The following is a 69,260-nucleotide window of genomic DNA, read 5'->3' as shown; positions in this document are numbered from 1 at the left end:
TCCCGGCGTTCCTGAGCCACCTCCCTGCCTCCCACGGCCTCTGCCCGGCCTTCTGTGCCCATGAGACCCCACACCCGCTCCACGCCCAGCTGCCAGCCGGTCCCCCGAGGATCCCCGACAGCACCAGCCATCCCCGGGTGCCCACTCTGGAGGGGCCAGGTATGGTGGGGCCCAGGACAGGTGGGCACCCTCCCTGCTCACCCACCGGACTCCGACCCTCCATCTCCCAGGCCCTGGCCCTTGCACTGTGCCCACCCTCCACGCCTTGGCACTGGGGCTCCCGCAGCAGCCCCGGTCTCCACCCTGAGGGTCCACAGCCTGCCTGACCTCTCCCCTCCGGCCCGCGTCCTGCCGCCGGCCCCTCTACCCAGCTCACGCCCGTTCGTCCCCTGGCCAGCTTCCCTCCCTAACCTGAGCTGCACTCCGCAGCCAGGGACTCCGCGCTCTCCCTGAAGGCGCCTTGGTCACCAGCGACACCTGCACCTCCCTGCTGCCCTCGCCCCTCTGCGCTTCAACCACCCCAGGGGCTGGGCAGACGCCTCTCACCCAGACCGAGGGAATGGGGTGGCCTGAGCTGGTGCGGAGTCCAGCTTGACAGAGGACCTGTGGGTCCAGGCGGGTGGCCGAGGGGGGCTGAGGGAAGAGAGGACTGCAGGGAGGGTCCCCGGGGCGGGGGACTGGGGGCCGTCTGGGCACACACAGAGCCAGCCTCAGGCCCACCCTCAGCAAACTGACACTCAACAGCCACTGGCTGCACCGCCCCAGCTCCCCGACTCCGTGACGTCGGGGCTGGAGGCTGCCCAGGGTCTGGGCCGGGGGGACACCAGGGAAGCTGGAGGGGGCCTGGGGCACAGGGCCTCCTTGGACTCCCTGGGCCCCCACCCTGCTGCAGGGCCCAGCAGATGAAGGGGCTCCTCACAGACGCTGGTGTCATCAGGTGCCACCAGGGACTGGGGCCTGGCGTGGAGTCTGAGACGCGGAGAAGCCCCCGAGCACAGGCCACCTGGGCCACCCTGACCTGCGACACAGGGTGCATCCCCAGAAGGCCCCGGGACCCGGCAGCCTCGGGGACACCCTTGCTGGGGCAGTGGGCCAACAATAGACGAGGGCGTGTCCCTTGCTGTCCCAGAGCCAGGGGAGGTGAACCCAGGGCAGGGAGCCCCTGCTCTGCTCCTTGTCCTACTAGACGGGGTCTCAGGGGCCTCAGGCTCGCCCGAATGTGCCAGCCTCTGCGTCTCCCTGCCCGCCTTCCTCCCCAGCTCCCTCCTCCTCCTCGCCCCCATCTCCTAAGTGGCCACGCTCCTCCCCACTGCACCCCTCCCATCTGCCCCCAGGTCCAGACTGTGCTGCGCCCCTCCCCCCCCACCGCCACTGCCCAGGAGCAGGAGGAGGAGGGGGGAGCCTGGAGATCAGGAAGGGGGTCGGCCTTGCACACGCCCCCTGGACTCCTTGGGGAGCCGCAGGACACCCCTCTTCCCCGACCCAAGGCAGTTCCCTGGGAGCAAGTTATAAAATAAACGGCAGCCCGTGGAGTCCCTTCCGCGAGCTCCGTGCCCCAGACTGTTCAGCCCAGCCCTGCCGTCTGTGTGCCCAGCAGGCATAGCGTGCGGCCCGGCCTGGGCCTCGGGGGCTGGTTCTCGGCCTTCGAGGGGACAGGAACGTGTGCGTCCTCCAATCAAGACGCACCCTGAGCTGTGTCCTCCCAGACCCCTCTGCCCCTCCCAGCCCCAGGGTCCCCACACCCAGGACTGCCGGGCGGGAAGTGCGGGTCTCAGCTCCCTGTCCGAGGGCGCAGGAGGCGTCGGAAAGACCCCCAGGGCCGCCCACCTGACCACGCGCCTTCACTGAAACTCAGCGGCGGGCGCGGGGAAGCAGGGTGTGCAGGCACAGGTTGACACCTCAAAGAACCCGCTCCCCAAAACGCTCCCAATGCTGCTCCTTGAATGGCAAGATTGACATTTTCACTGTTCTCCTTAATCTTGTCATTGTCTTCTTTTTTAATAAGCATATATGGTATACACAATCAGAATGAAAAATAATAAAGCTATTTTGATTTGGGGAAAATCATGTTGCAGAAAAGTATTTAATAGCATCTGAAAACACCGGTGACTGTGCTCAGAGCACACAGCGGCTGCTCCGTCTTTCAGATGCCTGCCCACGCCTGCCCCACACCCGCCCCATGCCTGCCTGCTGAGTTACACCAGCGGAACCCAGAGGACACGGGTGGGGCTGGCAATGGAAATTTCTGGGTGTCGGGATAGTTGCCATTCCTAGTTTCTGATTTTGCTGTACATGTATTCTCTGACTTTTATACCACTAAGTATAACATCAAATAAGAAGTCCCCTTAGCAGCTCTTTCCTTTCTAGCAGAGCCGGGGGCAGCGGGGCAGCTGGCTCACCCACAGTCACGCGCTCCGAGGGGCCAGACTGGCCGACACGGGGTACCGAGGCCTGGCCCCGGCCTCTGCTGGGAGCCCCCAGAAAGCCACGCGGGGGGTCAGGCTCTCCCCTGCCCAGGCGCCTTCCTCACCCCCTATGGCTGCTTTGCCGGGGCACCCCACAAACCCCTGCGTGGGGAGCCCCCCACTAACTCCTGCCAGAGACCAAGGGAATCAGGTAAAACAGGCGCCGCGGGTGCGGCTGTGCCAACCGACAAAGATCTGCCTGGACGGGGCCTCTGCCGCGCGGCCCCAGCCCCCAGGACCCCTCAACCCTTTCACCCTGTCCCCTCCGACGTGCTGCCCCAGTCACCCTGCTGTCCTCCTCCTCCCTCTGAGGACACGGCCGTCTCCAGCCCCGTGCGCCCCACAGGCTGCAGGGCCACCGTCCGCCTTCCTCCCGCCTCTCTGGGGATCTCACGGCAGACCCGCCCTGGCCCCCCACCCCAGGGGTGTCCACGTACCCGCCATCCCCAGAGCATGCGGCACACACAGACACTCCGTGCACCCCACTCGTGCACGGGGACAGAGAACAGCAGGAGCCAGCGAGCGGGGACAGGGCCGGTTGCCACGGGCTCCAGGAGGTCACAAGCAAGCCCCAGCGCCCCGGCACACCCACCCAGGGCCACCCAGGCCAAGGGCAGACGCAGGCACAGCCCTCGCGGACACGGGAGGGTCCCCAGAGCTCTGGACTTTGCCCAGCTGGGGCAGATCAGGGCTCAGACTGTCACTGTGATAAAAACGCACCCCGCGGGGCTGATTTATTGAGAGGTCAGGAGGGAGATACTGCTGCCAAGCACCACCCGGAAGGTGCAGAGACGCCCACATTGGGCCAGAAGGTCCCGCAGGGCGGCACCCAGAGGTGGCCCAGGCTTGGCAGGGAGAATCTGCATGGCCCGGGCCCCTCCCCAGGCCTCGGGCTTCCAGCTGCTCCTTCACTGAGACTCTTCTCCCTGCACGGACACGTCCTCCGTGGGGACCTCTGGACAGGGAACAGGCGTGGGAGGCAGGTGAGGGGCGTGGGCTGACCGCCCTGGGGGGCCTCGCGGGGAGGCGAAGGTTTCTGCGCCCGCTCCCCTGCCCTGCGCCCTGGAGCTCCGCCTCTGCGGGCTGCGGGAGCCACAACGCCAGGCCTCGGCGGGCCCGGGACTGCGCTCCGGCTGCGCTTGTCTGGTGCCTACTCTCTGCACAGGTGCAGCGGGGCCTGTGCCAGCTGTGATTACCCTTCAAAGGGGCCGCCAGTCCCGCCAGGTGCCACGCTGGGGTCCGCAAGCCAAGCAGCTGTGACCAGACCCTGGGGGCACCCACCGCGGGCGCCTGTTATTAAAAGCTCCATTTTATAGAGGAGGAAACAGAGGTGAGCGGCCAATGGCTTTAGGGGCACAGGCCCAAGCACAGGGGTCGGCCCGGCCCCTCTCCCCACCCCACCAGGCGGGCACCCAGCCAGACCCCAGGACAGTGGCCACAGCTGGACAGCTGAGCACAAGGCCTAACAGCGCCTGCACCCCTGGCAGCACCAGGCCCTGGTGTCGTGTCACGGTCCCACGCCCTCAGCTCCTCCTTAGTCACGCCGAGGAGGACGGGAGGGGGTGTTTCTAGAAGCAGACACCTGTTGACATCCACACAGAGACATGAGAGGGCAGCCTGGGAGGAAACTTCCAGAAGCAGCCCCAAGGCCAACTGCTCTGTGGTCTGGGGCACCAGTGTCCAACAGAGAGACCCAGGTGTCCACCAGAGCCCTGGGTGTCCACGTTCCAGCCCCGGGGTGTCCGTGCCGGCCTCCCAGGGCGTGGTCAAGCACGGCGTCACCACTGCTCGTGGAGGCCAGGCTGGCTCAGCGGCCTCCAGCCGCCCCTCCCCTCCAACAGGCCCATCTGGAAATTCTGGAAAAGTGTCCACATCGGCAGACTTCAAGGAATGGCCGCAACTCTCAGCAGCCACCCCACAGCCCTGCCTTTGTCCTCGGAGCAGCAGCCCCCCGGCCCGCCCGGCCCGGACCTCCGGACCCACCGATGGCCGCCAGGTCGCTGCAGTCCTTCTTGTGGAACTCGGCCCAGGCTCTGGTCTTGCAGTACTTGCTGCAGGTCAGGATCCCGTAGCAGCGGGTGCAGGGCGCGAGGCGGACCCCAATGGAGCGGCCGCACTGGCAGCAGAACTTGAAGAAGGGGAGGCTGCAACGGAGCCTCAGGGTCAGCCCGGCCTCGGGGGACCTGCCTCCCCCCTGCCTCCCGCCAGGGAGCCGCTGCCTGTGATCTGTGCGGACCCTGAGCTCCTGGGACATTCCCCGCCGTGCCCCGCAGACAGGCGAGGCCCCAACCCCACTGTCCCCGCTCGGTGCTGCCACACACGGGCCAATGCCCTGTCACCCTCGTCCTGAGGATCCAGGAAACACACTCCGAGCCCGGAAAGCTACCCAGATGCCCACCAGGAAGGGCTGGTTAAGCGAATAACACATTTGAGAGACCATGGCGTTGCCACAAATGTGAGGACGGGGACACGTGTCCAGCCCTGTGGGGAAACGTCCATGGCTCAGCCTTGCACGGGAGCCAACAGCTCTTGCAGGGCAGAGCGTGAGCCCCGTCCCGGATGAGCCTGGAAGCACCAGCCTCCTCCGCTCCGCCCCCGCCCGGCCACCTCCCGGCCACCTCCCGGCTGCTCTGGCTTTACAGGGTGGGGGTGGTCCCTGCCCTCTCACGCCAGGGCGCACAGGCAGGGACAGCAGAGGGGCACAGAGTCGAGACCCCCAAGGAGAGGCCAGCAGTGGGGGGTGAGGAAGGTGCAGGGTGTGGGTTCAGCCCCGCCGGCCAGCAGCCCACGCAACGGGTGGGGACGTCTTGGAGAAGCAAAGCCTGGGCTCAAAACGCCATCGGCCACTGTCACTGGGAGGGGAGCTGGCCACCCTCCTGTTGGATGTGGCATCCCTGTCTGTGACCACCAGGAGCAGGGCTGCCTGGCCAGGCCACGCCACTCAGGTCAGGCGCAGTGGAGCTGTCCCAGGAGGGCTGGCGCGGCCGGGGGCCCCTGCAGCACATCCAAACCGTGGGCCACGGCTCGGAGACAGACCGGCCGGCCGACACTTACTGCTCCTGCTCCTGCTCCTGCTCCTGCGCACCCTGGTCCTTGGGCAGCCCGGGGCTCCTCTTCCTCGCTCTGTGGCTGGGGGTCAGCTCCGCTACGGCAGAGGGAGACTCGAGTGGGTGCTTGGGGACGGTCACCTCGCACACGGGCAGAGGACACTGTTGCCGTCCCAGAAGCAGAGAGCTCCCGCCCCCAACCCCGCCCCCTGGGCCTCGACCTCGGACGTCCGGGCTCCAGAGCCGGGGGAAGTAAACTCCGGCTTCACGAACTCCCAGTTCCTGGTGTTTCGCTGGAGCAGCCTGAGCCGCGGGTGACAGGGGGCTGTGTGAGTGGGACGGGGTGTGGGGTGGGCAGGCACGGGGGGCCTGTGTGGGGGCTGTGTGTGGGCTGGTGCCCGTGTGAGGACTTGGGGGTGCGTGTGCACACGTGTTAACACGTTGGCTGGGTTCTCATGTGGGGGAGGTGGGTGTAGGTGTCAGTGTGTGCAGGGTCAGTGGCTGAACTGCAGGGGTGAGTAGGGGAGGGTCCGTGTAGGGGAGGATCCGTGTAGGGCGAGTGAGCACGGGAGACACACCACACCCCGGTGCTAGGTGAACGTGGTGCCCCGGCCGGTGCTCCCTCGGCAGCCCCAGGCACCCTCTGGACTGCGCCACCAGCTCCCCTCCCAGGCACCCCCAGCCCAGACCCCTCCTCAGTCTCTCCTGCAGGACCCCCTTGGAGGGAAGGACACAAAGGGGCCGGCGGCAGCCCAGTGGCAGGACAGGCCCCTCCTGGGCCCCCTCCCCGCCCGGCCCCTGCACAGCTGCAGGCGGAGGCTGGACCCCCCTGTGCTCCGCACAGCGTCACACCCGGGCCGCAGGCAGAGCCAGGCCCGGCCGCCGCCCACCTCTCTTGCTCAGGTACAGCAGCGTCGCGTCCCACTGGCTCTCCCTGTCGAGGACGGCGCGGCGCAGGTGCGAGCCCAGGTACTCCAGCAGCCTCTTCCGGGCCAGGAGCGTCTCGCGCTCCGCCGGCATCAGCGCGTGGAAGGGGCAGTGGGCGATCTTCCGGTCCTGCAGCGCAGCACGAGGGTCACCGGGACCCCGGGCCGCCCAGCACCGCGAGTGACCCTGGGGACAGGGCGCCTCAGCCCTGCAGGTGGGTTCTCTCCTCCCCCGTCGGGCTGGCTTCGGGGACAGCACCCAAGACCCCCCGCCCAGCTGTGCCCGGCGAGGCCAAGTCCAGCCAGGGCCCTACTCGCGGCACGAGCGCCGCCTCCCCGACCAGCGGGCCCAGAGCCCTACCTGGAAGAACTTGAAATAGCCGTAGTCGACAGCCGTGCCCACCGCCACCTTGTCCCCCTGCGTGAGTGTCACGGGCTTCAGGATGTCGGCCCCATGATTGATGAGTCGGTCGATCTGCGGACAGAGCCCAGTGTTTCGAACTGTGTCTGCGCCGCCCCGACGCGCTGCCCTGGCTCACGAGGCCGACGGCCCCAGGCCCTGTGCACACACTGGCCAGAGCCCGAGGGCAGCCCGCAGGCGCCGCCCAGCAGGAGAGCGGGTGCTACCAGGGAGGGCCGAGGTCACCTGCGCCCCCATGGCGGCCACTCTCACAGGTGCAGCAGAGTCGGGGAGACACGTGGGCAGACGGGGCCAGGCCCACAGGCTGAGCCATGTCACACAGTGTCACCGTGAGCCCAGGCTGGGCCACCCCTCAGGGAACGCCCCCCCAGCGACACCCACCCGCAGCACAGTGGACCTGCGCCGGGTCTGTTTGGTCTGATACAACGCCCCTCCCCAGACGTAGTGACGGGACAGGTCTTGTCCTTCGTCACAGCCCAACATGCCCGCAGGGCTGCACAGCGAGATGGCGAATGCCTGGGCGTGAGCGTGTGTGCATGTGCGGGTGTGTGCGTGTATGTGTAGGTCCAGTGCGTGCGCACGTCTGGGTGTGTGTGCACACATGTTTGTGGGTGGGTGTGAGTGTGCTGCATGCCTGTAGACACATGCGTGTGCGCATGGCTTGTGGCGAACACAACACATCGACGGTCTCTGGCTCAAGACACCCAATTCCACCCAAGCAAGTGGCACCTAACAGAGGCCCATGGCGGAGCAGGGTGGCAGCCAGTGCCACCATGGGCCAACAGGCTGAGTGCACGCTCCCGGCTGTCCTTGCCGGGCACTCAGCACACAGTGTGCAGTTCACATGCCAAGCACAAGCAGGGCCATTATTTGGGGGTGCACACGACTCCCCCAGTGGGAGCCTCTCATTCTCCGCACCTGTGTTGAGCGTTCGTTCTACACAAATGCAGATGCCTGGGTCCTCTGCGGTGTTGTGAGTGCGGTGTCACAGGCCTGGGACCAGGAGCTGGGGAGTGGCAAATGCCACAGCACCAGCAGCCAGGCTGGCCTGAGTGGGCAACTCCCTGTGCGCGGGGTGTGGGTGGAGTGTGCGCGCGGATTCGGCACGGCCCCGGCCACGCTAGGCCGGGTGTCCTGCAGGCAAAGGAGGTGACAGTTTTCTGCTGCCCTTTGGGAAGGAGCCGCCCTGGTGCACCACGAGACCCCACCTCCCCTCCCCTCCTCACCTTTCCTCTTCTCCCCTCCCCCCTCCTCTCCACTCTTCTCCTCTGTGCTGAGCTGGGATGGGACCTGCCGAAACACCCGCTTTGACGAGCCAGCTGCCTGCTGGACGCCCCTCTAATCCCCGCCCCTTGAGAAACACTCTTCAGAGGAAGGTGGGCAGATGGCATGGGCTGGCGCAGGCAGGGGCCCATGCGCAGCTGGTGGGCAGGCAGGTGGACGATGGTCCGACCCCTCCCTAGGCCAGTGCAGCCAGGCCCCCTCCTCCCTGCCCTGCAGGACGGGCCGCCTGGGCCTTGCTCAGTCCTGGCACCAGGACAGCTGCACTGGACTGAACATCTTTAGCTGTGCTGATAACAACTGGGACTTTGACTCAAACTGCACAAAAGCAATTTATGTGACCAAAATGTACCCCCATGATATTCTGAAACCTTAAAAAACGATTAAGAATTAAAAAAAAAACTGGGGACTGGTAATAGTTCAAAGTTACTTTAACCCCCTAGGTTTTTCATCAAAAATAAGGGTTACTAAGAGTTACACTATAATTACTACATATAACAAAAACTACTAGATATAAGACAAACAATACTATATACAAAATATGTTTAAAAAATTGAATGTGTTTTCTGCTCCCAAAAAAGGGTTATGAGAAGACATAAAATTATGGTGTTTGCCAAATAGAAAATAATTTTGCCTAATTTGAAGGTTTTAGAAGTTATTTTAAATTGAATAAATAAATAATAGATATAACTAAGTAGATATAAAAGTTGGGGAGAATGATAAAATTTTAAAAAGGATAATAGAAATCTTAACCTTATGTCAAATTAAGATTAAACAGATCTGTCCATAAAGTTTTATTTAAAATTAGCTTTAACACAATACACTAATGCAAAAATAAAAATTAATTTTGGCCGGGCGCGGTGGCTCACGCCTGTAATCCTAGCACTCTGGGAGGCCGAGGCGGGTGGATCGCTCAAGGTCAGGAGTTCGAGACCAGCCTGAGCAAGAGCGAGACCCCGTCTCTACTAAAAATAGAAAGAAATTATATGGACAACTAAAAATACATATAGAAAAAATTAGCCGGGCATGGTGGCGCGTGCCTGTAGTCCCAGCTACTCGGGAGGCTGAGGCAGTAGGATCACTTGAGCCCAGGAGTTTGAGGTTGCTGTGAGCTAGGCTGACACCACGGCACTCACTCTAGCCAGGGCAACAAAGCCAGACTCTGTCTCAAAAAAAAAAAAAAAAATTAATTTTCTCTTTTAAACAAAATTTTCAAGTAGTATTAATAAACATAGTGAAAATTTTTATTCACCTCTTTAAATAAACTGAAAAAAAAGAGGAGAAAGAGACAGATTCAGTTTGCCTCTTTATCAGCTTTCTTTTCCAGTTTGTCTTTTAGGTCTTATTGTCTGGGAAACTAAATCTCCTCGCTATTACTTTATTTTATTATTTATTTATTTTAGAGACAGATCTCGCTCTGTCGCCCAGGCTAGAGTGCTGTGGCATCATCATAGCTCACTGCAGCCTCAAATTCCTGGGCTCAAGCGATCCTCCTGCCTCAGCATCCCGAGTAGCTGGGACTATAGGATCTCACCATCACGCCCAGCTATTTTTTCTTTTGTAGAGATGGGGTCTCACTCTTGCTCAGGCTGGTCTTGAACTCCTGAGCTCAAGTGATCCTCCTGCTTCAGCCTCCCAGAGTGCTGGGGTTACAGGTGTGAGTGACCACACTTATCCTCCTCACTATTAAAGAACAAAATTTGTGCCCTTAGAAATCTTTACATTATCACTTTGGCTAAATAAATATTATTTTATAGTAGTAATAGCTTGTTTTATGACAGCAAGTTTTAGACCTTTGATATTTGACAGACTTTCCAAAATCAAAATTCTACTAGTTTTTTAAAAAAATATTTAGAACCACTGAAAGCCCAAGAGAGAAACTTTCGGCTTGCTCGGTATATTAAAACTACACAGGAAGCATTGTCAAATATGAAATGGCATTTGGCTTTCTTAGGTTATATTTATAGAAATATTAATATGTGTTCCAAAATTATAGGAGATTCCTAGAATTCTGATATGCTTTGATGTATGTTATCAATAATAATTACAGTTATATGTTAAATTGTTACGTGCTCAAAAACTTAACCAAATTTCTTTGTCAATTGTCTCTTTAACCACAACAATTCTAAGACTTCTGTCATCAACTGACAATTATTGTTTTACTTTGATTCTTCTCAGAAGGTGGTTTGTGACTGACTACAGAGCCGAGTTTGCTTCTTCAAGGAAAGGCGCAGAAGGGACTCTAACGGCCCCTCAGGCCGCCTGCACAGTCGTTCTGGGACCACACCGTTCAAACCGAAAACAGAACCAAAAAGACAAACTTCACGACTCCAAGGCAGATGCCATGAAGACTGCCAACCCCGCCTCACGCAAAACCAAAATTAACAGACGGAACTAAGCGAATTCTTCTAATGACTGCTGTTTACACATGACTCATTGTCTTTATGTTTTGTTTTCCAGAAGCCAAAACTCTCTTTTCCTCTTTAGAGCTATTTGTAGCCCACAACAAACTGGGAAGGTATATTCTTATAAACAATTCGAAACATTTATTTTTCTCTCTACTTGATTTCTCCAGAATTTGGAAACTATTTGTATTCTTATTTTATGGCAAGACAGTTATTTGCACAAGTGCAATAAGGATCTGTTTCCTTTTGTAACAGGACAGAATTAGAGATGCTGGCACTTTGCCAGGCGCTGGCTGGAGTGTTGTGTTCCCAGGTACACCCAGACTGCCGCGGGGAATGGCGTTAAGTTTATGAGGCCACTAAAGCCCTCTGGACAAATACTGTCCTGATACCTCATCTGTAACACCTCCTGGTCTGCGGAAGGAAAAACGTCACTTGCTGACAAGCCCAGGGGCCCCAGGTTTCTCTGGGACCTTGAGGAAGAGGAATGTGCCCAATTCCCACAGGAACCTACGGCAGCGAAGCCCTTGGTCTGGCTCGAGAGGTTTAAGTCTCACCTGAGACTCCTTATGGGAAAAAAAAATTCCAGCAAAGCCAATCAAAAAAAAAATAATAATAATAAAGTCTATGGCCAATGATTGTTCTTACTGCACTTTACGCAAATAATGAAGCCAAGTATCGTGAGACGGGAATTTGTTTTGCAAATAAATGGGTCCTACTATGACTCGCCTTCAGTAAAAATGGGAAATTGGAGAGAAAATTGTCTCAACAGACCCATTATGTGAACTCCTAGCCTTACTGAGTTTTTTAACTATTTGCCCAAAGTTTTAATTGAATTGTGGGTTGTTTCTTGACTACAAAAAAAATAAAAGTTATAATTTTCTTCATGACGTTTTTATTTGGCTTCTAACAGAATAGTTTCCTTCCTTTGTTCCATTCTAATTCCCAAACTCTCTTGAACTGTCAACTGTTAACGCTGTTTACTCCTGACGTCCTGACGGTGCAGCCCGCAGAGCTCGTCTGGACCCCGCCAGCCTGGCTGCGTAGACGACCCCCACCCCAGGCCCAGGGACTCAGGGAAGAGGCAGGCACATGAGATCGTCAGGGCCAGTTTGAGGGATGAATTAGCTCAGACCCTCCAACTCAGGGACAGGCACACAGATACAAAAGTCCCTGAAGTCCCTAAGTCGAACCGTCTTCACAAAATGCTGTTTATAGAGTCGATTGCCACCCGTCTGTAACGAGGACCAAGACTGCGGTCACTCGTTGCCTACGGATGAGTTAATCGTATCACTTTGGTTTTGGCTTTGGTTTTCAGCTATACTGCTTGAAAGACTTTTAGGGGTTAATGAGTGCCTGTGCACCCCAGTCCTCCGCGGCCCACGGCGTTTAGTTGGCTGTAAGGTTTTACGGCTCTCGCCCTCTCCTCCAGGCCAGAGGGGTCCCCCTGAGGGCCCAGAGGGACCTGGGGACAAATAGCCACTCCACCCTCACAACAAGGGACAAAACCCAATCTGGCCGTCGACGTTGCCTCCGGCATCTCTTGGCCATAAGTGGAGCATGTGAACCAAAAATAAAACCCTAAGCCCCCCTGACCAAACAGACCCTCTCCGCCAAGGGCACCCAGAGAGAGTTGCAGCCGCGTCCCCGTCGCGATGTGGCAGGAAGTCAGATGCGCGTCGTGGCAGCCCTCCCCGCTGACACCGCGGGCTGCGTTCCCAGGGGCCACGCCAGCCTCCTGCCTGCTGAAACACCACGACCACGAGGTGGTGCCAACACTGTGGAACGTGGGCAGAGGGTTTTCGTGTCCTTGTCCCACCTTTCTGACGCAGAGGGACACGGACCCCACGAAAGGGCAGGAAGCCCCACTGCTCAGGGACACAGCTCTCTGTTCACAAACATCCGTGACTCCTCCTCTAGCTTGTTAAACACGCATGTTCTGCCACCCTGCTCAGTGTAAAATCCCGTTTCCTTCGTCCCTGCCTCGAGCTCGAGTTCTCGGGCCGGGAGCCCTTGCCCAGCCTGCCGGAGTGGCCATCCCGGGCTGGAACTTTACGAGAAATAAAGCTCTCTTTTTCCAAATTATAAACCTGTTTGTTTGTTTTCAATTGACAAGGCTCTGCCACAGCCTGAACAGCAAGATGAAGAGAGGGAGGTGGGCTGAGGAGCCGGCAGCCCCGGCGTCGGCACACGCCCTGCGTCCCCGCCGCGGCCCCTTCGCGGCTCACGCTGCGGCCAGACCAAGAGCAAGAAGAGGAGGGACAAGAAGGCAGGTGGTGGCCCCCACCCCCGGGAATCAGCCGCGGAAGCTATTTGGAATCTCCCCGGCAGGCACTGAGATCCCTGCGTGGATAACCGAGCCGGGGCCTGCGGTTTCACCGAAGCAAACACTGAAAAGCATCTGCCAAAGTCCCCGGCTCACACCGTAAAGTTCCTAGAGGACACAGGAGGAAGCTTCGTGACACCTCTTGGATGTGACACCAAAGGCTCAGGCAACAAAAGAAAAAACAGACAAATCAGGCTACGTGAAAACTAAGACCTTTTGTGCATCAAAAAGCACTATTAACACAGTAAAACCTATAGAATGGGAGAAAATACCTGATCGGGGGTTAACATTCAGAATATATAGAGAATCCCTAAACACAACAACAAAAAAAAACATGATTCAAAACCAGGCAAAGGATCTGAATAGACATTTCTCCAGAGACGACCTGCAAACGGCCCCTAAGCCAGGAAAGGGCTCTCAGTGCCATGGTTAGGGAGATGCCAACAGAAACCACAGTGAGCTGCCACTTCACACCCACTGGGCGCTGAGATCGAGGAAACAGAAGACGACAAGTGTTGGTGAGGATGTGGGGTCGCGGGGACCCACGCTGGGCTGGAAGATGTGAAGCCCACCCTGGCTGGTGGAGCGGAACCCGGAGCAGCTGAGACGGGAAACAGCGTGTCGGTTCCTTAGAAACCCAAACACAGACTCGCACTTGCGGTGCACAGCCCAGGGGACCCACGCAGGGTCTTGACGAGGCATCTGTCCACGCACGCTCACAGCAGCGAGACTCACGACAGCTGCAACGCAGAAGCAGCCCAGTGCCCGTCCACAGCCGGACGGAGCAGCAGGGCAGGGTCCGTCCACACTGGGAACATCGCTCGGCCTCAGAAAGAAAGGGAAGCTGACACCTGCTACCGCACCACGTGGACAACGCCTGCAGTCACCGTGCTGAGTGACACAAGCCAGTCACAGAGGGACAGACGCTGTCTGGTGCCACTCCCGCGAGGGCCGTGGAGGAGTCAGAGTCACCGAGGCAGGAGTACAGCGGTGGGCGCCGGGGCCGGAGGAGGCACTGGGGGTCATTCTAATGGGGACAGAGGGCAGTTGGCAAGATGCAGAAGTGACAGAGGTGGACAGCGTGGTGGCCGCACAACAGTGTGACCAGACTTCACACTGGCCAGCACGCACCCAGGAGGTGCAGATGGTGACATTACGTCATGTGTGTGTTTCCACAATTTTTTAAAAAGGCATGTACAGCATGACCTCATTTTGGCAAACAAAAGAATCCACGAACATCGTGACGTACAGTCGTGGAGCTGCAGGTGACGGGAGGCTCCCGCTGGGGCAGAAACGCACGGATGCCGCCACGCAGACAGCCGCGGCACCGAGGAAGGAAAAGCAGGTCAAACCCTCGGCCCAACACAGGCAGGACCTCGGCGACGGCCACAGAGCGCCGGCCTGGCTCAGGTAAGGCCTCCTGGGGTGTTGAGCTTGCACCTCACGACGGCCACTCCCCAGGGCCAGGACACGGCCCCAAATCCCTCCCAGCCGTGCGCACCGGGTTTCTTGATGCGACATCAGAAAGCCAGAACTGCACGGCTACACCAAACTGCACCGGGACACGCCCGAGGAACTCGTTTGGCCCGTTGAGTGGCTTTGCCATTTCACGTTTTCTAAGGAATGTACAATATTTTGTTCTTTCTCAACCATTTAGACCACCAAGGCTTGGAGACCACAGAGCCAATGATCCACCACCCGCCAGGAATGAGCACAAAGGGGGCCACAGAGGGAGGGCGCAGCCCCGACACCCCAGCCTGCCACAGGTCCAGCCCTCCCTTCCTCTCCCTCCTCCCCCCTCACCAGGGCCAGCCCTCCCCTCCCCACTCCCCCCAACCCCCGACCCCCGACCCCTCACCAGGGCCAGCCCTCCCCTCCCCCTCCCCCCTCACCAGGGCCAGCCCTCCCCTCCCCACTACCCCCAACCCCCGACCCCCGACCCCTCACCAGGGCCAGCTTGCTGTCCATGCTCCTCTGGTGCTCGTAGTTCAGGTCGCAGGCCACACACAGGGCGCTGCCCAAGCCTTTGGTCAGGGGCAGGTTGGGGTCAGCCCCCTGGGACAGGAGCTCCTTCACGACCTGGGCACACAGACAGGCCTGTTAGTGGCCACCATGTCACCTCCCCTTACTGAGGGGAAGACCCAGAGCTCGGCCACTCCAGCACTGACGCCTGCACACAGGTCCCACTGAGGGCACTCCCCGTGGACCCTACCCAAGGTGCACAGCTGCCCCGCCTCGCAGAGGACACTGGGCCAGGAGGGTCGCATGGCTGGTTCCTCAGGAAGGAGCTGGACTCCACCCAGGGGCTGGTTCCAGCACCTTCTCTCACACTCCCAGAAGTGGATGCTCTGACTGGTCCCGGCTCCCACCTGCTTCCCCACCCCAGGCAGCAGTGGCCGTGGGGCAGGTCCCCCTGCACGGGGTCAGGAGCATCCGTAGGCTCCCTGGACGTCACCCTGCTCCCGGTGTCACTGTGACCACTTAACCAGAGGCAGAATGAGGCACGTCTCGCCTGCGACCATGTCCCCAGCCACCTGCTCGGGTTCCACCCAGGAGCCCAGGCACAAGAGCAGCCACAGCTGGCACCAGTCACTAGCGCTTGGCTCTGAGGAGCTTCTGCCCCTCAGCATGAAGCTGTCTCCCCCGCCCCCCCCCAACGGGGCGGCACTAAGCGGGGCCCACACGTCTTGCTGGGTGAATGGCTGAGCGCGAGAGGAGGGGAGAGGGGCTAGCCCCTGCAGAAGTCCCGCAAGCCCCTCCTCACGTCACCAATGCATTCGGCTTGTGCAGAGCTCCACTGAAATGTCACCTCACTAGACAAATGTCACCTCCCTGCTACCCTGCTAAAGCAGCCTACCCATCCGCCATTCGCCATCCCCTCTCCAAGCTTTATTTTTCTCATGACACTATCATCACCTGAAATTGAGTTGCACACTAGTGTGGTCTGACTCCCCCAGTTAGAACGTATGAGGACTGAGAGCAGGGACATCATTTTAATTAGCGCCTAGTATGTAAAATGGTGCCTGCCTGACACATAGTAGATGCTCAATAAATATCAGTTAAACAAAAGGAAGGATGGAGGGATGGATGGATGAGTGGATGGATGGATGAGTGGATGGATGGATGAGTGATGGATGGATGAGTGGATGGATGGATGAGTGATGGATGGATGAGTGGATGGATGGATGAGTGACGGATGGATGAGTGATGGATGGATGAGTGATAGATGGATGAGTGGATGGATGGATGAGTGATGGATGGATGAGTGGATGGATGGATGAATGATGGATGGATGAGTGGATGGATGGATGAGTGATAGATGGATGAGTGGATGGATGGATAAGCGATGGATGGATGAGCGGACGGATGGATGAGTGGATGGATGAATGAGTGATAGATGGATGAGTGGATGGATGGATGGATGAGTGGATGGATGGATAAGTGATGGATGGGTGAGTGGATGGATGGATGAGTGATGGATGGATGAATGATGAATGGATGAATGGATGGATGGATGAGTGACGGATGGATGAGTGGATGGATGGATGAGTGATGGATGGATGAGTGACGGATGGATGGATGAGTGGATGGATGGATAAGTGATGGATGGATGGATGAGTGATGGATGGATGAGTGATGGATGGATGAGTGATGGATGGATGAGTGACGGATGGATGAGTGGATGGATGGATGAGTGATGGATGGATGAGTGGATGGATGGATAAGTGATGGATGGATGGATGAGTGGATGGATGGATAAGTGATGGATGGATGGATGAGTGATGGATGGATGAGTGATGAATGGATGAGTGGATAGATGGATGAGTGGATGGATGGATGACGGATGGATGAGTGACGGACGGATGAGTGATGGATGGATGAGTGGATGGATGGATAAGTGAGAATGGATGAGTGATGAATGAATGAGTGGATGGATCGATGAGTGATGGATGGATGAGTGATGGATGGATGAGTGATGAATGGATGGATGAGTGATGGATGGATCAGTGATGGATGGATGAGTGGATGGATGGATGAGCGGACGGATGGATGAGCGGACGGATGGATGAGCGGATGGATGGATGAGCGGACGGATGGATGAGTGATGGATGGATGAGTGGATGGATGAGCAGACGGATGGATGAGCGGACGGATGAATGAGTGGATGGATGAATGAGTGGACGGATGGATGAGTGATGGATGGATGAGTGGATGGATGGATGAGCGATGAATGGATGAGTGGATGGATGGATGAGTGATAGATGGATGAGCGGATGGATGGATGAGCGGATGGATGGATGAGTGATGGATGGATGAGCAGATGGATGGATGAGTGGATAAGTAGATGAATGAGTGGATGGAAGGAAGGATGGAGGGATGGAAGAATGAGTAGATGCAGATAGATGGATAAGTGAATGGATGGATTGACAGGTGAGTGGCTGGATGAGTGGCTGGGCTGCTGGGAGGACAGATGGGTAGACAGATGGAGGCATGGATGAATGGGTGGGTGGGTGAATGGCCAACAATATCAAATCCCAGCGACCACCTGGGGGAAGGGCACTGGAAATGGAAACGGCACAGGTGTACAGGTCCATGGGAGGCGAACATGCTCACCAGGTCATTCCCACTGGCGATGGACAGGGAGAGTGGGGAGTGGCCACTCCACAGCAGGTTAGAATTTGCTCTGTGGGAAAGAAGGAGCCGGACGACGTCCCGGGCACACTGCGTGGGCAGAAAGGCAGAAGCACAACGGGTTAGAGAGACACCTATGGAGCACCTGAGAGTGAGCATTAATTTAAGTGCCAGAAAATCAATTCCATCCATCAACTGCTACTTCCTTCAGCCCAGCACATTGCCTGGCACACAGAGAGCTCTAAAGTTTGCATGAATGGACAAGTGGGTGGGCAGGTGGTTGGGTAGGAGGATGCATCTTCAGACTAAGAGGATGTTTTCTACAGGACATCGAGGTGTAAATTGATGTACAGCTTGTTTTCAATGGACAGGGACAGTAGAGACCAGATCACCCTCCCAGCGGGACCTGGCAGGCACCAGGTGTGACTGGAGGAACACCTCCCTCCCAGGGCTGCGGGGTCGCACGGGAACACTTGTGTGTGAAGAACCCAGCCCCTAGCCGGGCGTGGCGGCTCTTGCCTGGAGCCCAGCGCTTTGGGAAGCCAGGCTGGGAGGACTCCTTTAGCCCAGGAGTATGAGGCTGCAGTGAGCTGTGATTGGGCCACTGCACTCCTGCCTGGGTGACAGAAAAAGACCCTGTCTTTTTCTTTTTTAAAAAAAAAAAAAAAAAAAAAAGGCCCCCAGCTTTTGCCGGAGAGGGCATTTTCTGCCCTGGAGGGGTGGCCCATGCTCGCCCCTTCGCCCTTCTCCCCCAGGCAGTCCCTCCGCTCTCCTCTTCACTCCGAAGCCGGAGATACTCTCACTTTCCTTTAGGAAACAACCCTGTTGCAACCTCGGCCTCTCCCGGCTCTGCTTCCTCTTCCCTGAGAAGCTCAGGGAGTTGTCCTCTCGGCCTCTGTTCCCGCAGGAGCTCTCTCTCAGGCCAGGCTCCCCACTGCCTGCTGAGACGCTCCCCCCCATGGCAGGCCCGGCCTCCATGCCCCCCTGCCCCACAGAAGCCTCTGAGGGCCTGGGGGGAGGCTCCCCACTCCTCCCCTGCGGGATGCAGATGGGGGCCGCACTGCCGCGGCCTTCGTGCCCTCAGCGCTGGGATTCTCTGGAGGACTGTCCCTCACCTACTAGTGTCACATTTAGTGTCTCCTAACTCTGTTTCCCCAGAACTTTTCCAAACCTGCAGCCAGTGAAAAGGACACAGTTCATGGCGGAAACTCCGCGTCCAAAGCCCGGGCCTGAGCACGGTGGCTGGGCCTGGGCCAGGCCGTCCTGCAGCTCTGCCGTCCCCCTTCCTCCTGTGCTCGCGGCACCCTCAGGTGGCTCTGGTCAGGGTGGCGGCCCGTCCCCAGGAAGACCCCCAGGGACCTGCTCCCTCCCCCTACCCCCAGGAGCCTTTGCCCAGGGATGTTCAGACACAGGCGAGCTGTTTCCACCCGCCCCGTCCCTCCCAGCACCGCACACGCCACTCTCACACCCGTGGTCGCCCTGGGAGGTGGTGAACTGACCTTGCTGCAGGCCTACGGGCTTCAGCTCCACCTTATGGTGGGTAAACTGAGCTTCAGCCTGCTATGTGCCCCACAGCCGACGGGCCAGGCTGCACCGGCCACCACAGGGCAGAGCTGAGACCCGGCTGCCCAGTGTCCCTACACCCACCTGGCCACGCGGCCTCCTCAGCGCGGTTCCTGCGCCCCACCTGCTGGGCACTCACCCCCAGGGCAGGCAGGAGACAGCAGCCGCAGGGCCAGTGGGCACCTCCCAGGGCTCCGGGCCTGAGTTAGAGGCCGGTGACAGTGGCAGGTGGGGGTCAGAAGCACAGGACAGCTGCAGCCGGCCAGAGGCTCCCAAACGCGTCTGACTGGGTCCCACAGTAAGAAAGGGACGCCACATTGCAACCCAGGCCCACACCTGTGTGCGCTCGGGCACACGTTACGCGCTGTGCCCCACTTGGCTTTACCCCGTTGCCTTCCGTTCCACGTGGGAAGTGCCCTCCCCCAGGCAGGGCCCGAGGGCGCTGCCCTGCAGAGGGAGAGCCGCCGGCTGGACCACAGCAGCCAGGGCCCTTGTGGGGGGGCCGCATGCCAAGGCCTCCCAGCCTGGAGCCGGCACAGAGACCGTGTGCATGTGTGCGTTCCCCAGGCACGCACGCACATCCACAGCTGTGTCCATGCCCACGCACGTACTGACCTACACGCACACGCTCACGCTCACACTCAGATGTGCTCAAGGGCGTGCAGGTGTGTGCAGGTAGGTGCACACGCAGACACACATGTGCACACTCATGCACACCCACAGCGAGCGCAGCAAAGGCACTCACACCCGTGCACAGACACACGGCGGCCTGGCCCGGCGCTGCTCTGACGCGGTCCTCCTCCCACCCTCGCGTGCTGCCCGGCCTTCACCTGCGTCTCGGCACGAGCATAACCCTGTGGGCTGCGGCCCCAGCGCCGGGCACCCGTGCTCACCTTGCTGTTGCCCTCCCGCTCGCAGGCCACGTGCAGGGCCGTCCTGCCCCCCTCCTGCGGGAGGGCCGCGTGCGGGCTGTAGTAGGTGCTGGGCGGGCCCGGCTCGTTGCTGAGCTTCATGCTTGAGAACAGCAGGTCCGGCTGTGCAAACAGAGGGCTCAAGTCCTGGCCCCCGGTCCCCTCCAAGTGCCCAGAGACCTGCCACATGCCGGCCAGCGCAAGCCACCAGCCCCAAGACACGGCAGCAGGAGCGAGCGAGCTTCCCCTGGGCCGCAGGTCTGCGGCTCCATCCCGTGAAACCCTCCTGAGTGCTGGCGCCCGGCCTGCGTGTGCCTGTCACCCGCCAGCGGTCAGAGCCACTCTGCGACCTCCCCTCACGGATCTCACATGCAGTGAGCTGCACAGGCCACATGCCCACACGTGTACACGTGCCCTGCAGTCTCTGCTGCGTGTCGGGGCTGCATGAGGCTCTGTGGGGCTCGAGGAGGAAGAGGACAGAGCTCCTTCCCTCAAGGGGCTCAGCGCTCGTGGAGGAGGGAAGTCAGGGCTCCGTGGCCATGGCTGGGGGTCTTTGGGGGCTTGGACAGGCCAGGACGGCCCCCAGCTGCGGGGGTTCAGAACTGACTCTGCAAGTGGAGAAGCCACAGCTCAGTGGGAACTGGGGACACAAGCCCCGCCGGCCACCCCACCCCGGCCTCGTGTTGTACCCGCCCGTTCCCACGCATCGCCCACCCCGGCAGGCCTCTGGGACGACTGCGCCCAAGCCCCACCTCTGCCTTCCGGAGGCTGCTGCGGTGCCACCCTGTGGAAGCCCCGCCCTGGGCAGCCAGCTCCTCCTGCCCTGCCCCCTCCAGCCAGGTGCCCGGGGACAGTGTCAGCCCTCGAGCTCCAGGGGCCCTGCAGTGCCAGATCTCCGGGTCCCCACACTGTCCGGGTAAACACAACTCTTGTCAACAAAAGGAGACAAGCCCAGCCTGGCGGCCTCTCCCCAAGGACAGGAAACCACACGCCGCCCCGAGGCCAGCCACTGCCCTCAGCACAGGCCGAGGTGGACAAGGGCCCCGACAACAGCTCGTCCTAGGCGGGCATTTCCGAGCGCAGAGCCCACACAGGGAACCAGGCGCCGGGGTCCCACTCGGGCCCTGGCTCCTGAGAGCAGCAGGGGAGAAGCCGAGGGAACAAAGAAGGGCTGGGAGGGGTCACCCCCGCTGCGCAGGGGTGGCTGGGAGGGGGGCAGGACAGAGCAGGGCAGGGCCGGGCAGGGTGGCCTCTGCTGGAGGAGGCCCCCGGGACTGGCGGGAAACCCTCTGTCCACAAAGACAACCTTCTGAAAGGCGTGAGATCGAGTTGCCTGCCACATGTCCTCATGGGGCCGCCGTGCTCTGCTCAATGGCCTGAATAAACAGGCTCTTAACTCACTTATTTTAATCAATTAGTTTTGCCTCTTGATATCAAAACAAGCCTGTCATCTGGGTGGGCTGTTCTGGACCTACCCTGGCTCCGTCCCACTCCAGGGGCCGGACGGGCTCCGTGAGCCCAGGTCAGAGAGGACTCCTCGGCCTGGCCAAGTCCCCACTGCCCTCCCGCCTGTCCCAAGACCACGCACCTTGTCCGGCTTGTACACGTGGTCCCGGTCGGCCGCCTGGGCGTCCACGTCGGTGACGGCGTGCAGCAGCAGCTCCGTGATCCTGACGCCCTCCTCCCCGGGCAGGGCAGCGGCGATGTGGAGAGGCGTCAGCGCCCCCAGCTGCAGAGGGAGCGCGGGGTGGGGTCGGGGGGCAGGTGAGGTCCCTGGAGGCCCAGATGCCGGCGACGCGCTACCCGACTCCTTCCCACGCTGTCTGAGCCCAGTGGCGCCATCTCACCTCGCCAGCCCCGGGACGCGCAGGACAGGGGTCCTCGAGGGCAGCGGTAGGCAAGTGCCACTAGTGACTGAACGGACTGAAAGCTCTGAACACGCCGCGAAGTCCTCAAGTTCTTTCCCCCCAAGACACCTGTCTGCCAGGCCACAGGCAGGAGCGCTGGGCCTGAACCAGCGTGACTTTAAACCAGTCGTCCACACCCTCCTCTCAGAAAAGCCCCTTCCCGTCCCTGCCAGGCCCTGGCCCAGACGCCCCCACGCTGATGGCCACGCAGCCCCTGACCCGTCCGTTCTCCAGCCACAGTGTTCCTCTGGCCATTGGCCGAGAGCGTCCGTGGAGGACTGCCCCGAGCACCGCGGCACGGAGACGGTCGGGGGACCCGGCCCTTGGAGGCAGCCGGGCTGGGAGCAGGCAGTGGGCCGCGGGGCCGGGCAGAGACTCCCCAGCACACGCCCCAGCCCCAGTGCCCCGCAGCGTGGCCTTGCTCGGACAGGAAGGCGCCCTCGGAGGGCGGGAGGCAGACGGGCCCGAACGGCAGAAAGAGCCGGCCCGGGAGGACCGGCCAGAGGAACCTGAGAGGGCAGCTGGTGCCCCGCGGCCGCAGCCTCCCCGCCAGTGACGTGGGGAGACAGCGCCTGAGGCGCAGGCCGACGGGCCTCACAGTCGGAACGGAGTCTCCGAGCTCAGCAGCAGGTCTGGCTCCCCCGCTGTGGCCCGACACCCACAGCGACAGCAGGACTGCAGCAGCCGCCGGGCACTCGGGCAGAGGCGACAGCGAGAGGAGCCCACAGCAGCCGGGACCGCCCGGCGTGGGAGCAGCCAGCACTGCAGGGACAGCGGCTGCCACCAGAGGACTCCAGCCCAGGTGGGCAAGGGGACGCAAGTGCACAGGGCGCTGCCGGAACTACAGCCCGGGCGCCGGAAGAACATGCAGGTGCCGCATCGCGACAGAACCCACCAGAGGTCTGAGTGTTCAGACCTACGTTGAAATAAGAACCACCGAGCTACGTGGCGGGATGAGCTCAGCTGGCGGCTTTGTCCAGGGACAAGGACAAGTGAGTTCAGGAAACTTCCCCACACGGAGCAGAAGTACAAATGAACAGAAAACACACCCCAAAAATAAAAATTAGGAGCATGTTAGGGGCTCGGGGTGCTACCGTCCGCCACGCAGGAGCTGCAGAAGGACAGTGGAGAGAGCACAGTAAAGAGAAACACTCAGAAATAACACGAGAAAACTCCTGGGGTCCAACCCTCCGCCCGGCGCCCAGTGGGGTTACCTGCGCCCAGTGGGGTTACCGGCGCCCAGTGGGGTTACCTGCGCCCAGTGGGGTTACCGGCACCCAGTGGGGTTACTGGCACCAAATGGGGTTACCTGTGCCCAGTGGGGTTACCGGCGCCCAGTGGGGTTACTGGCACCAAATGGGGTTACCTGTGCCCAGTGGGGTTACCGGCGCCCAGTGGGGTTACTGGCACCAAATGGGGTTACCTGTGCCCAGTGGGGTTACCGGCGCCCAGTGGGGTTATCGGTGCCCAGAGGGGTTACTGGCACCAAATGGGGTTACCGGCGCCCAGTGGGGTTACCTGCGCCCAGTGGGGTTACTGGCACCCAGTGGGGTTACCTGCACTGAGTGGGGTTACTGGCACCAAATGAGGTTACCTGCGCCCAGTGGGGTTACCTGTGCCCAGTGGAGTTACCGGTGCCCAGTGGGGTTACCTGCACTGAGTGGGGTTACCGGCACCGAGTGGGGTTACCGGCACCCAGTGGGGTTACCTGCGCCCAGTGGGGTTACCTGCGCCCAGTGGGGTTACCGGTGCCCAGTGGGGTTACTGGCACTGAGTGGAGTTACCGGCGCCCAGTGGGGTTACTGGCGCCCAGTGGGGTTACCTGCACCGAGTGGGGTTACCGGTGCCCGTGGGGTTACCGGCGCCCAGTGGGGTTACCTGCACCAAGTGGGGTTACCGGCGCCCAGTGGGATTACCTGCACCGAGTGGGATTACCAGCACCGAGTGGGGTTACCTGCGCCCAGTGGGGTTACCTGCACCGAGTGGGGTTACCTGCACCGAGTGGGGTTACCTGCACAGGAGGCGCCCGTGAAGGCGCGAGCCAGCTGGCAGCACCCTCCCTGTCCAGTCCCACAGAGGCCGGGACACGGGGAAGCAAAGTTCTACGGGAAAACAATTCTGAACCCAGAATTCTACAGCCAGCTACTCGAGCAAAAGAGTACAATAATGTCATTTTCAGCAGGGTGAGGACACTGTTTGCCACGACAGACCGGCCCAGCGAGGATGACCAGGTGCTGACCTGGGGACAGCATGCGAGGAGCCCAGGAGGGGCCGTGAGGTGCAAAACGCAGCCCGGAGCAGGACGCCTGCCCTGCTCCCGTCCCCACCCCCGAGGCTCGCCGGCCACTGGCTTGGGGACCAGCTGGCCCGGCCAGGCCCGGGAGTCTCCATTTGTTCCCGCGCGCTCTCGCTCCCGCAGGCAGCCGGCGCCTACCTGGCGGGGGAACCGGATGTCCGTCCTCGCGCCGTGCTCCAGCAGCACCTTCACCCCGTCCGCGTCCCCGGCCTTGACGGCCAGGAACAGGACCTGCATGGGCACGCGGCACAGGTTGGGGTCAGCGCCTCGGTGCAGCAGCAGCTGGATGGTCCGCCACCTGTTTCTCTGCCTGGGGGAGCAGCGACACCCGCACGTCATGGTCACGGCTGCAGGGAAGGCGCAAGGCGGCCTCACACCAGCCGCCGGGACAGACCCCTAGGGCAGGGCAGGGCAGGCACTGGGGGTGGGGGACGTGTGGGAGGGCGCGGTGTGGTGTGTGTGCTACGGAATACACACACACACACTCCAACATACACACCACACACGCCACACATACCACACCACACACACCACACCACACACACTACACACACCACACACACTCCAACATACACACCACACACCATGCCCACCACACACACCACACATATCACACACACACTCCAACATACACACCACACACGCCACACATACCACACCACACACACCACACATCATACACAGTACACACACCACACACACTCCAACATACACACCACACACGCCACACGTACCACACCCCACACACCACACACACACCACACACCATGCCCACCACACACACCACACATATCACACACACACTCCAACATACATACCACACACGCCACACATACCACACCACACACACCACACATCATACACAGTACACATACCACACACACTCCATCATACACACCACACACACTATGCCACACACACTACACACACCACACCACGCCATACCCACCACACAGCACACCCTCCACACATAACATACACACCATACCACACACACCACACCCACCACACATAACACACACCACACACCAGACCACTCACCACACACACCACACCGTACCCCCCACACCTCACACACACTCGCCACGCACACACAGCTCTGAAGAGGAGCAGGGGCAGAAGATGGCGGGTGGGGGTGCAGGGGGGAGGCCTGAGGGACGGGACCCTCGCGCTCTGGTTTGCGGCAGGTGCGCTTCAGACATCCTTCCCGTCTCTTGTCACACAGAATATTGGAGTGTCAAGATTTAACAAAATTAGTCACTTTTAGTGCTTCATCAAGAGCACTCAGGTGATAGCAGCGCCCGCCCGCGGAGGAAGGCAACACCTGCCCCATGCGGTGCCGGCCCGGTTTTGGCTGCACCTCTGCGCTTTCGTGTCTGCGCCGTCAGCAACGCCGGCACAGTGAAGAGGACACTAACGTCTCAGGATCGTTACGAGAATTGTCTGACCTGGCAGACTCCCTGGAAGGGTCTCGGCCCCCCGGGGTGCGCGAACCACTTGTTGAGACCCACTGGTCTAGACAGTGTGGACGGGGAGGTGGGGGGCGCAGGCAGGCGCCGCACGCACCGTGGCCAGGACTCCTCAGCACTGGCCACCGAGGCTCCTGTCGAGACACTGCACAGCCAGTGCCACAGGCCACACCAGGGCCAGGACGGCGCCGAGTGGACCTGCCCGTGGCGTTCCCTGCAGGCTCGGTCAGTGGGGGGGTGGGGACCCCGTGGATAGACACACAAACATGCGGATACATCTCTAGAAACATCACCTCCCGCTAGTACAGGGAAGTGACATGGGTGCCCCAAGCATATGATCACCCTAAACGTGACCCTCCGCCCCCGCCAGCCCGCGGGGCAGTGACTTACTCCACCATGGACAGCGCCATCCTCCTCATGGTCCCCTTATCGGAGCCGGTGGTGCCCAGCGCGGGGCCCGGCAGCATGCTGTGGGCCTGCGCGCTCTTCTCCAGCAGGCTCTGCGACAGCTGGATGGACAGGTTGCACACGCAGACGTCGGACTCGAAGCGCGTCTCGTTGCTGTACATAGTGTACTTGTCCACGTTTCCCGATGTGTCCTCGGGCCCTTTCTCCACGTCACCGACGCTGCCCTTCACTGACGGCGAGTCCCAGGTCAGAGAGCTGCTCTTCAGGTCGGTGGACTCCCTGGAGCGCCGAGCGCCCGGGGACAGGCTGCCCTCCTCGCTGCCCCAGGCCCACGGTGGCGGCCTCAGCTCGCTGCCACCCTCCTCGTAACAGGGACACTCCGTGTTCGAGTCAGCAGTGGAAAACACAAAGTTTGGATAGGCTAGGGGTTTCGAGGGTTCCTTTGGAAAGTACCAAAAAAGTGTCATTAGAAGAAAGAAATTAGAGTGACAACCCCATTCAACAACCTTCTTCAGCAAGGACCAGCATGGCCTAGGACGGTCTTCGAAGCACCAGACTGAGAAGACCAGAGCCGTGGCGAGGGACCCTGCCACAAACCCTCAAAGGCAAAAGGAGACATCTGGGAAGAAACTGCACAGAAACCTGCACCCGGCCGGCCACACCAGGGGCTGCGTGACCCTGCACGTGGCCACCAAGTGCATGGACGTGGCCTGTCCACAACCGAGGTGCGCGGTGTGTGTGAAGGAGAGACCCCGGAAAGGCCGCACTGAAATGATCTGATTTTGAATACAGTAGGCTAAATAAAATGCATTGTTAAAATTAACCTCACCTGTTCTACTTTCTTTTAATGTGGCTACTCAAAAAATTTAAATTATGCATTTTATTTCTGCCATATGTCCCGTCTCTTGCTGTTTCCGTTTTGAGCTACAGTCCTAGACGTGTGGTCCCCGAGCCAGCAGCGTCAGCGCCACCAGGACATTGTTGGAAATGCAGGCGCCTTCCCTCCCTCCACAGCGCCCTCTCCTGCACAGCGTGGCACGGGCAGTCTCGGCCCCCTCGCTGCTGTGCACGTGGCTCCCAGGGAACACTCGTCCCTCTGCCTCCGTAGCAGGCACCCAGGCTCCTTCCTTCCTCCTCCCTCCCCGCTGGCCTTGTCTCATGCTTTGCCCTGCGTGAGCCTGGTCCACACGGGAGGGCAGTGGCTGCTGGACACCTGGGCAGAGAGACCAAAAGTGGACGGTGGGTGGTGCGGTGGCCACCCAGGGCTGACCTGGGGCTCGGGCTCGGTCCTCTCGGCGACGTTGGGCTTGAAAACCCTGGAGGGGTAGTAGAGGAGGAAGCACATGCTCAGTGTCGTGAGGCCCTCGTCCGTGCACTTGTTCACATCAGCACCGAAGTCCAGCAGAAGGTTGACAATGTCACAGTGGCAATGAACCTGGAGGAAGACAAAGCCAGACTCGCCAGGATGCACCTGGTCCTCAGCGAGGGGCGGGAAGGGTCGCCTGCGGCCTGCTGCCCCTGGCGAAGCCACCCACAATAGGGAGGGGCACTGATGCTCACACCCAAGTGTGGCGAAGGGACGAGGTTGAGCATGGGACAGAGGAACAGACAGGTGATGTGTCCCCAGCCCTCCGCTCCCATTTGGCCTCACATGTCACACCCAGGTGAGGGGATTTCCACTGAACGGTGAGAAGCAGGTGTGCACACACCAGCCCCCCTCGGACCCCAGCTCCCCCGCCCCACAGCGCCCTCACAGGTGAGCACTCCTGCAGGCACCTGCGGGTGGGCGGGGCTTACCGCAGCCGCGGCGAGTGCAGTATAGCCCTTGGAGTCGGCCACGTCAGCGCTGGCAAAGTTGTCCCTCAGGATCCCCTGAATCCAGTCGTGATCCCCTTCCTCAGCCTTCAGGATCATATCCCTGGAAAACTGCTCCTTGGGCCCGCAACAGGCAAAGCCACCACGGTCCCCTTCCAGGATGGCGCCCATGTTCCAGCTTCTGTGAGCCTTCTTGTTCCTGACAACACAATTGGCCCAGTGGTGCTAGGCAGGTCTACACACCCCACATCTGCCGTGAGAAAGGGCCAGGGCAGCCACCTCCCTCCTGCTTCACGTCTGCTCATTCCTCAGACCCACATGCTGCCTGAGGCCTCCTTGCTCCCTGCACCATTCGTGCCTCAGTTCACGGAGCCCCAGTTGGCCCAGATGCACGCAGCCATGGGGACATGCTGCACGGGGACAAAGATGCTCAGGCTCACTCAAGCAGGAACATGCCAGCTTCAAGTGGACCCCGTGCATCTCCGATGCACCACTTCATGTTTTCTGGGAAACAAGCTCTCACAGCAAAGACCCTGGGAGGGAAGGAGGCCAGCACACACGTGGGTCCACCTCTCAGCACCAAGCCCCCACACCCTACCCTCTGCTCGCTCACTTTTCTGTTTGAGTAGAAAACATGCATGTCCCATACTTATTCACCATGCAACACAAAGCCTCCTCTGTGTACATAAACCCCCTACATGATCAAGAACTTGTGGATTTACAGTGACTTCTGTACCCAACAATCATCAATGATTACAGGCTCAGTTGATGTTTGCACAATGGATAGATGGATGGATGGGTGGATGGGTGGATGGCGGGATGGGTGGGTGGATGGGTGATTGCATGGATGGGTGAATGGATGGATGGATGGGTGGATGGATGGATGGGTAGATGGATGGGTGGATGGGTAGATGGATGGGTGGATGGATGGATGGATGGATGGGTGGAAGGATGGATAGATGGATGGGTGAATAGATGGAAGGATGGATGGGTAGATTGGTGGGTGGGTGGATGGATGGATGGATGGATGGGTGGATGGGTGGATAGGTGGATGGATGGATGGGTAGATGGGTGGATGGATGGATAGATGGATGGGTGGGTGGGTGGATGGATGGGTGATTGCATGGATGGGTGGATGGATGGATGGGTGATTGCATGGATGGGTGGATCGATTGATGAGTGGATGGATTGATGGGTGGATGGATTGATGGGTGGATAGATTGATGGGTGTATGGATAGATGGGTGGATGGGTGATTGCATGCATGTGTAGATGGATGGATGGATGATTGCATGGATGGGTGCATGGATGGATGGGTGGATGGGTGATTGCATGGATGGGTGGGTGGATGGACGGGTGGATGGATGAGTAGATGGGTGGATGGGTGGGTGGATGGATGGGTGATTGCATGGATGGGTGGGTGGATGGATAGATGGTTGGATGGGTGGATTGATGGGTGGATGAAAGGGTGGGTGGATGGATAGATGATTACATGGATGGGTGGATGGATGGATGGGTGGGTGATTGCATGGATCGGTGGGTGGATGGACGGGTGGATGGATGGGTAGATGAATGGATGGGTGGATGGGTGGGTGGATGGTTGGATGGGTGGGTGGAGGAATGGATGGGTGGATGGATGGATGGATGGATGGTTACATGAATGGATGGATGGATGAATGGTTGCAAGGATGGATGGTTGTGTAGATGAATGGATGGTTGTGTGGGTAGATAGATGGATGGATGGATGGAGGGGTGGGTAGATGGATGGGTGATTGCATGGATGGGTGGATGGGTGGATGGGTGGATGGGTGGATGGATGGATGGATGGATGGGTGGAGGGGTGGGTAGATGGATGGGTGATTGCATGGATGGGTGGATGGGTGGATGGATGGATGGATGGGTGGAGGGGTGGGTAGATGGATGGGTGATTGCATGGATGGGTGGATGGATGGATGGATGGGTGGAGGGGTGGGTAGATGGATGGGTGATTGCATGGATGGGTGGATGGGTGGATGGATGGATGGATGGGTGGAGGGGTGGGTAGATGGATGGGTGATTGCATGGATGGGTGGGTGGGTGGATGGATGGATGGGTGGGTGGGTGGATGGATGGGTGATTGCATGGATGGGTGGATGGGTGGATGGACGGATGGATGGATGGTTACATGAATGGATGGATGGATGAATGGTAGCAAGGAAGGATGGTTGCATAGATGAATGGATGGTTGCGTGGGTAGATGGATGGATGGGTGGATGGATGGTTGCATGGATGGAAAAGTAGCCACTTGTACTCACAAAATATGCATTCTAAACAGTTTATTGATATCTGAAGGCAAAGTTAAAGAAAGGGGTTAAAGTGTTCTTGAATATTTTAACTTAAAGAATTTAAGCAGTTTTCCTTATGTGGCCACTGACTTTCCTGGGGCTCCAGGTGGGGTGGCAGGGCTCTTTGGAGACCCACAGAGCAGGTCCACCTTTTCATACCATCCCTGGAGAAGCCATAGGCCTGGCAGGCCCCCAGCCTACCCTAACCTGTTTTCCTACCCGTGGCTCTCGGGCAGATCCTGTGTTAACATGTAACAGTGATGACAAACCCTTCTCTCCATGGTAACCGTGAGCAGGGACTGGACCCACAGAATTCTCATCACAGACACCATTCTGGAGGCCAGGGGCACCAGCTACAACCTGCACAAGAAGACCACGCACAGGGCCCAGAGCCAGGACTTGCCCTCAGCCCCACAGACTCGGGAGCCCATCCCCTGCCACGCCCCGTCCAGGGCCGCACAACAGCCTCGGTCTCCCCTGGCTGCACGCTCAGCGAGCAGCCTCCTCACCGCTGCTTCCCCCAAGAGTGGGAGAGAGGGATCCTGGGACCCGCTCCCCTGTGCAGACAGACACAGCCCACAGCCCCACCTGGCTCCCCGCTGCCCTCCCTCCTGGGGTGCCCCTCCCCGCTCACCACCACACAGGGGCTTCCCGCCCTCTTCATGCTGGGGCTGTGGCAGTCGCTCAGTGAGAAAAGCGTGTTGAGCTTACCCAGGGACACAAGCTGAGAGTTACTCAGGCCCTTAGCGGTGCCCAGTGCTGAGCACTTGGGGAACCTGCCCTACGTGCAAGGGACAGCGCGACGCGGGGGGAAGAGCAGACTGATCACCTGAACTTGTACGCTTGCTCCTGGATTCTGACCAACAGCGGCGTCTCGTTTGCTATAAACCAGGGCTCTCCATCCTCCACGAATGGTGGAATATCATCGGCGAAGATGCGGGCGTCCAGCTCTTTGCGGAAAGAGCGTGTCATGGGCAGGTGGCAGTTGTCAGTTGAGTAGATGGACATCTCTGGGGGCAGCGTTAAGTCGTCATTCAGAAGAAACCGCTTATACTCGTAGAAGAAGGGGTCCTGCCCCTCGTGCAGGCCCCAGGCCATCGTCTCCTTGTCTGAGAGGCGCATCCTGGCAGGAGCGTGTGTGGAGAAGCCGGAGAGCTCCGGGCGGCTGCACAGGGAGAAGCCTCCGGGCACCGCGGTGCACAGCTTGATGAGGTGCTGCCGGAACCACAGCCCCACGTCCTGGCTGCCATCGGGGTGGGTCTCGACGCCCGGACCAAACCGCTCGTCTGCTCTGTACAGCCCCTGCGAAAGAGCGTCCAGTGGGGCCAAGAGGAGACAGTTCAGCAGGGCTGTCCTCTTTGTGACCAGGTTTTTAGATCAAAGGAAAACACATTCCTAAGAAATGTATTCACTCGTTCCATTAACGTTTGCTGAGCTCAGCATGTGCCGGGCACTGGGCACAGTCAGAGTCAGTGTCTGCGCCTCTATATCTATCTATCTATCTATCTATCTCTCTCTCTCTCTCTCTCTCTCTCTCGGACAGGCAGCCGATATGTAAACCCTGGATGTGTCCGTGGAGAAGGGTGCGATGGGAGAGGTGGGGGCAGGGCCACCAGAGGGCTCAGGGTCTCCAGGTGGAAGTGGGTTCGACAGGCTGGGGCAGCAGTGTGGGGTGCAGGTGCCGGGCAGCAGGTCAACAGGTGCAACCAAGGAGGGGGGAAGGGAAGGGGGAGGGGCAAGAAGAGGAAGCACAGGAGAGGAGGAGGAGGAGGAGGAGAAGGAGGAAGAGCTACTCCTTGCTCCCCAGGAACTCAGCACAGCCGCAACTTGCAGGCCTTTCCTTTGGGCTGGGCAGTCTCTTCCTCGAGAGGTTTGCCCAGGAGGGCCTTTGACTCCAGTGTCGGGCAGGCAGTGCAGGACAGGCCCCTTCCTGGAGCAGGTGCGTCCTCCTGAGATAGCGGGGAGGGTGCATGGAGGCCACTAGGTGGTCCGAGAAAGCCACACAAGCAAGGTGTGGGACCTGAAGCAGGCAAGAGCAGGGACACTGGGCTCCCTGGGCCTGTGCCCGTCTGCGAAAGGAAAGGGTCCCAGCTCAGGGTCTCCCTGCACTCGAACCCGCCTGAGCACCTCTGGCATCAAGGCCAGGGCTGGACGCTGGGCATGAGGCTTCCTGGCGCTTGGCCCCGGCCCACAAGGAGCCGGCAACCTGGATGCGGAGGCAGAGGAGGGAACAAGCAGGTAAACTGCGCCAGGATGTCTCCACTCTGCACAGGAGCTGGGGGTGGGGTGTGGTGGGGGGAGCAGTGTGGAAAGAAGGGAGCGTGGAGGGCACAGGCAGGCCAGGCGGCTCTGGAGGGCCTGGGGCACAGCACAGAGGCGCACAGTCACCAAGGCGGCGTAAGCCGCAGGATCAGATGGGCTGGGAAGAAAAAAATCTCGGGGCCTGGCAAGCAAAGGGGCCCGGACGGGGCAGGCGGGGAGAAGGCAGCTGCTGCAGACACGGCTGTCGGGTCCACGGAGGCCACCTGGCCACGGCCCGCGCTCGCACTGCTGGACCCCAACTGGGCGAAATAAGGTGAGCGTCTTCAGAGATGCTCTCACAGGTTTGTCCACCGCAACCGTATTTATATCAGAAACGAGAATAGGAATATCCCAAAGGTTGAATAAAAGAGGGTGTGTTCACAGGACGAACATCGTACAGACTGCAAATTCTGTTTCTGATTTGCGTTTACTTTTTTTTTTTTTTTTTTTGAGACAGAGTCTCACTCTGTTGCCCAGGCTAGAGTGAGTGCCGTGGCATCAGCCTAGCTCACAGCAACCTCAAACTCCTGGGCTCAAGCCATCCTCCTGCCTCAGCCTCCCGAGTAGCTGGGACTACAGGCATGCGCCACTATGCCCGGCTAATTTTTTGTATATATATTTTAGTTGTCCATATAATTTCTTTCTATTTTTAGTAGAGACGGGGTCTCACTCTTGCTCAGGCTGGTCTCGAACTCCTGACCTTGAGCGATCCACCCGCCTCGGCCTCCCAGAGTGCTAGGATTACAGGCGTGAGCCACCGCGCCCGGCCTGCGTTTACTTTTTGAACAAACAATCCCACTTCTCAGAAGGCATCCTGACCATCTCCAGTGGGAACGCAGAAGGACCAGTGTGCCAGACCGTTCACCGCAGAACTGTTCACACAAGACGACTTGGGGAGGGTCCCAGTGGCCGGTCCCTCCCCACGCCCGGTGAAGGACAGGTCTGTGGCGGAGGGAAGTGCACGGGGAAAGGAACACGCGGGCACAGTTGTTCACACTTCGCAAACACAAAGACAAGTCCCAATCTGTAAGATGATCGCCTATGGCAAGGCAAGACAGAGGAGAAAGGGTCAGAGCTGAGCTCCACTGCGCAGACCTTGTTTTCTAGATTTGACTCTGGAACGATGTTAATTACTGAAACAAAATGAAAGAAAGATTTTAAAAACAGGATCCTAAGAAAGAAAGCAAGTGAATGTGGCTCTATGTCCAGGCGGAGGGTCAATCAGAGAGGAATCGTGCCATGCGGCTCCCTGTGGAACCAGCCTTCAGACGAAGAGAACAGCAAAGGAATCTGACCTGTCCTCGGTAATCGTCCTGGTAGTGACGCCGCCGCGTTGTGTTTCGGAACAATTGAACAGTTTTATGAGATAAAGCAAACAAGAAACTCTGTTAATGGTTAGAAACCGGCGTTGTCAGCTTCAGAGGAGAGGAATACAAATACAATACCACAGCTGGTAAGTAAAAACCTCATACCCCTAAATCAGAATTGGAAATATCAGTATGAAAAGAAGATGTATTTTCTCATCTTTAGAAAGTATTTCTTAGGTCTTTCTACTGAAAAAGCCTGGAAATCAGCACCAGCCAAGACAGCGTCCTGAGCACCCACAGTCCCAGACCCCCAGTCCCACTAAAGGATCCAGGTCAGGGCAGAACGCGCATGGATGAGCCTGGAACCACTGTCAGAGCAGAAAGCAAGCGAGCTCCCAATACCAGCACCTGCTCCCAATACCAGCACCTGCTCAAGTTGCATCAAAACCTCAGCAACTGAAGAGGCTTTCCCTGACCAATGTGGGCATGAAAAACCATAAAAACTGCAGCAGACTGAAACACATCAAATACATTCAAGTTCATAAATTTACAAAGATACTAAGAAACCAACCTTCATTGATCACCATTAAATAGGAAATCAATTTCTTCTTCTGAGAGCTGGTTTAAAAAAAGGAAAAGATCAAGTATGTATCTTGCCTTTCCTACCTCAAGGTAACCAAATAGTTGACAAAGAAATTCACTCATAATGAAAGAGTTCTAGTTAATAAATGCAAGAGGAGTAACAGAATTATGACAGAACTATTTTGCACCCCCTAATGAAACAACAGCTCTAGACAACAACCATCAATATTCTCTAAAACCACAGCAGGAGAGGCTGACGGGTCCCTGCACTGGATGGAGTGTGGCTGTCTCCACCTCCCACTCACCAATCCCGACATCACGAAAAGAAAGACAAGCAGACTGGTGTCAGATGTGACTTTTAACAGAGACGTGCAGGCACGGCCGTGGGGAGTGACCATCTTTGCAAGGATGGATCTGGAACACTGGACGTCCGCTCGCCAAGGCCAGGGAGGAGGCGGGGGAGACAGAGCTGACCTTGGCTTCACACGAAACACAAAAATTAACTCCAAATGATCACAGACTTAAAGGTAAGGGATAAAACCATATAACTTAGAAGAAAACTTGGATGAAAATCTTAGTAACCTAGGGTCATGCAAAGATTTCTTAAATAGGACACAAAAAAGCAAGAACTATGAAAGAAAAATTGGTAAGTTGGACTTCATCACAATGTTTTTAAATGTTTTTCAAAAGACATTTTTAAGAAAATTAAAAGATAAGCCACTACTGGGAGAAAAATTTATAAATCAAATAACTAATAAATGCTTGTGTCCAGAATATGTACAAAGAACGCTGTAACTCTGTAAGAACACAAATAACACAATCAAAAGCAATAAGTAAAACACATTAACAAACACTTCACCATAGAAAATACATAGATAGAAAATAAGAATATCAAAAAAGTGTTCAATATCATTAGTTGCTACAGCATTGCAAATTCAAATCCTAATGAAATAGCACAACACACCCATAAGAATGGCTACGATGGAAAGACAGGCAATACCAGACGTTGACAAGGGTGTGAAGCAGCTGGAACTTCCATATATTGATGGTTGAAATGCAAAATGGCACAACTACTTTGGAAAACAGTTTGGTAGTTTCTTATAAAATTTACCATATACTTGCCATTGTGACCAGCAATCCCACTCTTAGGTATTTATCCAAGTTGTGAACTAAAAATAAAATCCTAAGCCCCCACTCACTGAAAAGACCCCTCTTGGCCAAGAGGACCCCAGAAAAAACTTTAAAACTGAGTTCCCAGCCACGACGGGATAGCAGGTATGAAGCACAACCACACGTACATATTTGTGACTCCTCTTATAGCTTGTGAAATATGTATATTTGGCCACTGTGCTCAGTGTGAAGTCCTGTTCCCTTTTATCTGTTCTGTTCTGAGAAACACGTGTTCCCAATGGTGTTTCTGGACAGAGCGGAGTCTCCCAGCCCGCCAGGATGGCCAATGTGTGCTGAGACGGCTTCCTGAGAAATAAAGCTCCTTTTTCCAAAGTATAAACCTCATTATTTAAAAAGTGAAAATAAAGACATGTCCACATGAAGATTTGTAATCAACTATTCTTAGCAGCTTTATTCATAATAACCAAAAACTTGAAAGAATTCAAATGTGCATCTACTGATGAATCAGTAAAATATTTTGCATTATATCTATACAATGGAATATTACTCCATAAGAAAAAAGAATTACTGAAATATGTAAAACATGTATGAATCTCTAAAGAATCATGCCCTAAGCAACAGAAATCAAACACAAAATACTACATACAGCATGATTCCATTTATATGAAATTATAGAAAAGGGGAAACTACAACGATAAAAAGCATATTAGTGGTTGTCAAGGGCAAGTGAGTGGAGGTGGGGATTGACTATAAAGGGGCAGGAAGGAATTCCGGGGGTGACAAATGTGTTCTAAATCATGATCAAAGTGGTGGTGACTTGACTATATGTTAATACATTTGTCCAAAACTTGCTGCGTTGTTCACTTAAAATCAATGAATTTTATTGCATGCAAGCTATATCTCAATAAAATGACCATAAAATATAAGCAAAAACTAAGAAACTGATTCACCTGGAAGACTTAAATACTCAGGATAAATAATGTAAGAAAAAGAAATGAAAATAGCAGACATAGAGGGTACTGTGAGTAGGTCTAACATACCTGCAACTGGAGCCCTAGAAAAAGAGAAGAAAGAAAATGAGGCAGAGGTAATATGCGAAGAAATAATAGTTGAGAATTTTCCAGATCCATAACTAGACACATCCTAGTGAAGCTGTAGAAAACCAAAGAGAAAGACAAAAAGGTAAAGCAGACAGAGAAGAGACAGATTATATTCGAAAGAGCAACAGTTAGGCTCCCAGTGGACTTCCCAGCAGCAAAAATGGAAGCTGGGAAATAAAGGGAGTGGGATCTTTCCCATGCTCAGGGAAAATAACCGTCAACCTAGAACTCCAGGGACTGTGGAGATATTCTTCAGGAATTAAGATGAAAAGGACTAATTCTCAGATAACCAAAACCCAACAGTATATCATCTTCAGGTACACACTCAAATTCTAAGGGTACTCTTTGGACAGAAAGAACATTGATTGTTGATGAAAGATCAGAAATGCAGGAAGGAATAAGAGCAGAGAAGGTGATAATATTCAGGTAAATCTAAAAACATTTACTGTATTGAACAGTAACAATTTCTTAGAGACAGAACAATACAGATAGATATAAATATAGATATTGATATATACATATAGATAGGTGGATGCATAGATAGAAAGCCACTATATGGAGGTATGATTCACATGTAAGAAGTTGTACACATTTAAAGCATATACTTGATGAGTTTAGGAATAAGTTTACACCCAAGAAGCCATCACTACCATCAGAGCCATAGAAATATCTAACACCTCCCAAAATTTCAACCAAACTCCTATATACTTTTAATAGGTCTCAATAATAGAATTCAAAAGGGGATAAGTGGAGTTAAAACAGTCTAAGATTCTTATATATTCCTAGAGAAAAGTAAAGGTATTAATAAGTCAAGAACTCACGCTGTAATTTTTAGGGTAGTGCTAAAAGAGTAGGAAAAGAATGTACAAGTTTGCAACTGATATGAAAACAAAATACATCAATTCAAATGAGGATGAGAAAAGACAGAATAAATGTAGAATAGATAAAATAAATAAAAAGTACATAAGATAGTAGATTTAAAGCCAAATATATGACTACTGACATTAAATGCACACGATCTAAATCAGAGCTTTCCAAAAGAAAACTCATGAGCCAAATATATAATTGAAAATTAAAACTTTTCTAGCAGCCACATTACCAAAAGTAAAAGGAAGCAGGTAGAATTAATTTTTAGATAATAATTTTATTTAATTAAATATTTCCAAAATATTTCAACATATATTTAATATTAAAAATTATTGCAATAGTTTACATTCTTTTTCTTACTAACTCTTCAGGACCTGGTGTGTGTTTCACATTCCCAGCACACTTTAATTTGGACCAGCCACACCTCAAGTGCTCAGTGGCTAGTGGCCACCGTACTGGACATGCAGATCTAAATGTTCAGTGACAATTATTGAACCAGATTCAAATACACATGCACATATACACATTTTCAAAAATAAAGTGAAGAAATATCTAAAATATAATGAAACAGAAAAGTTGAAAGTAAAATTACAGAGAAAGACATACCATGAGAAACGTACAATAGTCCCCTCCTATCTGCAGTTTTGCTACCCCTGGTTTCAGTTACCTGTAGTCAACAACAGTCAAAAAAATATTAAATAGGGAATTCCAAAAATAAGCAATTCTTTTTTTTTTTTTTTTTTTTTTGAGACAGAGTCTCACTCTGTTGCCCGGGCTAGAGTGAGTGCCGTGGCGTCAGCCTAGCTCACAGCAACCTCAAACTCCTGGGCTGAAGCGATCCTACTGCCTCAGCCTCCCGAGTAGCTGGGACTACAGGCATGCGCCACCATGCCCGGCTAATTTTTTCTATATATATTTTTAGTTGGCCAGATAATTTCTTTCTATTTTTAGTAGAGACGGGGTCTCACTCTTGCTCAGGCTGGTCTCGAACTCCTGAGCTCCAGTGATCCGCCCGCCTCGGCCTCCCAGAGTGCTAGGATTACAGGCGTGAGCCACCGCGCCCGGCCAGCAATTCTTAATTTTTAAATTGCGCACCCTTCTGAGTAGCATAATGAAATCTCACACCATTGATGTGAATTTTCCCTTTGTCCAGCATATCCACACTGTACACACTCCCACCCAAGAGATGCACAAAATCAATAGGTGTCTTGCTAGATTAACCAGAAACAGAAAAGAAAGGACCCTAATGAGCTCAATCAGAAATGAAAAAGGAGATATTACAACTGATACCTTGGAGATACAAAATATCATCTCTAAATACTATAAAAATGTCTATGAACATAAACTTGAAAATGTTGAGGAAATGGATGAATTCTTGAAAACAAACAACCACCCTAGGCTCAATCAGGAAGAAGCAGAACTCCTGAACACACCAATGTGAAGTAACAAAATTGAAGCAGCAATAAAAAGACTCCCAACAAAAAAAAGTCCCAGACCAGATGCATTCACAGCCAAATTTTACCGGACCTATGCAAAAGAACTGGTACCTATACTGCAGCAATTATTTCATAACACAGAGAAGGAAAGAATCCTCCTCAAATCAATCTACAAAACCAATATCACCTTGATACCAAAGCCAGGAAAGGACACAACAAAAAAAGAAAACTACAGGCCAATATCCCTTATGAATATAGATGCAAAAATTCTCAAGAAAATTCTAGTAAACTGAATTCAGCTGCACATAAAAAAAAAAAAAAAAAGAATCCACCATGACCAAATGGGGTTCATCCCAGAGATGTAAAGACAGTTCAACATACACAAATCTATAAGTGCGATTCACCACATAAATGGAAGCAAAAACAAAGACCATATGATCCTCTTGATAGACGCAGAAAAAACATTTCACAAAATTCACCACTTTTTTATGATAAGAACTCTTACCTAAATAGGGATAGATGGAACATACTTCAACATTATAAAAGCCATATACAACAAACCCACACCCAACATCATACTGAACAAGGGAAAACTGAAAGCATTCCCACTTAGAACTGGAACCAGACCATATTGCCCATTGTCACCATTTCTGTTCAATATAGTGCTGGAAGTCCTAGACAGAGCAATCAGGCAAGAGAAGAAAATCAAGGGGTGTCCAAATGGAAGACACCTAGAGATCTAGTCAGAAAGCGGGTGTCCCCGGGTTTTGGACCCAGACCAAGACCTAGAGATTTTCCCAAAGCCAGTGTCTCTGAGTCTGGGTGAAGGCTGGGAGGGGTGGTTCGGAGGTATCTCCCTAGGGCACCACCCTGAGCGTGGTAGACCTGGTACCAGGTTTTTCATCCTAGACCAAAACCAAAAGCTACCACTCCTGGCCTGGCGCACATGACCACTTTTAGAGCCCATGAGCCTCACCGAGTTCCGAATGGCATTGAGGGTGCAGGAGGACGTCCTGGGAGCTGCACAGCAGAGGAAGGAGCCATCTCAAGACAGAGGCAGAAAAGTGAGTCCCCCTGTGGGCCACCAAAATGTCAGGGTGGGAACTTGCACCTCAGGCTGGGAAAGAATTCTTGACTCAAAGATTAGGATAGATTTGAAGCAAGAAGTTTACTTTACTTTCCAAGAGAGAAAAGGACACGGCACAAAAAAACAAAAAAGGAAGGGGGGGCCGACCGAGGATGTGGAGAGGGAGCTTCCACAGTTGCGGACTGAGACAAGCGGCAGTTGGGGCTGCTTTTCCTCCGCTGAGCCGACTGTATCGGTCCCCTGGGAGTGGCCTGGCGGACGTGGGGGAGGGCTGCACCCTTTCTGTCTGCTCAGTGCTTTTCAAGGGTCATAAAACAAACTCTTAAAGACAACAAATTAGGCCGGGCGCGGTGGCTCACGCCTGTAATCCTAGCACTCTGGGAGGCCGAGGCAGGTGGATCGCTCAAGGTCAGGAGTTCGAGACCAGCCTGAGCAAGAGCGAGACCCCCGTCTCTACTAAAAGATAGAAAGAAATTATCTGGACAACTAAAATATATATAGAAAAAAATTTGCCGGGCATGGTGGCGCATGCCTATAGTCCCAGCTACTCGGGAGGCTGAGGCAGGAGGATCCCTTAAGCCCAGGAGTTTGAGGTTGCTGTGAGCTAGGCTGACGCCACGGCACTCACTCTAGCCTGGGCAACAAAGCGAGACTCTGTCTCAGAAAAAAACAAACAAACAAAAAAAAACAACAAATTAAACCACGTCTCAAAACAAACAAAAAAACCCACAACAAATTAAACCACATGTGCTTAAACAAACAAAGCGGCATTGTGTGCAGTGATTTGCCCTTTTTTTTTCCTGAATGCTAGATGGCTTACTAACTGCCCCTTCTTCTTTCCCTTAAGAACCCCCGGTAACTACTGCTCACTGGAGCCTACATTCAGGGCAACTGGAGTCTGTGCTTCCCTGGCTGCAGCCCTCAACTTTGGCCCAAATAAATCCTCTACTTACGTTAATTTTGCCTCAGTTTCTTCCTTTAGGTTGACAACAGCCACTTGGGAGGGTGAAGCGTTCATTCGCCCTGGGACCCCACAGTCCCACTCCTACAAGCTCACCCAGGTGAAAGGCAAACCTGTGCTCGATGTTTCCACGCACACACACGGAAACAAACTAAACATACGCATTTATAGCAGCTACTCATCATCAGCAAGAACCAGAAACAGCCCCAGGGTCGCTCAGGCGGGGAAAGGATAAACCGGCAGCTCCACGCCAGGGGAAGGTGCTCGGCAAGGGGGAGAAGTGAACGCTGGGAGCGCCACGTGGACGGGTCCCAGGTGTGCTCACTAAGCACAAGATGCCGGGCTCAATGGCTGCCAGAGCCGAATCAGAGGCCGAAACAGATCAGCTGCAGGCTGAGGGCGGAGGGAGAGATTTGCTGCAAAGGGCATGGGCAACATTTGGGGGCAACAAAACTGTTCCACAGCTTGATTGCAGTAGTGGTTACACAACTCTATCCTTGTCAAAACTTGCAGGACCGCGTATTAAAATGAGTGACTTTTACTGTAAATTATACTATAATAAAATAAAGGTGGGGAAGGAATATCTGTACTTGTGTGAACTAAAATAAAATCTTAAGCCCTCCCCAGCTGACTGAATGGACCCCCTCTCGGCCGAGGGGACCCCAGAAAGACCCTGAAGCTGAGTTGCTTCGTGAGAAGGAGGTCGGACAAGCCCTGTCATGCCCCCTCTCTTCTTGCAGATGTCCTTTGTGACTCACGAGCAGGCCCGAGGCCACGCAAGACAGAGCTTGAACCACACCTGCGGGCCCCAGTTTCCATAGCAAACCGCTTCAGCATGGGCGTGTGGTCAGAGGCTGGTGTCTGATTCACGGACGTCCTTATCTTAACTGAAAACTTTCCAAGCCTTCAGACACAGCTTCACGTCTTTAACCAATTACAAATCAGAGAGTCTTTAAACCCACCTATAACCTGTAAGCACAGCCCCCTGCTTTGAGAAATAGCCCACCTTTTCGGGCCAAACCAATGTCTGCTTTCTGTGTACTGATTTGTGACTTTACATGTAACTCCTTTCACCGAAAAATGTATAAAACCAAACTGCAACCCGGCCACGGGGAGTCCACCTGCTCGAGGCTCCTTGGGTGCGGCTCTGGGCCATGGTCCCCAAACCTGGCTCAGAATAAACCTCTTTAAATTATTTTACAGAGTTTGGCTTCTTTTCCATAGACATTTGCGAGACCAGGCAAGTTCTCCATATTAAAAAAATGTAAGTTTCAAGTAACAGGTGTAGAATGATACAATTTATACATTAAAAAATAAATATGGTGCACTTTTTAATCTAAAGGATTTAGGACAACTTGCTAATATCCCTGTGGGGAATGGAATGACAGCTTTCTATTTTTATTTATACCTGATTATTGGTACTATTATAATCATTAAAAATAAGAAAGCCACTTAAAGTTAAACAAATAAACTACCCCAAACCTAAATATCTGTGTCCAGTGGCCTGGACACGCCGCGTGGCCCCCGCACCTGGAAGAGGCTCGTCTTCATGTACATGGTGCCGTAGCCTTCTCGGTGGCTCAGGTAGAAGGTGCCTGTGAAACTGGAGCCGTCCGGCCACATGTAGGTGCCCAGGCCGTGGCAGTGGTCCCGGTAAAACTGCCCGCGGTACAACTGTGAGACGGAGAGGTCAGTAACCCCCGGTGCCTGAGAAACGCAGCCCCCGATCACCCCCGAAACCCAGGAGGACCCTCCGAGCCCCACACCGGGCAGCAAGCAATGACTGGGGGCTGTCGGGGCTGTGTGGGGCCCCGCAGGGTGCCAGCCGTCTGCAGTACCTAGAGGGAGTCCCGGGCAGTCGGCCCCCACAGCCGCACCCACCCCCACCGCCCCTCAGTGGGGGAGTTGGAGGGGTATGGGACTGCCTGGTCCCCTTGAGTCAGGAGACTGGGGACCTGCCTTCTCCCTGGGGGACTCGCCGGGGCAGTGCCCACCTGGGGTGGGGCAGGGCTGGCCTGGAGAAGGGGCTGAGCCGGGGGCCCTGGCTGGGAACACGGGCAGGACTGACTTGGAACTCCGCGATATGGGGACACACGGATGCTGGCCTTTCCCAAGCCCTGTACATGTTGGGGTGAGTGTGTCAGCCTGCCCTCTATGGAGGTCACCGGAGGGGAAAACGTGACATTCATGACAAGGCTTTTAGCCCCTGGATTTGACTCTCACATTAAGTGCCAGAGGCCACCTCCCTCCCCAGAAGCAGGTCGGCCAGGGGCACCGTGGCAGCGCCCCCCTAGGCTCACGTTCCAGACAGAACACCCGGCGGGAAGGTGACCGCGATTTCTGCAGGCTGAGTCCCTCCCTGTCTTCTGACAGCGGAAACGCTCTTCCCTGCAGAGGCGTCCCCACGTGCCCCCATCCCCAGCACACGGGCCAGGCCTGGCCACCCGCAGGACCCCTGACCTGCAGCCCCCGCCTCCATCCCCCAGCCAGACCAGCACTGTGCTGGGGCGTCCTCCCTTCCGGGAGTGTGTGACAGGCCCCCAGGGGCTGGCCTGAGGGCGGAAGGTCAGTCTTAGCCCCTACAACGAGGAGCTGAAGAGGGAAGGCCTGAAAGGTCATTAGAACTCCTGGATCCAGCCGCTCCTGAGGCCACATCACCCTTGGATTTTTAGTTTCAAGAGCCAACAAAGGCCCTTTTCTGTTTCAGCTGCATTGAATTTGGGTCTGTCAGTTACCACCTCTCAAAATCTTGGCCAGCAAGGACACTCGGGAGCAGAGAGGCAATCGCGCTGGGGGCCACCTGGTGCCAATATTATTATTTTTTTTTTTTTTTTTGAGACAGGGTCTCACTCTGTCACCAGGCTAGAGTGCAGTGACATCATCATGGCCCACAGCAACCTCAAACTCCTGGGCTCAAGTGATCCTCCTGCCTCAGCCTCCCGAGTAGCTGGGACTACAGGCATGCGCCACCACGCCTGGCTAATTTTTTTGTAGAGATAGGGTCTCGCTCTTGCTCAGGCTGGTCTCAAACTCCTGGCCTCAAGCAGTCCTCCCACCTCGGCCTCCCAAAGTCAGCATTCATCTAATTATATGATGCTGCACAGCTTATCGGAGAGTCTACCTAAGTAAGAGTGATCTTAAGTTGCAAATCCTGGATACAGAATTACAGGGGCACATTAAGCCCTCAGCTCCTTGCATTTCCATGCATGAGAGATTTGTGTGCCACTCCCAAAACGCAAGGGTCAGGGGAGTAGAGCCACCCCTCCCTGCCCACCCTCGGTCTTGCCCAGACACGCTGGCACTAACGCTGCCTGGCCCTGTGTTTCAGACAGACAGTGGATGAGCCCTGCATGTGGTGTGAGAGGGACTCGTCCTTCTGGCTTTCTCTGGGTCATGAGCTGCCACAGCTGGGCGAGCAGCTGCCCATGGACGCAGCGGTCCCCGCCCTGGCAGTAACCAGCTAACCCTCCACCTAGACGCTCGCCTGCGGTGGTCTCCCTTCCCTGGGGAGCCCCTGGGGTCGGGAGGGCTCGGAACCGTGCGCCATGCGCCAAGGCTCTCCAGCCTTGACGTGGGCAAAGGAGAGACCAGCTGACTAGAGACACGTGCTGGAGAGACAAGTGTGCGCAGGAACCGTGGCTGCTTGGGGATCTGTGTTCACCGATCAGCACCCACCAGGGTCCCGCTCTCCCAGCCTCTGTCCAGGTCACATGAGGCCTGGGGTCTCCCCTGAACTCAGGCAGCATTCTGCGTGTGCTGGGAACATGCAGACAGCAGGCGTGCCGCTGGGGTGCCTGGAAGCCCCACCTCCACCTCTACCTGCTCCTCACCTGGTCTTGGAGGACTCCTGTCCCTCTTCTCCCCCACACACCACCACTCCCCAGGCTCCACCCTGAGACCTTGCCTTCCTCTGGGCACCCTCATGGCCCCACCACCCTCCATGACACCCAGCACGCCTCCCCCGCCCTGGCCGCTCCTGAGCCCGGCCTCGCCCATCCCCCACCCCTGCACCTGCTGAATGAAACGTTCTAATGGGGTGTCTGCCCGACTCATATCAACTGCCATTAAAATGCCCCCACCAAAAAGAGCAGATGGCCACATGTGTCTGCCATGGCCCTGCCCCCGCCACAGCTGCCCAAACTGGGGTGAACGTCTGACCAAGCTGGGCCAGCAGACACTTGTGGGACTTCAGAACTGGGCCTGAGAAAGTCCAGTTCCATCTGCTGCTTCTGGACCTGGGGAGAGCAGGTGCATGAGGGGGCATGGGCCAGATGTCTCCAGCCTTGGGCACCAAAGGCACAGAAGCCGGGTCTCCAGAGAGAGCAAAGTGTGGGAGAAGGATGGGGCCAGGGGCCCACGCAGCCCCAGAGAAGCTCTGCAAGGGCTCCAGTGCCGGCAACTCTGTAATGACCCCAAATATACACCCGCCCCGGCTGCCTCCAGAGACCGTCTCAGCTGAACCACACAATGTTCAGGGCGACACCAGGGCAGAATCCTCCACTGGGCACAGGGTACAGGGGATGGGAACACATCACTGGGGGACCTTTAGAACCCAGCATCCCACGGGGAGAGGACCTAAGCCCCCAAGACTCAGCACGCACCCCAGCCTTGCCGCAGGCTAGGCTGCTCCACTCAGCCAGGGACAGTGGAGCAGACAGCTTTGGCTGCAGGCTCCGGGTCCCGACAGCCACACCCACCGAGTCTCCACTGGGGCCCTGGGCACAGCCCAGCATGGGGTGCAAGGACATATTCTCGTTTTGTCTTTAAGAACATCTTTTGCCTATTGCTGAATCTTAAATGCAAAGCAATTTCACCAATGTGAATATACTAGTTGCTACCGTAATTCACAATTTTAAAACATTTTCCCAGAATAAGAATTTATCTTCTTAAGTCACAGCTTCCCAAACCTCATCCTACGGACCCGAGGGCAAACCACAGGCATGACATCTGGGGTTGGGAAACATGTTTTCTCTGGATATTTCTGGAGTAGCAAAGACAGTAGCCTAGCATCTTCCTGTAGATGGACCCAAAAGTTCCCATCACTTCAGCTCTTAGAAGGACAGAGGCCAGGCACCACTGGCTGAGCCCCGCCCGGCCCCGGGGGAGGAAGAGGAAGCAAGTTACCTCGCCCGTGGGCCATGAGAATTCGCCGTATCCGAGCTTCACGTCCAGCCCGAACTGCCCCCGGTAGACGCAGCCGTCCTGCCACTCCTGCACGCCCTGGACCAGCTGGATGTAGGCCTCCTTCAGGTCCTGCTCCCTCAGAGGGCCCTCCTCCTCCTCCTCTTCCTCCTCCTCCTCCTCCTCCTCAGGGGCTGTCGGGAGGTTCCTAGAAGCACAGAGCAGAGGGAGAGAAGAGCAAGTGGCTGAAGCATCTTCAGAGTGACTGTGCCGTGTGCCAGCCACTGTCCATCTCATCCTGACAACAGAGGCAGGTGCCGATGTCATCTGCATGCCACAGAAAAGGAAAGTGAGGCACAGCTGTGCAGTGATGCCCAGGTCACACGGGACGTGGAAAGCGCAGCAAGGGAGCAAACAGACGTGGGTAAACGGCTGCCGGCCCCGGAGGTGGGATCAGCGAGCTCTCTCCTGCCCAGGGCCTGCTGGCTGCACCACCTGGGCCCCGATGGCCTCTGCCCCACCCCAGCCGTCTGCTGGGCACAGTGTACATGGTGGGGTCCTCTCGCTAGAGCCAGCAGCATCAGCCAGGCAGGAAGCAGACACTCCACACACACGTGGACCCATGGAGGGTCCGAAAGCAGCTTGAGAGGCGGCCAGCTGCAGTAAGCTGGACAGATGGCTGGATGCAGGGACACGGGGGGGGGGGACGTACAGCAACAGGGAGAGAACATGGGTGCGTGGGGATTTGTCGTCACTTACAAGTGGGTCCCACCCTACCCCCGCCACACATACCCCCTGCCTCCCTCTCAACGGCAGAGCTGTCTGGGGGGTGCGGCATGCTGGTGTCCCTGTCTACAGAGCTGTCCTGCTGTCAGGCTGGTGGGCTGGCTGGGCAGCATGTGGCCTGGGCACCCTGGACCCTGACCGCTGGCCCTCGAACACCAGCCATGAGCCACAAGTCTAAACAGAGCATGTGGTCAGCAAAGAAGGGATTCAGCTGCTGGGAACACAAAATCTGCATTTAGCACATTGGTTCGTAAACACAGAAAGGAGCCAGCAAGGACGGACTCCAAGCACGGCAACGGTCAGGGCTGCAGGAGCTGGTGTGGTGCGGTTGTCCTTGCGCTCACCTGCTGTGACAGGTTGAATTGTGCCCCTCATTCTTACGTTGGAGTCCTAAACCCCAGGACCTCACAGTGTGACATTACTTGGAGATGGGGTCTCTACAGAGGTAACCAAGTTAAAATGAGGTCATTAGGCAAACCCTAATGACTGGTGTCCTCATAAAAAGGGAAAATTTGGACACAGATAAATGCTTAGAGGGAAACAGCACGAACGGACAGAGGAGGCGCCAGCCATACGAGGCCAAGGAGAAGCTTGGAACACACCCTCTCGCGGCCTCAGAAGGGAGCAGCCCTGCCAGAACCTGTACCTCAAACTTCGGCCTCCAGAACCGAGAGGACCGCTTTGCTGTTTCAGCCACCTGAAGCCTGCGGTGTTTTGTTGTGGTAGCCCTGGCCCACTAACGCACCTGTATTTTCTCACCTTTCTACACAGGACAGGTATTACTTAATAACAAATATATATCTCAAGAAGGGGTGAAGATAGCCTACAGTAGGAATGAAAGAAACAGAAACTTTAAAATAACTTTTTTCCTGAAAAAAAAAAAGTGGAAATGATTTTGAGGTCAAGTAGGAAAATCTATAAGGCCCACACTGTGGGGTCACCAGAAACGGTCAGCATGGGCACACGCCTGGCCACTCAGCTCTGCCACCTCTGGATGTTTGGCCTAGATGGGCTCCTTGCACCTGTCATGACTCAGTTTCCTTATCTGCAAAACGGGGAGGCCTGCGTGGGCCACTATAACAAAGCACCGCAGACTGCGTGCCTGAACAGACATCTAGTTCTCACAGTTCTAAAGGATGAAGTCCAAGATCAAGGTGCAGGCAGATTCGCTTCCCGGTGAGGGCTTGTGGGCAGCTGCCTTCTCGCTGTGTCCTCACCATGAGGACAGTGAGAGGGGAGGGAGCTCTGTTCTCTCTTCCTCTTCTTATAAGGACACTAACCGCATCACGCGGGGCCATCCTTGAGACCTCATCTAACCCTAACCACCTCCCAAAGCTCCACCTCCAAACACTATCACACTAGGGGGCAGAGCTTCAACATATGAATTTTGGAGGTACACAAGCACTCAATCCTAACTGGGAACAAATACAATAGGGTTCCAGGGTGGATTTCATGAGATGCTACAGGAAGGCTCTGAGGGCAGCCCCTGGCCCAAAGTAGCCCTTACTATTAACACTTACAGCTGTGAAGAAGCCATGTTGACTTGGGAAACCCCCATCTCACAAGGGAAATGTATCCTTACATCCCCTAGGCGGTGACAGGGCCGGGGACGGTGGCTCAGGCCTGTAACCCAGAACTCTGGGAGGCCAAGGCAGGAGGACTGCTTAAGGCCAGGAGTCCAAGACCAGCCAGAGCAATAGTGAGACATTGTCTCTACAAACTAATTTTAAAATGATCCAGCTACTCGGGAGGCTGAGGCAGGAGGATCGCTTGAGCCCAGGAGTTTGAGGTTGCTGTGAGCTAGGCGGACACCACTGCTCTCCAGCCTGGGCAACAGAGCGAGTCCTGTCTCAAAATCTAACAAAAAGTTGTCTCCTAGGAGGTGAAATCGGTGGGCAGAGTGTGCAGGCGAGCAGGGAACATGCGAAGACCTGGCGTGGATTCCAATTAGCCATCATTGTCGTTTTTCTCAGTGGTCGTTGTTATAAGGTTGAAGCTTTCCTATTTCTCCAGAGACTAGCATTTTGGGGATAAAACACCACTTAGCGATTTTTAATGCTTGCCATAACGATGCATCCCACCCCTGGGTCAGGGTCCCACCTCCCTGCGGGGGGCTCCCGCACCTCTTGGTGAAGACCGCACGGCTCCCCAGGAGCCCCGGGTCCTTAGCAGCGGAGATGGCACTGCCCTTGCGCTCCGGCGGGCGGTGGAGGCTGTGCGCCTCTGAGACCTCGTAGTCCAAGGCGGAGGAACCACCGCCTTCCATATCTTCGAACCTGGAAGCAAAGTCGGAAGGAAGCCACGCGTTCGCCCCCGGGCTCCCGCCAGGACCCGCCCGGGGAGCCAGCCGCCCCGTAAATCGCCACGCCCCGGCCCGGCCTCGCTCAGCATCTGGGGAACCAGGACTCGGCCCTTCCGCGGGGCGGCAGCCCGGCCAGGCCCTCCGGCCCGCAGCAGGGTCAGCCCTGCGCCGCTGGACGCCGAGGGCGCCACTGCCCGCGGGTCCCTCCCCGCGGGGCTCGGAAGCTGGCGCTGGGGCAGCGGGACACCCGGTGCGGGAGACGGGGCCTCGCAGACAACCGGGTTACAGCCCTCCGCGGCCTGCCCGGGACGCCGCGCCAGGTCCCGCCCGCCGCCCCGCGGGGCTCCAGCGTCCCGCAGCCCCAGCTCCCGCGCCCCTTCCGCCGGCCGCACCGAGGCCCGGAGAGCTCACCCCGGACAGTGGCCAACGCGGTTCACAGAGGCCGACGCAGCGTATCTTGCGCTTCGCCAGACAGCGTCGGGTTTCCCTGGAGACGGGCTTCGCCCCGCCCCCGCCCCGCCCCACCAATCGTTGCTCCCGCCCCGCCAGGGCTCCGCCAATCCCCGCCCCTATCCTTCCCCACCGCCCCGGGTTCCGCCAATCCTCGCGTTGGCCCCGCCCCTGCCAACCCTCCCCTTCGCAGCTCCGCCCCGGGTTCCACCAATCCCCGCCTTGGCCCCGCCCCTGCAGACCCGCCCCTCCCCAGCTCCGCCCCCGGCCCTCCGCTTGGCCCGCTCTGCCCGGACTGAGGCCTGAGGCAGCTGGGCCAGGGTTCTGGGGTTCCAGGGGCGCCTCCTCCACACCTGTTCGCTCTGACCCCCGTGCACGTCTCTCTCCTCCGGGACCCCGCAGCCCCCTTGGTTCCTGGGTCCCCTGGCTCTCGGCCTCTCATCCTCCCCTCGGGTCCCCGGTCCCCTCGCTGCCGCTCCCTCCGAGCAAGCGCGGGCAGCTGCGCAGCGCAAGCCGAGCTGCTCAAAATGCACAGTTAGGAAGAGAAGAAAAAGCCACGTAAACTCCAAAACAGCCTACAAACCTGTGAGGCCACAGCACCGCTGTAGGTTGAAAGGCGCCCCCTCCCTTAGCTGCGAATGTGACCTTGTTTGGGAATGGCGCCTTTAGAGGTCACGCTGGGTTGGGGGGCCTAGGTCCAGGGCCCCGTCCTTAGGAGAGGGAGGTCTGGAGACACGAACAGAAGAAGGCGCAGTTCTAGGCCGCCCGCTTGGTGCCGCGTTATTACAGCAGCTCTGGGAAACGAAAGCGCCACCAAAGCATGAATGAGTTTAGAGAAAAGAAAAGGGTTGGGGCAAATTTGGCAAGTTTAACAATTTGGTAGAGAATTCTAAACACTATTAATAAAATGTGACCCAAAAAAAGTGCTTCTGGAAACTACTATAAACTGGAAAAGAATTCAATATGAAATGCTAGTATTTGCTTACATTCATGAACTCTATGCACTGACACGTTTTAAAAATTCTGTGTACGAAGATTAAAAAGCTCGATTTCCACAAATGAATACCAATGCAGGCCAGGTGAAGGGGCTCTCGCCTGCAATCCTGGCACTCTGGGAGGCCGAGGCAGGAGGATCGCTTGAGGTCAGGGGTTGGAGACCAGCCTGAGCAAGAGTGAGACCCCATCTCTACTAAAGATAGAAAAATTAGCTAGAAGTGGTGGTGCACGTCTGTAGTCCCAGTTACGTGGGAGGGAGGCTGAGGCAGGAGGATGGCTGGAGCCCAGGAGTTTGAGGCTGCTGTGAGCTATAATGATGTCACTGCACTCTAGCCCTGGTGACAGAGCAAGACTCTGTCTTTAAAAAAGAAAAGAAAAGAAAAGAAAAAAATACAAATGCCACTAAAGTATGTGTTTGAAAGGAATGTTTTCATAATGACACATTATATTCATTGAAAATATTTAAGATTATTAGTTTTAAAAGTTTTTAGTGAATTGATAAACTTGTTAAATTCAGCAAGTTATAATAATTTAGGAAACTGATCATCAGGACAACTGGCTCTCAGCAAATCACTGCCCGCATCCAGAGTCGTGGTGTTTGCAAACCTGAAACGCTGGCTGAACTCACTGCTACTGTTACAGAATCGAATGAAATATTAGTGACGTGCGCCTGGAAAGGAGAGTGGTATTTCTATGAAAATTCAGTTGAAGGCTTTGGAAAGTCAACAAAGAAAATTCACTTAAAATTGCAATCAAGTTAGAAGCCAGTGAGACACTTGTAAAAGATTGTGGGAAGGTAATTTGTTTAATTCTAAAAGGATGCCTTCCCCAGATGGCTTCTCGAGTGCTTTCAAGATCAGATAAAGGTTTAAACTGACACTGGAAGACAGAGACATGCACAGGGTTTCCCCTGTGAGGAGTGGAAATCAGCAGACCCCAAACCTGTCGTCAGAGTAAAGTGGCAAATAGACATCCTACGTACTGAGTCAAAACCCAGTGTGTTTAAGGTGGGTGGGCAGTTTTGTGTGTGTGGCTCTCCTGCTTTGAACAGGTTTTTAGATTGACTAAACGATGGCTACAAAATTCAGCCTGTCTCAGACCCATATGGGGAGCCTGGGAAAACACAGCTGCCCGGGTCCTAGCCCCAGAGTTTCCTGCGCAAGCCAGGCCGGGCAGGCCTGAGAATCTGCATTGCTAGCAAGTCCCCAGATGACGCTGATGCCGCTGGAATGCGGGCCACACTCTGAGAACCACGGGCTGTGGTGTGCACGTGGGAACAGAGAGATGGTGCTAGAGGGACAGGGCGGGAAGGCCTCGAATGCCAGGCCAGAGATGGACACAGCAGGACATTTCTAAGCGGGACAATGCTGTCAGATGTGTGTTTTCAGTCAGAGGTTTTCAAGCCTTTTTGCCTGGGACCTACAGTAAGATCCCACGATCAGCACAAACATAACTAGAACAAAGTTTCATGACAAGCTCACCCCACTACATGGAGGCACCCTAATATTTTCACGTAGTCTACTCTTTTTTATACCATTTCACTAAAAAATAAAACAATGGTCATGACCCACAGAATTGATTTCACAGCCCACATTAGTTGTGAATGAGCACAACTTGCTAATGAGTCCTTAGAAAGCACATTCTGGCTGCACCGTGGGAGGCTGGAAGGGAGGCTGGAAAGGAGGCTTCCCTTAGGGGGTTGGCGCCAAGTCCAGGGGGGAGGCATGGCCCAAACCACGTGTGGCAATGAGGTGGAGAGATACTTACGATGACTTGGTCACCAGTCCATTAGCTCAATGGGATGGGAACATGAGGTCTCAGGAGACTTTGGAACAGAAAACCCACCTCAAACATCCTCCAACGATAAAAGGTGACTTGTTGGCTCATGAAACGGTCCAAAAGGAGGGACTTTAGTTTTGGTCTGATTCTGTGGTCCAGCAATGGCATCAAGGACCCAGCTTCTCCTGTCCCCTGGGCTTTCACCCAAGGCTGCCTTCCCCTTGTGGCCATGAGGGAACAGAGGAGCCTTCCAAACTCCTCTCTCCTCATGGGCTCTTAGTAGAGCCCAAGCCCTTTCCAGACACAGTCATGGGGCTATGGGCTTCACTGCTGGCTGGAGGCATTAGGGTCCACTCCTAGAGCTGGGGGACAGAAGTCCCCACCTAATTGTGTAACTGGCTCCAAGAACAAATTTCAGTGACCCTGCTATGTTTTTTTTATAATCCTCTCCTTTAACTACTTGACCTTTGTTTCTCAGAAATGGTGGATTTTCTCCAAGACAAAGGAGCTGAGATTCTGAAAGCCCCTGGGCAGACTCCTGCGGCCAAGACTCACCATCCCCACGACCTGCCCCCAATGCACACAGCCCCTTGCTAGTTGCACCACACCTGCCCCCGATGCACACAGCCCCTTGCTAGTTATACCACACCTGCCCCCGATGCACACAGCCCCTTGCTAGTTACACCACACCTGCCCCCGATGCACACAGCCCCTTGCTAGTTATACCACACCTGCCCCCGATGCACACAGCCCCTTGCTAGTTGCACCACACCTGCCCCCGATGCACACAGCCCCTTGCTAGTTATACCACACCTGCCCCCGATGCACACAGCCCCTTGCTAGTTATACCACACCTGCCCCCGATGCACACAGCCCCTTGCTAGTTACACCACACCTGCCCCCGATGCACACAGCCCCTTGCTAGTTGCACCACACCTGCCCCCGATGCACACAGCCCCTTGCTAGTTATACCACACCTGCCCCCGATGCACACAGCCCCTTGCTAGTTGCACCACACCTGCCCCCGATGCACACAACCCCTTGCTAGTTACACACCTGCCCCCAATGCACACAGCCCCTTGCTAGTTACACCACACCTGTCCCAAGGCACGTGGGCCCTCCTTTAACAGCCCCTGATCTCAATTAGTAAGGGATATGGATTTGAGGCAGTTTCTCCTGTCCTCACAAGATGTGCTTCGTATTAAAAAGTCCTTTCTTCGTTGGCAATCCTCACCTTAATAATTGGATCTTTGTGTGACCAGCAACTGCATCTAGCCCGAAGCCTCCTGTGGTTTCAATAACAATTGAATGGCTCCCACGAACTCTGGGAAAAAAGGGAATTCCATTTCCTCTCCACCCCAGGAAAGTTGGAGTCCTTCCTTAGGCTGGAGGAAGAGGGAAATGAACTCTGGTGAGGCCTACCACACCAGGTTGGGGATGGGGTGGGGATAATGAAGACTAGTTTCTGGCAGAAACTTAAGTAAACTATGGGAATGAATAGAAACTGTTTTTTACTACTATGAGAATGAAATTGAAACTGCAGTAACGAAACGTCTGCAGCGCTGAGAGACAGCTGCTTTTCACTGAACTCCTTCCCTGAAAAACAACGGACATCAGAAAAATCGACGGAAGAGGCCTTAAATGCAACTTCATGTGCACCAGATGATAGTAAGTAAATTTTAAAAGGTTACAGTGCTGACCCCAAAAGTTAGTAATTAATAAAAAGTACAAAGGAATTCTGGTCTACGAAGAAATGACAGAAAGATGACGGCAGTTTTATTTGCATGAACCACGCTTTACAATAAATAGGAAAATAGGACGCAGGAGCCGTAACGGAAGCGCAGCGCGGTGCTGGGGAGCTAAGAACGCAGGGGACCGGGCCGCGCGACGGCAGCGCTGACGGACCACGGGGAGGGGACGCGGTGTTCCGCCCGCACCGAGCCTCCCCGAGGTGTCGCCACCCCGGCAAGGAGGGCGCCGCGCTCCGGATCCAGAGCCAGCGAGCAGCGGCACGGCCGGGCTCTCAGAGGAGCCAATCGCTGGCCGCGGCCGCTCGGCCCAGCCAATGGGACAGCAGTAGGGCCCCGTGGGCGGGCCCCGCTCAGCACCCGCCCCGCCTTTCAGGGGAGCCAATCATTGGCCGCGGCCGCTCGGCCCCGCCAATGGGGCGGCGGTACGGTCCCGTGGGCGGGCCCCGCTCAGCACCCGCCCCAGCCCGGCCCGCGCCGGGAGGGCTCTAGGGCCCCGGGGAGCCGGGCGCGCCGACCCCCCGAACGGCCATGGGCCCGGGAGGAGCCGGACGCTGCAGGGCCGAGGCCGCCCCGCCCGCGCCGCCTCCGTTCGTGCGCGTCGCTCCCGCGCTCTTTCTCGGGAACGCGCGCGCCGCGGGCGCGACAGAGCTGCTGGCGCGCGCGGGCGTCACCCTGTGCGTCAACGTCTCCCGCCAGCAGCCCGGCCCGCGCGCGCCCGGCGTGGCCGAGCTGCGCGTGCCCGTGTTCGACGACCCAGCCGAGGACTTGCTGGCGCACCTGGAGCCCACCTGCGCCGCCATGGAGGCCGCGGTGCGCGCCGGTGGCGCCTGCCTCGTCTTCTGCAAGAACGGCCGCAGCCGCTCAGCCGCCGTCTGCACCGCCTACCTCATGCGGCACCGCGGCCTCAGCCTGGCGCGCGCCTTCCAGGTGGGCGGGCCTGCCGGGGGGCGGGCTTTCCAGTGGGAACGGGCCTTCCAGGTGGGCGGGCCTTCCAGGTGTGGCATGCCTTCCAAGTGGGTGGGTCTCAGCCTGGCGCGCGCATTCCAGGTGGGTGGACCTCCTAGGTGTTGCAAGCCTTCCAGGTGGGGCAGGCTTTCCAGGTAGGCCGGCCTCCTCGGTGGGGCGGGCCTCCCAGGTGGGCGGGCCTGCCAGGTGGGCCTCCCGGGGGGGCGGGCCTTCTGGGTGGGCGGGTCTGCCGCGCGGGGCGGGCTCTGGGGCTGGGAGCGGCGCTTCGGGTTGGGCGGAGCCCACTCGGAGGCGGGCCTTCAGGGGACTTGGGGCGTTTTTAATTCACCTCTTGTTTGCAGATGGTGAAGAGCGCTCGCTCTGTAGCTCAGCCCAACGAGGGTTTCTGGTCTCAGCTCCAGAAGTACGAGGAGGCCCTCCAGGCTCAGTCCTACCTGCCCAGGGAGGCCTCAGGGACAGCTCTTCCCAGCAGCAGCAGAGCCACCGAGCCTTAGGGGTGGTCGCTGAATCCTCAAGCAGGGCAAGTCTCAGGCCTGCAGCCCCAGCATGGGAGGGATGGGAAGGGGTTATCGTGCCCTGATAGGAGGCTGCGGGCCTCCCCTCTTTCCTCACTGCCACAGGGAGTTTGCATTTTGGCCCCATTTAACCTCATCTCCCTGAAACTCAGCCCAGGAGGGCCTCTGTCCCCCTTGGTGGTGCAGGGGTGTGTGCACGGAGGAGGGGACCGGGAGGGCCCATGCCCCGAGACATACCGCACCTCCCTCCCTCCCTCCCTCCACCTTGGTTTATTAGACAGGCTTTGGTCAGGAAAATCTAAACCACTTGAGGAATTTTAGGCAACTGGATGCAGGGAGATGGAGGCAGGTGATTCAAGGACAGATCAGGGGTTACAGGGGCCCACAACCCGGATCTGAGCTGCCTGTGCTCTGACCTCCCAGCTCTCGAGGACGCCTGGAGCTGCCAGCACAACCTCCTGCCAAGCCACAGTACACCTTCCTCCCACCTCCCCAGAACTGCACACAGGATCCCAGTGGCCGCAGGGCATGGGCCCGGGGGGCTGACTGGCCGCTGCTGTGAGAAGCAGGGGAGCTGGAGGCTGTGCCAACAGACTGCTCAGCTCGGGCACCCTTGGGGCCTCAGCCTCTGCACCCACCTCCCACCTTGACCTCTCTGTTTCAGTGACCTTTGCATAGCCACTGTCAAGCCAACGATGCACACGCCCTCCCCCAGGGTGGAGGACCCCACAGGCCATCACCAGGTGCATCTCAGCATACTGATTCCTCTTCTAGGTCAGACAGAACCTCCTGGACATCCTCCAGCCTCAAGACTATTCTAGAAAATTAATCACCATCAATACTCCTTAAATAGACAGTGGGGAAAGAGAAAAGGACAATGTGGGTGATATGTATGAATTACAGGCAGTGTGGTCACGGGTTAACACATGCAAATATACATGTTTATATTCTGCACGTGGTAATGAGTGAATGCTGTGGCTTTTCCCTTTTCCACGACTCACCCCACCTTCCCCCGTCCTCAGCCAGGGCCTCACCGGTCACGGGCTCTACCTGGCGAAGGACCTGGGCCCTGAGAGGCCTGCCACACAGGTGCCGCTGCCTCCTTTACCTGCACCGCACAGCCTGGGAGAACTGGGGGCCACCGCCCGGCCCCCACACGCCACAAAGCCCCCCTGCCCATTCAGGGTTGGGGTCAGTCGCTCCACCCAGCAAGGCAGCCTGTTTTGCCTGATGCTTCAGTGGCCTGGGGAGCCCAGATTGCCAGGTGGTGTCTCAGCCTCCTGCCCACTGGGACATGGTGTGTGCCCAGGTGGAAGCATCCTCCCTGGGAACAAAGACCCCTGACTCAGCAGAGCCCAAGGCTGGGGGAAGGGAAGCACACACTTGTGAGCAAGACACCGGGGTGGTGCGAGGGACAGGGAGGAGGGACGCGGCCCTTGTACTCCTGGACTAGGCTTCTTCTGGCTGTGACAGGAATGACACCATCGACTGGCCACTGGTTCAGATCACACACCACAGCTTGTGGGTCGACACCCAGCCTTGCACAATGTCACTGGTCAGCCCAGTCAGCAGTGCCAGCCCTGCGGGCCACAGCCCCTATCATACCGAGCCTGCTGCTCACGGAAGCTAACCTGACCCGACTTGATGGAGGGCTCGCAGGGCCAGGCTCTCTCCCCCTAAGGGCCCCTGAGCTCACTCCCATAAGGGAGCTGCTGCCTCCACCTGGCAGGTGAGCTGAGCGGTTTCCCAGCGAAGTCAGAGTGAGGCTCTGGGCCCAGGCTTTTGCCCGGCATGTTGCGGCTGATCCCGGCTCACAACACTTTCCATGGGGATTCCAGGGCACAGACCTGACCTCTGACTTGGCCCCTGGGTGACAAGGGGACAAGGGCGGCAGGGCCCAGGCCAGGTTGAAGAACATCTGTGGGCCACATCAGATGCTTTTTATCCTACCAGCTCTGAGAACCATCCACTGTGGCTCCAGACAGAGGCCCAGTTCCCCCTAGGACCTCTGCCCCAGAGACAGGACAGCCCCATCTGAACACTCCTTCCTGGAAGCCTTTGCTACTGCACCCCGGGCCCACTTCCTAGTAGGTGAGGCCAGGGACCCCTCCCTCCCTCGGGCACCAGCACACATGAATGGAGGGAGTCCGGTCCCTGTGCATCCTGGGCAGGCCAGGGTATAGGTGGCACATCAGCTGCTTCACTGCCCCAGGTCACCAAAAAGCTGGAGTATGAAAATATCCATGGGACAAACCTGGGACTCCGACAGCGTGGACTTCAAAGTTCCTCTCCCCCAGTTAGGTTGGGGCGGGAGTGGGGAGAATTCCTCAAGGGCAACCCAGATGGGCGCCCCTGGACAGCTGGCCTCCTCCCCCGCCCCCCAGGCCTCGGTGTAATGCCGCCTGTTGCCGCCAGGGCACTCCAGGCAGGCTGCGGCGGGGGCTTCCTCCTGCTGGTAGGGCAGCTGCAGGGGCGCTGAAGGCTCCTGTGGGGTTGCAGATGGCAGTAACCTACCTTCAGCGCTCACGCTTCCTGCACCGTAGGGGTGTCTCGGTGGGCTGACTTTAATGCTGCAGAACATCTTTCCACTCCCTGATGACGGGCTGGGGTTGATCCTTTATATACATCTGGGATGGAAGAAATTCCTCCTCCCTGCCCTGGGGAGGTGGAACAGATCCTCTGGACCTGCCGGGCTGCCCACTCCCCTGCTCCTGTGTGCAGAACCGGTCGCAGCGAGGCAGGTGCCCAGGGCTCTCTAGGAGAGAAGGGCTGAGATCCCAAACCCTGCTGCCCAGAGTCCACCTGGGGAGACGGCTCGAGACTGTTGGGAGGCCCAGGGTGGCAGGACCCAAAGCTCCCTGGTAAGAAGGGCAACAAGGCCCCTGACGTGAATTTACCCCAAGGGTAGTCAGGAAAGGCTAGCGTGGCACCCCGAATGCAGACCTCACGTTTTCCCAGCTCCAGCCCCACGGCCCGGTGGGCTCTGAAGAGTCCAGTGGAACTGGGAGTGCCACCAAGGCCACCACCTGGGCAGGATGCTGGGCTGCCTGAAGGCGGCAGCAAGGCAGGGTCCCACTCAGTCCTCTCCCAAGTCTTGGATGCAGGACTGACCCTGACTTCTGAGTGACCGTGTGAGCCCCTGGTGAGTTTGGGATGGGGGCCCCCAGAGGTCGACTGTGTCCCTCAGCTAAGATTAGGGCATGTGGGGACCTGAGGTTGCACGGGAAAGCTGAAGCGAAGCCTCGGTGCTCAGCTCCACGTCGATGAACACATGCTGGCCCCCTCAGACGTCCTTGCCCCCATCCTGAGAAGGGAGGGCACAGTCACATGGGCTGCAGACGGGGACTGAGTCCAGACAGATGAAACGCTACTCAGTGCTGAGGCTGCAGTCAAGTGCAGAGTCAAAGCCCAGCCCCACCCTGCGCCACACCTCAGTGGAGCAGAGGAGAGAGGGGTGTGGGGTCCCTGGATATTCCCCCAGCCCCCAAGCCCCTTCTCCCTAAGAATCTGAATTCTCCTGTGATGAGGACAGCAACATCATGGCTGCCCATCTTACTCCACAGCCCAGATTTGCTGCTGCTCCTTAGGCAGCTCCGGCTAGGTGTGAAGGCCACCTGCCGGTCTGCAGCCCTTCCCTGGGGGGCCCAGGCCCCTGGACAGGCTCAGCCCTGGGCAGCGTTCCCCAGGCCAGCAGAGAACGCAGCCGGGAAGAGCAGGCCTGCAAGGTGGGGAGGGGGCAGGCAGCCGGGTCTGCCTTAAGGCCCAAGCGCTGGGCTCGGGGACAACAGGTCCTCCGGAGCCCTGCTGGCCCTTAAGGCAGCGCTACCCAGCAGAACGCTCTGTGATGATGCAAGCCATCCCCCCACCCCCCACACGGAGAGTGTTTGACAGCGCAGCCTTGAGGCTCCGGGGCTCCATCAGTCGGCTCGGCCGACCACACAGACCGAACTGGCTGACTCGGGGGTACTATGAGAATCCGTCCTGGGCCGAAGCCCCCGAATGGACCGATAACATTGAGGTCCCGACGCTACACTCCCCGGACGCACAGCCCGCACCGAGAGGCAGCCCTGAACCCGGTGTCCCCAAGTGTAGCCGGTCCCAGCAGCTGCTGCCCCAGGAGCCTGGCCCGCAGCGCCGGGGTGGGAGCGGCGATCCCGCCTCCTGGGGTCTCCCCCGCGCCGCGGGGCTAGGAAGCGCGGAGCGCAGGGCTGGAGAGGCCGCTCAGCTGCTCCGCGCGCCTGGCCCTGCGCACAGCACCTTGGCCCGCAGCGGCCCGGCCCCGCGCACAGCGCCCCCGGCTCCCAGCACAGCGCCCCGGCCCGGCCCTCCCCGCCCGGCCCCGCGCACAGCGCCCCCGGCGGCGGCCGAGCGGAGCCCGAGCGGGGCGGCGCACAGCGCGGGGCCGGGCCGGGCGGCTCCCGGAGCGACTTCCTGTTGTGCCCGCGCCCCGCCGCCGCCGCCCGGCGCCCCTAGCCCGCTCCCCGCGGCCGGCGCGGCCGCCGCCCATGGATTTCACCTAGCGCCGCGGCCATGGCCGCGCAGTGCTGCTGCCGCAAGGCGCCCGGCGCCGAGGCCGCGCCCGCCCGCCCGCCGCCCGAGCCGCCGCCCGCCCTGGACGTGGCCTCGGCCTCCAGCGCGCAGCTCTTCCGCCTCCGCCACCTGCAGCTGGGCCTGGAGCTGCGGCCCGAGGCGCGCGAGCTGGCCGGCTGCCTGGTGCTTGAGCTGTGCGCGCTGCGGCCCGCGCCCCGCGCGCTCGTGCTCGACGCGCACCCGGCCCTGCGCCTGCACTCGGCCGCCTTCCGTCGCGCCCCCGCCGCCGCCGAGACACCCTGCGCCTTCGCCTTCCCCGCCCCCGGGCCCGGACCCGGACTCTCACCGCCACCCCCGCTGCCCGCCTTCCCCGAGGGGGCCGGCGCCGAGCCCGACTGCTGCCCGCTGGCCTTCAGGGTGGACCCGTTCACCGACTACGGCTCCTCGCTCACGGTCACGCTGCCGCCCGAGCTGCAGGCGCACCAGCCCTTCCAGGTCATCCTGCGCTACACCTCGACCGACGCCCCCGCCGTGAGTCCGGGTGGGCGCTGCGGCTGCGGGCTGAGGGACGTTAGTCTGCACCCTGCCCTGGGCAGGCAGCGTGGCCTGGGCACCGGGAGAGGGTGGGGGCAGCCTGGCCCTGGAGCCCTGTCCAGGTGCCCACAATGATTCCCAGCTGTTGCCTGTGAGCCCTTAGGAGCCTCGGATACAGCCTGAGTCCTGGCCCTGTGGGCAGTCGCGACAGGGGACAGCATACCACCCAGGGAGGCCTCCGGTTCAAGTGTTGTGTCTCTGTATGGGGACAAGAGCAGTTTCTGGCACCTGCCAAGCCATACATCTTCTGGAGCCTGGCATTGAGGGGTGGGCCGGGGTGTTGTAGGCCCTCAAAGGGTCCGAAGACACCCAGGTCTGTTCTCTGGAGGCAGAGTGCGGGATGGACGTGTCTGAGGGGGAAGAGGGGAGCAAGCCGTGTAGGCTCTGATGCCTGCTTTGGGCTCCCTTGGCCAGGACTGGCGGGATACTGAGGCCAGAGGACCCCACAACCCCAACACAGACACATGCAGGGCTTTGGGCACCAAATACTCACCCCAGAGGCCCTGCCGGAGAAGCCAGGTGGCTGCAGCACCCTCACACACACACGCCTCGGCCAATGGCAGGGCCTCTGGGATGGAGCAAGGCCCTCCCTTCCCACAGCGAGGGGGTTCATGTCCAGTCCCCAACTGGCATGCACAGCCCTCAGGTGACACCCTACATGCATACAGGACGCACACACAGCTCTGGAGGCCCTTGGAGGTCCCCTCTGTCACTGCCCATGGCACACAAATGGACAGGCTGGTAAAGGGGTGATGTAGAGGCATCAGGCTGAGGGCCACAGAGGGCCAAAGTGACAACGGGACAGGAGAAGCTCAGGCCACATGCACACCTGTGGGCTTCCTGTGTATTTCCCAGGAGCCCTGAGCAGGATCTGCCACCTCACCTTCCCAGAGCCCCTGCAGGTGTGCCGGCCACTGGCCCGCCGGGCACTGCCCCCGCTGCCTGCTGTAGTACTCTAGGGCGCTGACAGGTGGCAGGGGGCCTCCCAGCGTGACAGGTGAGAACTGAGAGATGGCCTTCTCCCCGGCGGGACCTGAGAACTGGAGCCCACGTGTCTGGTCCACTCGAGACTGTGGCCGGCAGACTGGTGGGACCAGGGCCCTCAACAGGCTGCTGCGAACAGGGCCAAGTGCGCAAGAGCAGCTGTGTCCCTGGGCTTCCCACGGCCTGGAGGGTGGCCGTTGGGTGCTCCGGACAGGGAGGGCAGTGTGGTCCCCGTAGACTGAGTGGTTCCAGAGTTGGGCTGGGGACCGGGGGCCTGGCCCGGTCTGTGATCTGGCCACTTGAGGAAGGCAGAGTGTTTGGCCCCGACCTCGGGCACCCACCACTGCACGTTAGCGCAGCGGGGCTCGGGCCCACCCATGGAGTCCCCGTCTCTTCCTGGCCTGCTCCAGGGACTCAGGCCTGAATCCCAAAGTCTGTCCCTGTGTCAGGGAGGAGGTGGCAAGAGCTCTCTGAGCGGCCCTGTCAGTGGGCCCCAAACCTCTAGAGTCAGTTTGGGGTGCCATAGACTTTGGGGCCTGTACCCCCACCTCACCCCAACCCCAGAACAGCTTTCGCCCTGCCCTGCGGTGTCTGGCGTCCTTAGGCCTGTTCCCTTCTCCGCCAGCCAAGCAGCGACTGTACCCTGTGTGCACGATGGGGGTTGCTGACCTCTCTGCAGGGCTCTGCCCAGCTCCTCGATCCAACGGAGGGCTGTAGACCCCGCTGGTCTCTGGGGGCAAAGATGGGGCAAGGGGGGGAGGAGGCAGGGACTGAGCAGCGGCTGAGAAGGGCCCCAGGGGAGGGGAGACGGGAGGCTGCAGTACTGGCGCAGCTGTTGGGGGGACAGTGCGGGTTGAAGAGCATTTTGGGGATCGTGGGGGCCCGTGCTCCCAGTCTGGGCCAAGGACCGCCTGCAGCGCGGTCCACTGCAGGCAGCTCCCTCAGTGCACATCCCGGTCCCAGTCCTGTGGGGTGGAGCTCTGGGGCAGGGCCCAGGGGGAGGCTGCAGTTTTGCCCAGGCTCCCAGGACAGGCCTCTGAACATCTGGGCAGCCCAGGGGCCCAGCTGGAAAGGAAGACACCCCTGTGGGCTTGCAGCCCTGAGGGGACAGGGCAGCCGAACGGAAGTTTTGGAGAGATCTGTGAATGCAGGCAGGACTCACCGAGTCTGCGGGGGAGGCCGCCCCTCCTGGGTCTGGGGTCTGCGGGGAGGCTGCCTCCACAGTGGCTGTCAGCCGTGCATTCCAGACTCAACTGCTGTTAGAGGTGTGGCACGGGCTGCTTGCACTCGTGGTCCTGGGAGGGCCCGTGTGCGCTTGGCCACTGGAGGAGGAACCATTGGGTCTGCTCCAGCAGTCCTGTTGTCCTGGCGGAGGGGAGAGTGGGAACAAGGTGTGGGCCAACTCTGGACCACGGTGACGTGGCTGCAGGTGGGAGCGAGCCCCTCCCGGGCTCTGAGCTCCCATGTTGGAGAGGCCGGAATTCTCAGGTGGAAGATGACATGGAACTGTCATGGCGAGATGGCAGTGGGCCCGGGGAGGGCACCGGGGATGGGGACTCCTCAGGGGCGCAGGGCCCGGCCCGGCATCTGGGGGCCAAGAGAGCCTCTCCGGCTGTGCCAGCTCCACGGCAGCCCTGGCCACTCACCCGTCTCAGGGCCAGCCCTGGGCTCGCTCCCTGCCTGCCTGTGACACTCTGGTTCCCTGGCCAAGACCAGACTGGCTGCCAGCCTGTGGGACTCTGTACCCAGGGTGTTCTGACTGTGCCTCAGTTTCCCTTTGTCCACTCAGATAATGCTATGATGGGCTTTTTCCTTTCTTCGCCCAACACGGGCTGGGACATTCTCTCTGCTGGCTCCTAATGCATGGCCCCCTGCCTGGAGGGCTGACGCTGGTGACACAGCACAGGCCATGCCCTGGGTCACCTGTCCCTGTTGTCCCCCTGCCCGGGGGAGGGGCGTGAGGGCACCCAGGTGGGCAGGTCGGCCGTTGGCCCCCAATGGGCCAGTCAGGCTGCCGTCCCCTCCCAGAGCCTGGAACCCACCTGGGTGGCCACCTGCCGACGCGCCGCCCTGCCCGCAGATCTGGTGGCTGGAGCCGGAGCTGACCTACGGCTGTGCCAAGCCCTTCGTCTTCACCCAGGGCCACTCCGTGTGCAACCGGTCCTTCTTCCCCTGCTTCGACACACCCGCCGTGAAGTGTACCTACTCAGCAGTCGTCAAGGTCAGGGCCCACTGGCCACCCTCGTCCCACTCCAGGGCCACCCCGCCCACCCTGCGCCTCCTGGGGGTGCTGCGTGGAGGGCTGAGCCCGGTGGCCCTGCCTGGCCTCCTCCTCCTCCTCCTCCTCGCTCCTACCCGCTTGGGCTGTGGCCCCCTCCGCCACCCAGCCAGGTCCTAGAAGGAGCCCCCACGGACCCACTGTGCAGTAGGGGCCACTCTGCAGGGAGCAGGGGGGCCAGGCTGCCACCAATGGGCCTGACAGGGCTCCTGGACCCAGGGTGAGTCCCCAGTGGGGACACAGGGGCCCCTGACAAGGGGACTCAGAGCTCTTGATCCCTGTGGGGACTGGGGGGTCACTGGGCCCGAGCTTGGCAGCACCCCCACCACGAGGGCAGGAGGTTTGCAGACGGGGAGCCTGGGGCTCCCGGTCTAGGGTGGGGGTTCTCTGACGGGAATGTGGTTCCCTGGCCCGGGATGTGGGTGCCCTGACGGTGCGGTTCCTCACAGGCCCCGTCGGGGGTGCAGGTGCTGATGAGCGCCACGCAGAGCTCGTACGTGGAGGAGGAGGGCGTCTTCCACTTCCACATGGAGCACCCCGTGCCCGCCTACCTCGTGGCTCTGGTGGCTGGAGACCTCAAGCCAGCAGACATCGGGCCCAGGTAGGGCCTTCTGCTCTCGCTTCCTGCTGCTGTCAGGGGCCGCCCAGGCCAGGGCCGGGCCCGGGGAGCGCACCGGGTGCTGGGTCTGCGGCCTGCGGCCACGGCTGCCCTGACACTGGCCTCCGGGCGCTGGGGCCAGGGTCATCCCTGCCAGGCCCACCTTGCCCCCCCAGCCTGTCTGCACTGCGCCCTAGCGGGTTCTTCTAGGAGACAAGACAAACTAATGGCTCTCAGAATGCAGCTCTGCCCTGCGGTGGGAAGGCCAGGCTGGCTGCCCGTCCAGTGCACGGGGTGGTGGGTGGCGGGGCGTGGGCTGGGCAGTCGGCCAGGCCGCACGAGGCAGGGGTGTCACTGGGGCCCCAGAGGTGGAGGGCTCGGTGGGGTGAGCTCCTCTCTGCCCTGTGACAGGAGCCGTGTGTGGGCTGAGCCGTGCCTCCTGCCCACGGCCACCAGCAAGCTGTCTGGCGCAGTGGAGCAGTGGCTGAGCGCAGCGGAGCGGCTGTACGGGCCCTACATGTGGGGCAGGTGGGTCCTGGGGGCCGGGGCCTGGCGGGCTGGAAGGGGGAGGCGAGAGGGGGCCCTGTCTGCCTGGCACACCCTGCCCCCGCCTCCCAGGGAGGAGCTGGTGCTCGGTGTGGCGGCCCTCAGCCCGCACCCACACCCCACCTGCCCTGCCGCCCGGCAGGTACGACATCGTTTTCCTGCCGCCCTCCTTCCCCATCGTGGCCATGGAGAACCCCTGCCTCACCTTCATCATCTCCTCCATCCTGGAGAGTGACGAGTTCCTCGTCATCGACGTCATCCACGAGGTGGCCCACAGCTGGTTCGGCAACGCCGTCACCAACGCCACGTGGGAGGAGATGTGGCTGAGCGAGGGCCTGGCCACCTACGCCCAGCGCCGCATCACCACCGAGACCTACGGTGCGCCGGGGGCGGAGGACCCAGCCGGCTCCGGGGTGCGGCTCCCCTGCCTCCTCTCACCCCTCCCCTGCCTGCCTGGCTCGTGCAGGTGCTGCCTTCACCTGCCTGGAGACGGCCTTCCGCCTGGACGCCCTGCACAGGCAGATGAAGCTCCTCGGAGAAGACAGCCCGGTCAGCAAGCTGCAGGTCAAGCTGGAGCCAGGTACCCTCCCGCCAGGGCCGCTCCCGGGACCCCTGTGGCTGTCACCCCCCAGGGTCCTCTTGCCCACCCTCTGCCGCTCCAGCTGGGGCCTCTCTGTCCCCCAGCACGCCTGCCTCCCTCACCTGCCACCGCCTCCCCAGCTGCCGTGGAGTGTGGGTCTGTGGTCTCCCCCCGGCCTCTGGGCCCCCAGACCCCACCGTGGCGTCCCCAGGTGTCAGCACACATCTGGGCACGTGAGGGTCAAGTGGCCCGTTGCCCTTCCCACCCCTCAGAGCCTGCCCGCTACCCCCTCAGAGACGTGGGCGGGCTTGGGTGCCAGCCCCGACGGGGTTTCCCTGCAGGAGTGAATCCCAGCCACCTGATGAACCTGTTCACCTACGAGAAGGGCTACTGCTTCGTGTACTACCTGTCCCAGCTCTGCGGAGACCCGCAGCGCTTTGACGACTTTCTCCGAGTGAGCAGTGCCCGGGCAGGACAGCCCTGCCCCTGCCCCTCTGTCCTGGCAGGGGATGGGGGTGGAGCCGGTGGGGCCTGCGACCCTGGCTGGGACCTGGCCTGCCTTCTCTGGGGAGTGCCAGGTGCCACCTCCCCCGTGTCGGCCACTCAGCCGGGCCGTGTGATGGGGCGCTGCCTCCACGCCCTTCTGGGCCCAGCGCTGTGCAGGCCTGCTGAGGCCCTGCCTCTGCCACTCAGGCCTACGTGGAGAAGTTCAAGTTCACCAGCGTCGTGGCCCAGGACCTGCTGGACTCTTTCCTGAGCTTCTTCCCGGAGCTGAAGGAGCAGAGCGTGGACTGCCGGGCAGGTGAGGCTGGCAGCAGGCCGGGAGGTGGGTGTGAGGACAGGCGGGGCCCTCGCCGTGCCTGGAGGAGAGCCCAGTCCGCTCGCTCACCCGCCCTTCCTCCAGCCCACTCTCACGGACCACTCGGGCCCCAGGTGGGGACAGGTGAGAACAGGAGCCGGGCTGCGCAGGGAGTGGGCAGCCCAGGAAGAGTGAGTGCTGGAAACAGCATGCAAAGAGCCTGGGGCGGAATCTGCAGGGGGAGGGAGTGCCCCAGAGCCAGCCCCAGCCTTCCAGAAAGACCCAGGCCCCCGGGGGACCCAGCCCTGGAACAGGCCACCGGCCCCGAGCCCCACTGGGGGCCTGGGGTCTCCGGGGCAAGCTGGTTAGGCGGGGACCCCAGGATCACTGCTCCCCTGCAGGGCTGGAGTTCGAGCGATGGCTCAACGCAACGGGCCCCCCGCTGGCTGAGCCGGACCTGTCTCAGGGATCTAGCCTGACGCGGCCGGTGGAGGCCCTGTTCCAGCTGTGGACCGCGGAGCCCCTGGACCAGGCCGCGGCCTCGGCCAGCGCCGTCGACATCTCCAAGTGGAGGACCTTCCAGACGGCTCTCTTCCTGGACCGGCTGCTGGACGGGTCCCCCCTGCCCCAGGGTGGGTCTGCGCAGCCGAGGGGTTGGCTGGGGGGAGGGGAGGTGCCAGCAAGGCCCTGACCTGCCCGCCACCCGCAGAGGTGGTCACCAGCCTGTCCAAGTGCTACTCCTCCCTGCTGGACTCCATGAACGCCGAGATCCGCATCCGCTGGCTGCAGATCGTGGTCCGCAACGACTACTACCCCGACCTCCACAGGGTGCGGCGCTTCCTGGAGAGCCAGGTGTGGCACCTGCCGGGGCCCCACTGGGGGGGTGAGGGGCGGCCTGGCCTGGGGACAGCTCGGTGGGGAAGACGTGGGGTCTGGGCGGGGAGCGGGTACAGGTGAGAAGGGCACGGGGCCAGAGGGCGGCCTGGACTCCACCAGTGCGGGGCACAGGCCACGGAAGAGACAAGCTGGGAGCAGGAGTCTGGGGTCTACGCCCACCCCGCCGCGAGCTTCCCGGGCCTGGGCCGTGGGCACCCAAGCTCCGACAGAGGCTGAGTCCCAGGCCAGTGGGCCCCGGCTTCCCGCTACCCCCAGCCCCACAGACAGCCTGCGCGTGGGGGCCAGAGGCTGACGGCGGCCGCACACATCTGGCCGTGGCCCCGGTGATGACTCCCGGGCAGAAGGGCCCCCTGCCAGGCTGGCCGGGCAGGCCGGGGAGGCGGCCCCGTCACCGAGAACCCCGCTCCGCAGATGTCGCGCATGTACACCATCCCGCTGTACGAGGACCTCTGCACCGGTGCCCTCAAGTCCTTCGCGCTGGAGGTCTTCTACCAGACGCAGGGCCGGCTGCACCCCAACCTGCGCAGGACCATCCAGCAGATCCTGTCCCAGGGCCTGGGCCCCAGCGCGGAGCCCAGCGCGGAGCTGGGCAGGGCCCGAGCGGACACAGACGCGGACTCAGACTCACCGGCCCTGCTGCTCGGGGACGAGGCCCCCAGCAGCGCCATCTCTCTCAGGGACGTCAACGTGTCTGCCTAGCCCTGTGGGGCTGACCCTCGACCTCCCAGACACCACGATTGTGCCTTCTGTGTCCGGGCCCGCCATGACTGCGCCTCAGCTCTGGCCATGAGCTCTGCCCGGCCGTGAGCCCCACCCGTGGGCTCTCGCAGGCTGGGAGCCTGGGGGAGGGACCTCGGCGTCCAGCAGACGCCCCTGTTCCTCGGCCCACCCCTCCCAGCTCTCTTGCACTGCAGGCCCCGGGCGGCCGCACACACCACGCCTCCTGTCTCAGCACTGACAGCCATGCCCAGCCCCAACGCCAGCCCCTGCCGGGCACTGTCCCCAGGGGCAACGGCCCCAGCAGTGCCACGGCGGACACCACACTGTGCCTTATGTGTGCCGGGAGGCCCCGGCTGTGCTGTCCCTGCAGCCTCTTCACAGGGCCCTGAGCCATCCCTTCCCTGCAGAGCCTGAACCTCACCCCTGGGGTTGGCAGCCTCAGCTGGTCCCTGGCAGAGGGACAAGGACACAGACATTCCCTCAGTGCAGGGGCAGGGGTCACAGGGAGAGGATGGATGTCCCTGGGGAGGGTCCCCCAGCCCACAGAAAGCCTTAGCCCCTCAGAGAGCGTGGGGCCTCGGGACCCAGGAGGAGTGTGGGGACAGGAAAGCAGGGTGGGGGCAGCACAGCAATACCCCAGGGACAGGCAGGGGGTGCTGGTGCTCCTAGGCACCTGCTGGGAGAGGCAGCCAGGGCCGGCATCTCCAGCCTGGGACTGCTGCGATGGGGTGTCATGGAGATTGTCCCATTAAACCTCTGCTCGGCAAGCCTGGCCTCCGTCCTCTCCCTCCGCCCGGCTGTGTGTGGGGGGCTGCCCACCGGGGCCTGGGGCCACTGGTCACAGGCCCTCTTCTGACCCACACAGTCCTGAGAGCAGGCTCCCGTACCCTCCCAGCCCCTGGCCACACCTGCTGGGCCTGCACACAGCCTCCTCTGGACTCCTCAGGAGGCCACTTGTCACACCTCACTCTGGGCTTCACCTCTGTGGCTTTAGCCACATCCAGGCCTCAGAGATGGTCCTGCCCTCACCTGGGGTGCAAGGAAGAGGGGTGGGGGCAGGCGTGAGTTTGGTCTTGAGGACTGAGGTTCCCATTTCCCAGG

The 69,260-nt window shown here is 58.4% G+C and overlaps 3 protein-coding genes across 5 annotated transcripts; 2 read left to right on the top strand and 1 right to left on the bottom strand.

The window, feature by feature from the left end:
• Window positions 1-26,035: 26,035 nt before the first annotated feature.
• On the bottom strand, window positions 26,036-49,140 carry ANKMY1 (ankyrin repeat and MYND domain containing 1). 2 transcript variants are annotated; one of them, XM_069462587.1, is made up of 7 exons: window positions 48,998-49,140; window positions 46,092-46,296; window positions 42,498-42,641; window positions 31,025-31,497; window positions 27,855-28,071; window positions 27,328-27,492; window positions 26,036-26,497 (listed from the first exon to the last, which is right to left on the bottom strand). In XM_069462587.1, exons 1-7 carry the CDS (start codon window positions 49,138-49,140, stop codon window positions 26,036-26,038), a joined length of 1,809 nt encoding a protein of 602 aa, XP_069318688.1. The 2 variants fall into 2 exon arrangements, with proteins under 2 accessions (XP_069318688.1, XP_069319423.1); XM_069463322.1 differs by lacking the exons at window positions 27,855-28,071; window positions 31,025-31,497.
• A 5,492-nt stretch (window positions 49,141-54,632) lies between these two features.
• On the top strand, window positions 54,633-56,560 carry DUSP28 (dual specificity phosphatase 28). Of its 2 annotated transcripts, XM_069464740.1 has the most exons (3): window positions 54,633-55,079; window positions 55,460-55,638; window positions 56,057-56,560. In XM_069464740.1, exons 1-2 carry the CDS (start codon window positions 54,681-54,683, stop codon window positions 55,610-55,612), a joined length of 552 nt encoding a protein of 183 aa, XP_069320841.1. In that variant the 5' UTR covers window positions 54,633-54,680; the 3' UTR covers window positions 55,613-55,638; window positions 56,057-56,560. The 2 variants fall into 2 exon arrangements, with proteins under 2 accessions (XP_069320841.1, XP_069320340.1); XM_069464239.1 differs by having other exon boundaries at window positions 55,460-56,560.
• Window positions 56,561-60,163: 3,603 nt separating this feature from the next.
• RNPEPL1 (arginyl aminopeptidase like 1) lies at window positions 60,164-68,920 on the top strand. Its single transcript, XM_069461388.1, has 11 exons — window positions 60,164-60,694; window positions 63,822-63,962; window positions 64,469-64,620; window positions 65,029-65,145; window positions 65,306-65,541; window positions 65,630-65,743; window positions 66,085-66,197; window positions 66,437-66,545; window positions 66,944-67,174; window positions 67,252-67,394; window positions 67,851-68,920. Exons 1-11 carry the CDS (start codon window positions 60,164-60,166, stop codon window positions 68,136-68,138), a joined length of 2,175 nt encoding a protein of 724 aa, XP_069317489.1. The 3' UTR covers window positions 68,139-68,920.
• Window positions 68,921-69,260: the final 340 nt, after the last annotated feature.

The sequence above is a fragment of the Eulemur rufifrons genome, chromosome 1 (genome assembly GCF_041146395.1).
Source record: "Eulemur rufifrons isolate Redbay chromosome 1, OSU_ERuf_1, whole genome shotgun sequence".
Taxonomy (NCBI): Eukaryota; Metazoa; Chordata; class Mammalia; order Primates; family Lemuridae; genus Eulemur; species Eulemur rufifrons.
The sequence above is the reverse complement of the archived record's forward strand: the minus strand, read 5'-3'. Positions and strand labels throughout refer to the sequence as shown.

Bases quoted from the DNA above. Each gene is read 5' to 3' on its own strand.
- ANKMY1 (XM_069462587.1), bottom strand. From the start codon at position 49,140: ATGGAAGGCGGTGGTTCCTCCGCCTTGGACTACGAGGTCTCAGAGGCG. The intron at 42,642-46,091 runs GTAACTTGCTTC...TCCGTCTCACAG, and splicing joins TCTCATGGCCCACGGGCGAG to TTGTACCGCGGGCAGTTTTA. The intron at 27,493-27,854 runs GTAAGCCCCGCC...GTCTTCCTCCAG, and splicing joins CTGCACTCGCCGCGGCTGCG to GTTCATTGCCACTGTGACAT.
- DUSP28 (XM_069464740.1), top strand. From the start codon at position 54,681: ATGGGCCCGGGAGGAGCCGGACGCTGCAGGGCCGAGGCCGCCCCGCCC. The intron at 55,080-55,459 runs GTGGGCGGGCCT...TCTTGTTTGCAG, and splicing joins GCCTGGCGCGCGCCTTCCAG to ATGGTGAAGAGCGCTCGCTC.
- RNPEPL1 (XM_069461388.1), top strand. From the start codon at position 60,164: ATGGCCGCGCAGTGCTGCTGCCGCAAGGCGCCCGGCGCCGAGGCCGCG. The intron at 64,621-65,028 runs GTAGGGCCTTCT...GCCCTGTGACAG, and splicing joins CCAGCAGACATCGGGCCCAG to GAGCCGTGTGTGGGCTGAGC. The intron at 66,198-66,436 runs GTGAGCAGTGCC...TCTGCCACTCAG, and splicing joins GCTTTGACGACTTTCTCCGA to GCCTACGTGGAGAAGTTCAA.